This window comes from Grus americana, chromosome 2 (assembly GCF_028858705.1).
Source record: "Grus americana isolate bGruAme1 chromosome 2, bGruAme1.mat, whole genome shotgun sequence".
NCBI classification, from domain to species: Eukaryota; Metazoa; Chordata; class Aves; order Gruiformes; family Gruidae; genus Grus; species Grus americana.
Genome location: NC_072853.1, coordinates 151,236,682 through 151,297,629, shown reverse-complemented (window position 1 = coordinate 151,297,629; position 60,948 = coordinate 151,236,682). Strand labels below are relative to the sequence as shown.

The 60,948-nt window shown below is 44.7% G+C and overlaps 1 protein-coding gene across 1 annotated transcript; it reads left to right on the top strand.

Annotated features, from left to right (window-relative positions):
• Positions 1-3,034: 3,034 nt before the first annotated feature.
• Positions 3,035-51,552, top strand: MKX (mohawk homeobox). Its single transcript, XM_054816405.1, is given in 9 exon segments — positions 3,035-3,243; positions 3,245-3,360; positions 3,363-3,389; positions 3,909-4,155; positions 6,369-6,528; positions 13,287-13,440; positions 14,683-15,018; positions 48,774-48,807; positions 48,918-51,552. Coding segments are annotated over 9 exon segments (1,470 nt in total). The 3' UTR covers positions 49,105-51,552.
• The last annotated feature ends 9,396 nt before the right edge of the window (positions 51,553-60,948 follow it).

Here is a 60,948-nt window from a genome sequence, read left to right as displayed (position 1 = left end):
CTACCAAAATGGTTTTGGATTGCCGGGGAAGGGGGACTGGGCAGAGCAGCGCTCCAGCCTGCCTCTGTGGGGCGGCTGCCCACCACAGGCAGCCGGGCTGGGGCTGCAGCCCCTCCGCTGGCTGGAGTGGGGCTGGCACTGGGGAGCTCCATTGCTTGCAGCCTCGGGAGCAAATTCTCCTCTCAGCCTGACAGCACAGTTGATGTTTTCCTGGCTCCTCCAGTGAGACAGATTAGGCCCCAGAGCACCACTTTTAGGCTCTTTCTGCATGATATCCCTTGGAAAGGTGCCTCGCTGCCACTTTCTGGCATGCCAGCCTGGCCTGCCGGCTGTCTGAGGCTGGGCACATGGGATGGGCTGGGAGAGGGGTGTTGCAAGGACTGGCAAGGAGTTTCTTGCAGCTCCAGCCTGGCAGGTGCCCCAACTCCCCCTGCACCCCAGGCCCCTGCCCCGCTGCAGGATGCATACGAGCCCCAGTGCTCCCATCAGCCGGCGCTGCACCGTCCTCAGGGGAGCGGTTGCGGGCCGCGGTATGCGGCCAGCAGCTATTGACTTACTTTTCCGTGCATAGCCGGGTAAGTAACCTTAATTAAAAACATGAAGCCCACAGTTTGTATCACATTCGCGATGTTAAACAAGCTCTGGAAATAGAAACCCTGTTTTCATTTAAGCTTTTCAACTGTGATCTAAGTAATAAAATATGGAGGGGGCGGGCGTGTGTGAGATTTACATGTGATGATTTGGGAGATCTCGCTGCTTTAGAGGCTTGTAAGGCGCCGCGGTGCCAACTGCTCCTGCCGCTGCCTCACTGTGCTTGGCAGCGCCTGCCCCGCACAGACTTTTGGTTTTTTCCAGAGCCGCTTTCCAAATGCTGATTTCTGCCCTCAGTTCTTGTTGCTGTGATTTATTCTGGGTGCGGGTGTGGGATCTGCCAGGCCCTCAGCAACCTGCTGCCCTGGCTGCCCGTGCCCTGCCCAGCTCTGGGCAAGCAGGTAGGTGGGCAGTGCGCACCCCCACTGCCCCTGGGGACCATAGATGCGTCCTTGAGGACAGTCGTGTACCCTGCAAGTGCAAACAATGATCCCCTGAGCCCATGCTCAATTGGCACCATTATCAGAAGACACAGGGGAGGATTATCTTTGCCTTCCTGGTTCCTCCTGAGCCACCAAGCAGGGAATGAGCATCCATCCTACCATGGTGGGCAGGCAGGAGGGAAGGCTTTTCCAAGGCCACCTGCTCTGTACCCCGCCAGTGCATGGGCTGACCCTGCTCCAGAGGCTGCCTCAGCCTGCAGGGCTCACAGAAACCTGCTATGCTCCATTCGTGCTTCCCCTTGGGAGCTGGGGGACGGAACCTGCATCTTGCACCTGCCCTGCCAGAAGGGATCACCCCTGCTGTGCCAGAGGGGCTGGGAGGCAAATGGGAATACAATAGGGCAAATACTTGTATGAGGCTGCAAACAATTGAGATCACCTTCTTGTTTTGCTGGAGTGAGCAGGAGCCCTCAGGAACTTGGTTTTGATCAAGCCTGTAGCTTTCTCAGTCTCCTTTTGCTGTAATATAATTATAACAATACTTCCCAGGTCATAAACAGTTCAGCTGGGCATGGCAATAATTGGAGCTGCGTGTGTTGCAGCAAGCCCCTAATAAGCACGTTAGCACAGACTTATTAATCCCACGGTGTCCCCATATGCCCCCACTTCCCTTCCCCAGCTGTTTCTGAGTGCTCTGGCCAGGGCATGGACTGTGGGGGAGCCTCGAACAGGACTTTGCCCAAAGGCCTGCGGGAGCGCAGGGTGCATGGGCTGGCCAGAAGAGCTCCCGTGGTCATTTATGCCTCTTTCTATCCTTTATTTTCTAGGCTGGGGGCTAACAGCAAGTTGTTGTGGGTTTGTTTTCCCATCCTGGGGATAATGATTTTTCTCCCTGAATGATGGGGCATCTTCAGCGCATTGCCCTTCCCCAACCTCCCTCCTGGTTCCCTTCAGCAATCGGAGAAATTACAACAGGGTCCATGATCCTCGACACCAGGGTACCCCTCTTCCAGGGATCCCCTTGCCCAACGTGTGTGGCTGTGTGACGTCGCACAGAGCGGCGGTGACGTCACGCGCCCGTGACGGAGGGGTGCAGGGAGAGGGGGCTAGGTCGCAGAAAACTTCCCACGGCGGGGCAGAAACGGTGGGGCAGGGCCCGGGAGGGGGACGCCGCGGGCGGGCGGGGATGCCCGCGGGCAGGAGCCGCTACCGTGCCCCGCCACGGACGGAGCGGCCGCCCCCCGCAGCAGGTACCTGCCCCCGCCCAGGCTCCGGGGCCGGGAAGGCGGCGGCCCCCAGCCCGCCTGTCCCCGCCGCTCCAGCGCCGGAGGCTGCGGAGAAGCGCGCTGGCCTCGGCGGTGGCCTCTCCGGCCCGGAAGGACGGGATGGGACGAGTCCAGGGTGATGCAGAGGGGAAAGGGATAAAGCCGGTAGCGGCTGTGCAGACTCAGGTCTTTTGGGGTCACGCTTGCGGGGACAAGGACAGGGACAGAGAGTCCACGGGGAAGGAGGTGCCGTGGAGGCCGTGGGGGCGCGGGGGGGTGCGCGCATGGGGGTTTGCGCCGCGCACGTCCCGCCGGGCCCGCGGGCGCAGACGGCTGCTCCCCGTTCACCCGCGGCGGTCAAATAGCGTCTGAATTACATCCTTGTAAATATTGACTGTGGCCATCTTCTTCGTTTCTGCGCACAGTAACCGAAATGTTAAGCCCGGCGGAGTCGGGGCCGAGCTGGCTGCGCCGCAGGGCGCCGGGGGGTGCGGGGGAGCCGGGAGGAGGTAGGAGGGGGGCCGGGGCACATCCATGGGAGCGGGTCGGGGGCTCCCGCAGACCTCGCCGGCGGCTGAGCATCGGCTCTCCGCGGGAGCGCGGCGGCCGCGCCGAGGATGCCTTGAGGGAACGCGTTGTCTCCCGGCTTGGACTGCGGTCTAATTTATAAGCCTTGTTGGGGGGGGGACGACACGGACGGGACAAGAGGAGACGGGGAGCGGGGACGGGGGGACGATGTTTCCTGGTCCGGTTTCATTAAACGCCAGCGTTAATGAGCGGCGCAGGGCTGCGAGTGCCAGCACGGCGGCCGCCACGCCGGCTGTGCCCCGCGCCCCCGACGGGGGTCGCTCCCGCGGGCAGCGTGACCCCAGCCGCTGTCCTCAGCCGCCTTCCCCGGGGGACCCCCCCATGCACACCGGGGACTGCCCAGCCGTGCACTGCCGTCCCCTCGTCGGGCTCCTACCGCCCCTCCACGCACCGCCCCCCGACGCCGCACTACCCGGGCGGGGCCCGTGCCCGTGCTTGGGCTGCTGGGGTCCCCTCGCCGACGGTGCCCCCCCCGGGGATGGGGAGCGGCGGTCCCGACAGTGTGAGTGGCTGCGCGGCGGCTGTGCCTCCGGGCGCCGGCTCTGCGCATTTGGTGGTCGTTAAAAACAATTTGTTTCCCTCCCCGTTTGGGGAGGGGGAAGGGGAAAATCATTCCGGGGGAGGGGAAGGGAACGGGGGAAAAAAAAAAAGAGAGAGAGAGAGAGCAAGCGAGAGAGAAGCACCAAACCCAACAGAAATCCCGCGCTCCGAACTATTGCGACACGGAGCGAGGAGCGCGGCGGAGGCTGGCGGCGAGGTGCGAGTGGGAGCGGGCCGGGACGTGGGAGCGGGCCGGGTTTTAGGGGGCCGTGAGAGCGGGCCGGGCCGCGGGAGCGGACCGGGGTTGTGTTGGGGGGGCCGTGGGAGCGGGCTGGGCCGTGGGAGGGGCGGGCTGCCCCCACCCCCCCTTGGGTGGGCAGGCGGCGCCCGGTGCCTCCGCGCTGCCCCCCCCGCCGGTCGCGCCGGGCGGGTCTCGGCGGTTCGGCGCGGCTGCCCGGTGACCGCTGCCTCCTCCCTGCAGCGCAGAGCGAGCCCCCGCACCTCGGAGCCGGCGGCCAGCCCGACGGCGGCCCCCAGCCCCCCACCATGAACACCATCGTCTTCAGCAAGCTCAGCGGCCAGGTGCTTTTCGAGGAAGACGCCAAGGAGCGGGAGCGGAGCGGCCGGCCCTACGTGGGGGTGGTGGAGGGGCCGCACCACGCCGAGGTGCTGCTGCCCGACAGCCCGTCCATCAAGGAGAGCCTCAGCCTGCGCAACCGGCGGACGGGGTATGCCGTGCGCTCGTCTCCGCGCCGCGCACCGGCTCCGCGGGGCGGCCTTGCTTGCCGCTGCCGGCGCTCCCGGCCGCCGCGTAGCCGGTTTGGGGTTGCGAGATGGGTTTCTAGATGAGTCCTCCCCCACGTCCCCGGGTCCCATACTCTCTGGGACTCTCATTCCACAGCTACGGTGGGAAATTCCGGTAATAGGTGATGCAGAGGTGTCCGATTGGGCTGGAATGTCCCAGACAGAGCGCTCCTGTCCTGCGGTGTTTGACCTCCCCTTCTCTGCTTCCAAACAAAAACAAACGGGGGAAACCGGGGTTCGTCCGGTTGGGTCTGACGCTTCATGTAATTGAAGCCCCCAAAACAGAGGCGCAAGGCAGAACGCGTGAAACCTGCGGGACGGGGCGGCCGCGGGACCGACCGCCGCCGGCGGGGCCGGGGCAGCCGGTTCGCGGCCGGGGCTGAGGCGGGCGGGCACTGCGCAGCCCCTAGCACTTGTTCCGCCGTCCCGGCTGGTTTGCAGCAGGCTGAGCGAGCGGACGGGAAGGACCTGCGTTGTCGGTGCATTCCCTGGGATGGGATTTAAAACGAACTAGGTCGCTGCCAGTCAAGGGCTGGGCAGGGTGATGTTAGGAACGGTTTTGCTAAAAAGGCACTGAGACTGAGCTGTCTGCGGCTGATTTTTTTTGTGTGCTGGAACAGGTGAAATAGGAGGTGATGAGAGGACGTGTTAGCGCCGGCGGGTTGTCAGCCGTAGCTCGAAGGGTTGAACTGGCGAGCGCGGACCTGACATTTCGGGTCAGCTTTACAACCTATAGACTAAGGAGCACGGTCAGGAAGCACCGAGACCGAGAAATCCCGAGGAGCTGTTTTTACTGCCGAATTTCCACCTTAACGATTGCATCAGCTCGTACTTTTAACGGCGGTGCCGGTTGGTAGGACGCAGGTTATGTTTCACCGAAACGTTATTACCAGCCGATGGCGGCGGAGGTGGGTTGCCGGGCGAGCCCTGGACGAGGCGCGCCCGCGGCCACTCGGCACGGCTCGGCCCGGAAAGGCCCGACCCGGCTCAGCACGGCCCGGCCCGGCGCGGCACCGTGGCGCCCCCTGCCGCCGCCGCCCGGGACCGCCGCCGGCCAGAGCCTCCGCGCCGCCACGCGCAGCGCTGCCCGCCGGGCGCGCCGCCGGCCCCAGCCCGCCTCCGGATTTTCCTTCTGGTTCCCCGGGTTCGTTCACTCGCTTGTTATTCTTACAAACAAACACCTTTTCCTTTTTTTTTTTTTTTTTTTTTTTTACGGGAACTGAGTTTCATTCCCCCCGGCCTTTCCCCCCCCCGGCAGGCGCGGGGCTTCGGCGGGTGCTTCGCGTCGCTGCCGGCGGCGTTGGGGAGCGGCACGCCTGCTCCCCCGGGAGCGCTCCTCGCCGCCGGCTCCTCGCAGGGAAATGGCCCGGGAGGTGCTCGATGCCGCCAGTATCTCTGAATACAACTGGCAAATAAATTCGGGCGGAGGAGTCAGGCTCGGTTGGCCCCGGGGCGCAGCCCGCACCGCAGCCCTCTTCTCCCGGCTGCGCCGCGCTGGGGTGCACGGCCGGGTCCGTGCGAGGCGGGTCCTGGCCCCTCGGGAAAGCCCCTTTGTAAACAGACCGACCACACGCCTGGCAGATGCCGAGCACCGAAAGCATCGGGACACTCAAAGCCCGCACCGGCGGAGCCCTGACCCCGCTGAAATCCCCGCGGTGGAGCCGCCCGGGCCCGCAGCACCACCGCGGCCAGCGCCCGGGGTGGGCGAAGCTCGCCCCGAACCCTCCCCTCTCGGTCCGCTCCCCCAAACTCTCGACCGGGGAGTCTGGGGGAGCTGCAGGCATAGCCTTCTCCTGGGCAGCCGGCCTGGGGCGAGGGCTGCGGCCGTGGAAAGACCCCAGCACCCCGCGGGGACGGGGCTCGGCTCCCCCCGGGCAGGGCGCAAACCTCCGAGCAGGGACAGACCCGGGCAGGGTGGACCCCGGGGCTGGGGCAGCCCCCCCCCGAGCAGGCTGCCCCTTCGGGCAGGGCGTCCCGCGGGCGGGTGCGCATCCCTGCGCGCATCCCTGCGCGCCTTCCGCACCCGCAGCGGCGGCCGCGCAGGGAAGCTCGACACCGAGCCCGGGGCCGCGGGTGGGGAGGCGGGCAGGTGCCCGCTGCCCCGGCCGCGGCCCTCAGCGCCCCTTCTCCGCGGCAGGGCGCGGCAGAGCGGCGGGAAGGTGCGGCACAAGCGGCAGGCGCTCCAGGACATGGCGCGGCCGCTCAAGCAGTGGCTCTACAAGCACCGCGACAACCCCTACCCCACCAAGACCGAGAAGATCCTGCTGGCCCTCGGCTCCCAGATGACCTTGGTGCAGGTAAGGGAACCCCCTACCCCTACCTCTGGCGGCTGCGCGGGAGGGACGGGGACAGCCGAAGTCCCTCTGTGAACCGAGCAAGAGGCAGCACTGGGTATCAGGGGAAGGAGGCATCAGTGCAGCCAGCAAGGCCAGAGGTCCTGAGCTCGTCCTTCCCTCCGCACTCCCCAGGGCTCCCCCTCCAGCAGGACTGTATTCCCCCCCCCCCCCCCCAAACAGGATTTCCCACTGTCCCAGCCCGGGAAGTGCTAAAGGCAATCGACAGAAGGTGTGTGCTTTCCCTCGCAGGAAAAGATGCCCCCAGCCTTTAATCCTATTCATAAATACAGTGGAAATATTTTTGCTTTGTCTTTAAAAATCTTCAGGTAAAAAAAAAAAAAAATCAGTAATGGGCGATTTCAGCACAGAATAGGAATAATTGTTGAGGAAGTTGTAGGGAGCTACTCCTCCCTTTTGAAATGAGCTAGAATGGAAACAGTTATATTGTTCTGGTAATACTCATCACCTGTTGCACAGACATTAGTGTTACCGTACATACTGTGCGCAGTGGCTCAGCATGCACTGACTGTGCTTCACAGTCTTGCAGGAATTATCATTATAGTGTAATTAGGCCTGGGGAGCAATTGTTTTGCTCTCAGGTAAAACTCCTCTGAAATGACTGGCAGTTGTGTTGCTGTAAGAGGTATAAAGTTGGCTGCAAATGTTTATAAATCTTGCTTCTTTGTTCTCTCTGCCATCTGGCACACTATCGAAATCTGTGGTTAAATGCTGTCGGTTGCTGAGCGATGCTATCTCAGGTCTGGATGCTGCAGAGATTTATGCATTGTGAATAATGTAATTTCCTTACTGGGAGCTACTGCTAGGTGCATAAAATGAAACACATGTGTTTGCAGGATCGGGTCCTCAGCACTCTGCCTAACACATTATGTGTCACTTTGCAAAGGACATGAAGATATCAAAATAACATGAAGTATTAGAAAAAGAAGGTGGTAATTCAGCTTTATTATTTTGAGTACTCCTTCAAAGGAGCCAGTCCTGTGAACTTCAATCCTAGTAACAGCAAAATGGGAAAATTTTACACTTTAGTACCTCACTGTAAAACTATTGCACTAGAAAAAACACTATAGCTTTGACAAAAATAATATTAATGTCTCAGAAAATGCCAGTTATAGCTGGAAGATATAGTTAAAACAACTTCTTTTGCTTTTAAAAAATATACATGAAAGGTTTGCTCAGACTTTTAAAAATACGATTACATAAACACTATCCATTCAATGCCACAATTCAATAGGAGTAGTTTATTGGACTATGGCTTTTAGAATATTCCTGTATTTTTACATGAGATTTAAAACATACATCCAGAATACACGTTGGGAGACTTTCACATTAATGACCTCTGGAGGAGTTCTGTTCTTGTTCTTTTATAAATGCCACGGAATGAACAGACAAGGGAAAAAAATGATGGGTTTTTGTAGTATTTCTCTCGTGGCAGCTTTGATAAATCCTGATGAAGATATGCTGTGTTAGCCTCTGTAAAAGCGTCAACTGAGCCATGGCCACTACTCCACAGAGTTTTATTATCTACGTAAGGTGTAGAATAAAATTAAAAAGAGCCATGGACAGCTACATTTATCTCCGTGAGACCCCCATGACTCCAGTGGATTTACGCTGAAGCTGAATTTGACCCGTCTTATTTCTATGAACTGTAATATTTGAAAGAGCTCTGCAAACCAGCGCATCTATCTTCATTTACAGAAGCACACCATCAAAAAGAAGCCCCAGATGTTTCTTCCATCATTTGGGTGCAATGCTCTTTTAATCCAGGAATACGATAGCATCTGTATGCGAGGTAAATACGTAAGTCTGGCACCAGCAGTAATTCCTCAGCCTGGAAGAAAAAAACAACATACGCCCCACATCCACTTTTCAGATGCCCAGAAGAACAAGACTGTAATCCAGATCAAAATTCTTGTTCCCTGAGAGTGAGAGAGAAAGCGCCAGGCTGTGATCTCAGTCACACTGGGTACATCTGAAATAGCTTCCCCGAAGGCTGTGCTCTTTCAGCTGAGTGGTAACCAAGAGCAGGCTCGGGACTGGGCTTTGGTATCTGTTGGAAAGCTTTGCTTCTGTCCCAGGAGGGGCATTTTGCAGAAGCATCAGCCAGGGTCTCTTGTGATTTCTTTTCTAATCTAGTAACACGAGACATCGTTGGAGAGCCAGGAATCAGTGTCTGATGTGTTCTCAGGGTTACACGCCTTCACGTTCACCTGTGTCCTGTTTCCTACTCTTCTTCCACTTCTCAGTGCTGTTCTGTCGTGTTTGCCCTTGGGAATGTACACTTGCCCCCACAGCGTTCTGCTCCTGTGGAGGCTGTTGTCTGCTGACAGCTATTACTTCTTCCCAGCATCCCTCGTGTGCTGACGCCTTGTCGCTGGAAGCCACAGGGAAGACAAAAGATACTGTTGAAAACCCCTTTCAGTTTCCACCAAAATGCTGTTTAGGGAATGAATGGTTGGGGTTTTTTGTTTTTCACCTGACTGCTCACCTTGGAAAAGGTCTTCAGCAGCTGCCTGGAAGATGATGTTGGTCACAGTAATATTGATAATATAGCTGTAACTCTTCTCCACATGCTTTTCTTTCATCTAATCAACCTTATTCCAGTATGTACCATCTGTCCAAAGGAGCTTTTGCAGGACTATGGCTTATATAAAACTGATCCTTCTGTGAGACAAGGAGGTGAACATCCAGCCCTGTTTCCACTATTGTTATTAGGACAATATCTGCCTGTCAGATCTTCCACAATTTTATTTTAATTAGTTTTGCTATCACCCAGTTGGCTGATTGTAGATTAATTTATTCTACCTCACTATTACTTTGGCTTAAGCCCCTGTTCCTGGGTGCAGTGGGAGAGCAAGGGGGTTGTTCCAGCTGCGTGTCCGACAGTACTGCAGAAGAAAAGCCAAACTCTTTCAAGAAGGTAGGATTTTGCAGGAATCATAAATCATCTTGTTTCTTAATAAACAGTAGCAAAACCTGGGGCAAATTCTGGGCTGACTTATTCCTGAGCAGCCCAGCAAGGTTTCGGGAGTCCTCAAGGCAAATGTTATTGCAGCTTTCAGTCCAACAGTCCAAAGTTTTCTACTTCCCCAACTGCCAAAACAGAAAACCAAAAAAGCAATATAGTTTGAAAAGGCATTTTATGTTTTACTCCAATTAGATTCCAATTCAGAATCCAATAATTTGTCCTATTAATATGCTATTAATATGCTACATTTTCATTTGTATTATTACCACAGTGCTTGATTTATTTTATTTTAAATTTTGGTTTAGACATTCTTGTGAAATAAAAAAGAAAAATGACTGTATATTCCTTCCAGAAAGAAATATGAATGGTCGTATTGTTAAAGAGAGATTTTTTTGCAATACTAGGATTAATGGTATTGGTCATGTGCTGCTATGGATTTAGTAGTATTCAGATTCATAAAGGCATATCTGGATTACTGGAGGAGGAGAATCACTTGATTTTTGTTCCCTTCTTGAAACTTTGGCCACTCTTAAGCATTGAAGCAGAACAAATTACAATAAAATTGGAGAGTGTCTTCAGAAGCAAAGCCAGAGGGTCAATATTTCATGATGTCGATATAAGTACCTGATGCTCTTTGGGAATGACTGAGCTGCTGTAAAATATGATGAAAATCACATCTATTATCCTTCTCCTTGGATTTTGTCTTTTTACTTCTTGAAGAACTACATGATTGTTACTTTACAAGAATAGTGAGTTTCGTCATGCATTTTTTTTCAAGTTACTTCGTTCTTTGGGAGGTTTCTGAGATGAAGATTTTCCCACTGGCTTGTATGTAAATCATTGTTTTGAGATTTTTTTTGTTAGTTCTGGAGGTCACAGTAGTGTAATTTGGGGCCATCATAAAGGATTGCTGACTTTCGGCCGCTTAGGTTGTTTCTTTCTGTAATAGCTTAAGTAAGTGTGGTGCAACCAGGCACTTGTAGTGAGTGGGACCTACAGCAGTAGGCATGCAACTTTTTAAAGACCACATGGGTATACAAGGTAACTTTTGAGACTGGTTGAAATTAGGGACAAAACTGTCCTTGGCTTTAAAGGAGCTGTGAACAGGCTGTGATAACCCAGGGGGTGGCTGGAGTTCAGGGTGAGCGTGCTGTCTGGTACAGCCTGGGACCACGCAGCCTCTTCCAGTCCACACACCTGGAGGTTGTCCAAGACTAAAGAGTGGGAGAGACGTTGAATCTCTTGATGTCTCAGAGATCAGGATTTTCCAGCAACATACAGCAGTGCCCAAAAGCAGGAAAGCACCTGGAGATACCACACCATAGATCTAGCCTAAAAATCTCTTAAGTGGATTTGCCTAACTTTCCTTCAGCTTTAATGGGCCTTGTAATTGCATTTGGGATAAGAGTTTCTGGAGTGAGTTTGCTGCTTTGTGCTTTAGCAGAAAGCTTCTCTTGTAAATGCTGACTTCAGGTTCTTTCGTAATGATCAAATACTACTATTTCCTCCTCTCATAGCAGAAGTCTTAAAATATGACTCATCTTTTCATATTGATATGCAGAAAGCAAAGCGTTGGCATGGAAAGAATGAGCCCCAAATAAACCAAGAGTACCATGCAAAAATCACTCCTGCTAAATTTAATTGCTTTTATGTATGAGTCACACTAATACTACCCTATCTTTCTTTTCTGTGCATGGCACTTCACTGATGAAATATTTCAATATGTAATGAAATGGAGCATAATGAAATCTTTCTCGTGAGAGGTTGGAAAGCTGTCAGTTTTGTAAGGTGCTGCGGTAACTGCTGTAATAGTCGGTGGGACCCTGGATTGATCCATCTCCATCGTTACATACTTGTTTTCAGAGTTATACTCAATCATGCAGCAGCCAGGTGACTGCTGCTTCAGCTGAGCAGTCTGGAGTGAGTTTGTTAACGGCATTAGAAAGTGGATGGATTCCAGCCCACCCTTTCTGGTTTACTATAATGATTGCTGTGTCAATATGATGAATATAAACAAGTAGCCTTGGAAGAGAATGAAAATTACTTACTCTTCTTTGCCAGCTACAGTTTTGGTCTTCTAACCTGTCATAGTCAAGTACGTGGTTTGTAAAGTTATGTGTTTGGCATCATTTTCAGTGGAACCCTGTTTCATGTAAACGTGATTTTAAGTAAAATCAAAGTGACAGGCTTAAGGCCGCCACTGATAAGTTCTGGGTGGGACTCTGAACCGACGTTTTGTTTTTCCTTTAAGCAGATAGTGTTTACTTTTCTCATAATCACCCTAGAAGAGATTATCGGTCCAGAATAATTAGCCAAATACTTCTGTGTGATTTATACAACCTTAGCTACAATAGACAGATGACAAAACTAGGGCCAAAATCCAACAGTGGGGTCTACAGTTTGGCTCTCTAGTAGGTGGGGCAGCATGTATTGATAAAACATATGTTAACTTGCTTTGCAGGTTCACATAAATTAAATGGTATGATTGTTCCCAGGTCAGAATATGACTGCAGTAGTCTCCGGCTTCCTCTGTGTGCACTTTCACAACCCAAAGATGTGAGCGGGGCTATAGACTCCCGACATTCTTTACATTCTCCTTTGCAAGTAATGTTACTCTGCCTCCTTCTTGCAGAGGTCATGTCAAAATACACTTATTCCTGCAAGGAGTAAATAGCATTTTTAAGACCTGATTTATCATTAAACAAATATTGTTAAAGTGTAGGTAGCTTGCCTCTGCTCTTGCTTGTAGTAAGGTTATGGTAAGGTCACTCTGTCAGTATCAGTATTTCCTATTTTACGTGTACTAAAGTTACAGTAGAATCAAGGCCAGCATTTTCTTGGGTATGCTTTCATGCAAAGTCACTGCAAGTACACGCAACTCATTCGGTGGTTTGATTAGCACTGCTGGCACGGAAGACTATACCGTGTCCTTTTGCTCCTTTGGTGCCTACACCACTGTGAAATCCTTGTGTTTGAGCTTGACTTTGTAGTGACCCTGTATGCTAGGAGGATACTAAAGCGTATCCGTTTTGCAGTGTCAAACTTTAGAAAATGCTCTGCAGCTGAGAAGGAAGGCAAGCCAGTCTCTTGTTTAGTAGTCACCTTGTGAGAAATCTGCATCTTCACTGGTTTTTAGGGTTTCCACACCAGAAAGAGTTCATAAAAGCTGCAGCTCTGTAGAGCAAATGATTGATTTCTGCAGTGACTCAAAGCACGTTATATTCTGTGTAAGACTTTCCTGATACCCACTACCTGTCAGAGTACTGATAAAGCACGAGGAAGAATTTGGGCTTTTATACAACCAAATTCAGAATGTTTTTTTCTGTTCAACAGCCTTATTGTAGCCTACATAAATGTCAAAGGCAAATTACTGAGCATTAGCTATTAGTTGTAATTTAGGATGTTAGTAATATATTGAAGGTTCATTTTGAAAGTTCAGGGCATTATCTTTAAAAAAAAGAAAGATGATTATAAAATGAGTATTTGGGGACATCTTAATTAAAACCTTGTTAATAATGAGGGTTTGCTAACACTTGGGAAGGGTGGGAAGCCTGATCCTGCCTGCTTGTCTCGGGTTCCTGCTCTGCTCAGTGCCAGTTTCATGGACTCCTGTTCATGTTTCCCTTGTTTGCCATTTTCTTAGGGCATACATAAAACTCACAAAAACTCTATGGGTTAGATTTGTTTAGTTGCATCATTTTCAAGGGAAACTAATACATTCATTTGTGTGCAGGTATCAAACTGGTTTGCCAATGCAAGACGTCGCCTGAAGAATACTGTCAGGCAACCAGATCTTAGCTGGGCTTTACGAATAAAACTGTACAACAAATATGTTCAAGGAAATGCTGAACGACTCAGCGTGAGCAGCGATGACTCATGCTCTGAAGGTTTGTTGACGCTCTTTTTATCAATTGTAAACCAATTACAATATATTTAGGAAGTATCAGATACCCTCAGGTAGCTCTGATTTCTCACAAAACGCCCTCGGTGGATCCGCCTTTACTTTTTGAGAATTAGGTGCCATTTTTGGCTCCCGACTACTATGCAGCCTTGCAAAGTGGGATTGTGTAGGTTAATCGGGGTGACAGTCTGGTTGCATGTTATTTGCCTGTTTCGTGTAGCATTGTTACTAGAAAGGTGATTGTTAGTTCATTAGATTCTACAGGCCTGTTCCTTTAATCTGCATTAAAGGAAAAAATGGCTTACATCTGCTGGTTTAAGGAAGTGAGAAATCTCTTGACTGTTACTTTCCTCGATGGAGGGGCTATAGCAATATCACTTCGTTAACAAGAGAATCTGATTAACAAGAGAATCCGATGAACTTCAGGGGGGCTTATTATATGGTAAACTGAATATTAATGTTATCTATTTAATGTGTTTTACCAGCAAACATTTTCCTTAAAGAGTGCACTGAAATTCTCTTTCTTATCCAAATTAACAAATGTAGGAATTTTTTAAATAGCATCCTATATTTTTTTAATAGAACATTTGTATTAAATGGGTCTGTGGGTGCTTTTTTTAGTCAGTTGTGACATGGAGATACATTGACAGGAACAAATGCTACAGAACATTGTCAGAAATGAGTATGTGAATTTTTAGAAGAATATGTTTCAGTTTGTACTCAGTTTCAATTCTCTTTGTTCTGATTTCAGTTTGTACTCACTTTTCTTTGGTTTGCACTTCCCTTTAAAAGATTGCTTGCAGGACAATTGAAAGAGTACAGTTTAAGCAAATGCACTTCAATACGTCATAGTACTCAGGAGAAGCAAATTTTGAGTTATGATAGTAAGAATTCAGCTTCTTCACCCAGATTTTGAAATGTTTATCATTGATTTAGGGCACTTCTCAGGTTTTTTCCTACCTGTCTTGTGTTGCTCATGAATAAATTAGACACAGACACTGTTTTCTACAGTTAGTTAATTTGGAATAGCTGAAACATCTGAGAACCCTGGGAACTACTGTGAGCAATGTGTCAACAGAAGGAAATTAAAATCATTGTCTAATGCCAAAGTCTAAAAATATTTGTCTAGGTTTAGTTATATTTATAGCAATTTAGAACATGTAGAGAAAGCGTCTTGTTAAATATTGGGTATTTGATGCAATACTGTATCTTTCTTCCTTTGTTTCAGATGGAGAAAATCCTCCAAGAAACCATATGAATGAAGGGGGATATAACAAACCAGTTCATCACACTGTGATTAAAACTGAAAGTTCAGTAATAAAAACAGGAGTGAGACCAGAAACAAGTGCCAATGAGGATTATGTGTCACCCCCCAAATACAAAAGCAGCTTACTGAATCGTTACCTAAATGACTCATTGAGACATGTCATGGCTACTAATGCAGCTATGATGGAAAAAACAAGGCAAAGGAATCACTCTGGTTCATTTAGTTCCAATGAATTTGAGGAGGAATTGGTGTCTCCGTCATCGTCAGAGACAGAAGGCAATTTTGTCTACCGGACAGGTAAGGGATTCTTTCTGCATCATTTCTAATACAGCCAGCTCTTGGTGGATGGTGTCACCTGGAGTGAGCGTCACCTGATGGTGCCTTTTATGAGAGCAGATCACCCCTGTCCATCCTCTCATATGAGATTGGATAACTCCAGTCCACCCTTTCATTCGCTGGAGAAGGTCTGCCTGCAGTATTGAAGTTAAATGCTGTTATTGCTGCTAATGAAGCTGGTTTGCTTTTTGAATGGAGTTATGTGGCTTTTTTTTGAAATGACACTTACGGGCTGTTTTTGTCAGGACAAGGATAAGCCTAAAGAAGGAGAAAGCTCTTGAGCATTCTGTTACAATAGGGGAGGACTAGAGGAGGACTAAAGTACTCCATGGCCCCAGCTGGGAGGAAGAGGAGGGCTTTGAAATGTCAAGGTGGCTGTTTGTGGCACTTACATGAGCCATATGCCCCTCAATGGAGTGCACGTGAACACCTTCCCCTGTTGTACAGCATCTTCTGTGTCCTCAGAGCACCTTCTCCAGCGCGTGGCCCTTTGGTGCTCGTGCATCTCTTAGGAATACATCGGTTAGTTTAGACCAATTTCTGCGTCACTCTCCAGACACAGTGCACTGAACTAAGCCACCACAGACTTAGCCATTAAATATTTTGGCTTAATGTTTTTGAAGGGTTACACATAATTTATTATTTTAATCTTATCAATAAAAGCATCAAAGCGTGATTTATCTCATCCACTGTGTTACCGATCAGAGGAAGGCACGTGGGACTGCCTGGTTCATGCCAGTAAACTGCTATAAATCAGGGCGAGATCAGGTCCCTGTGGGGCAGGGAGTGCTGAAAGGCTCCTCTCGTGAAGATTATTTTGTATTTCTTTGGGGATGTAAGGCAAAGGCTGTCCCCTTACCTTTGAAAAAAATTAAGTTTTGCATCCCAAGCTCTGGAGGTCTCCACCAGCATCTCAGGGTTTCCACCCATCGCAGCAGCCCTCCACGTTGTCCTGGGGCCTTTCTCGGGGGTTATTCTGCCAGGGACCACCCCGTGGGCAGCGTCGCTTTGGGGATGGATGAATATTGATGAAAAGTATTGGAGGGCTTTGCACTGAAGTTAATATAGATTTAGATGTTCTACTTGGTTCCCCTTGGCTTCCCTGGCAGGCAGGTTCGGGTGCCCCTCGCCTTTGCAACCTTTCAAGTTTGCAGCCTTTGCTCTCTCTTTCCTGGCACTTTTCATGTGATTTTTTGTCCCTGTGGTGGGGCCAGAAGGATTGCAGGAGGCTGAATGCTCTGGGGGGGGGTAGGAGGACATTGGTACGTGCAGGTTGTCAGGGGGTGACCAAGAGGGAAGCAGGGGCCCCGTAGAGAAATGGGATCTCGTGGGGAGCAAGAATAGTGCATGCATGATGAGTAAGTTTCAAAATTAACTCTCTGTGTTCATTTAGCTTTTTTTTCTCAACATACCAAATGCATTTGGTCCGCATTATGGGCATATTGTCTGCCAAGTTTTATCTTTAAGTGAAAAGTTACTCAAGAACAGATGCAGCAGCTCAGATATGCAAACTTCTGTTTTTCTCTACTTTTATGCCATAACTTAAAAATGGACACAATGACTTTTTTAAAAATTGTAATAAATGTGCTACTGGATTAAGTTCTTCTTGCCAAGTTTCAAGCTGCACTGAAAAATAGGGTCTGTAATGAGAAGGCTGAGACAGGCACACTGTAACTGTGTGAGTTCACAAGCTGGGCTGGAATGACTAAAAACCGGTATATTTGTCCTTAAACTTCATAACTGACATTCTTGGAACTCTTCTTGAGATCATATTTAAGTCAGTTCTTAAATACATTTGTTAACGTTTTGAAGTGCTGTGGCTTTTGGTGAGAACACACCAGCAGCTCTCAGGATACAGTTTTATTCTTTTTATACTTCCAAAGCAGACAAGCAGTAGCCTGCTAATAGAAAGAAAAAGATCACTTGCACACACTATATTATTTGATATATCCTTCCTATATATGTGTGCACATGCAGGAAATAATAGGTACAAACAGGCTTTTTTCAGCTACAAGATTACAGTCCCACTAATGATTTTCTGATAATGTTATAACATGCAGGAATTGAGCCCTTTATGAAGAAAGCAGATATTTTCAAGTTATCATCCATTCATGAAATCTATTTACAAACAGATGAAATTATCCAAATGATTGTTATTTAGGAAGAGGTAAATAAGAATGTTTTAATTTTTTATGCCTTTTCTCTGTAATTTGAATACCTGGGATAGCAGTTCTCAGTGCATTTGTGTAGCAGTCCTGTACCTGTGTTCTCAAATATAGCTGCAATCCATTTTGGTGAAGCAAAATAACAGGGTTTGGCTGACTGTACCACTCATACCTTCCTGAAAGCAACAAGTGTATTTTTAAGTGAGATACCACCACTTATAAGGAGCTCCCCGCTGCAATTTTTAAAGTGCAACAGCTAATTTTTCACACAAAGGGGGCGAAGCAGAATTGTGAAGTCCCTACTAGATGTTTTAGTTTCTGAAGACATTTCGAGTAGTATTCCAAAAAGCACAGAGTGAAAACTGATTGACATTTTATTTTTGAGAAACGTTTGGCAAGGTTGCTGTGCTCCTAAGAGCAGGCAGTCATTGGTGGTGAAGCAAATTCTTCATTGCGCTTCCCTGGAAAAGCAACTTTTTGTAGCAGATCGCGAGTGGAAAGCTTACTCACGGTGTCTGGTTCATGTTACGGGCCGGACCCTGATTTCAGGTACATCAGTGTGTCCAGCGTGACTTCACTCGCCCTGTGCCCGGGGTCAGCGTGGCCATGTACGTCTGAACAACCCAATTAACTGGGTACCAGCACAGTGTCCAATGACAAAACCAAGAAATTGCAGTTTAAAGTTTATAAGGAAAACGGGTTGTACAGTTTCCCATTTCAGTCATTAACATGCTTATAAACACGGGACCATGTGGTGCTCTAGCTTCATGCAACTGGGAAATCCCGTGTAAAGATCAAGGACAGGCTGTATAACCGACCGTCAGGAGAGCGGCCTCGCTTTGTACCTCTGCGGAGTTATTGCGAGCTCCTGGGAAGCGGCTTTAGTGCTGGGGTGGGAGCAGCAAACCCCGAGCCGGGTCCCTCGCAGGTACGGTGCCCGCGCGGCTCTGTCCCGCTCCGGCTGTGCAGCTCGGGGAGCCGGGGAGCTGCCGTGGCAGGCGGTGCGGGCAGCCGGCGCGGGGAGGCAGCCAGGAAAAAGTGGAACCGCACTGGGATACGTCACATATGTAAGCGTTTCTGTTGTAAGCTGATATGCTTATGTATATAACACGACATACGCGAATGTGTATGTATTAAAGCAGAAAATTTCAGTTCGGATTAATCCTAGTGCAGGTATAATATATAAATATATATAATTGGTCAAATATGTGTCTTAAGCTGACCACTGAAAGGCTTGGTTCAGTGTTTTTGTTTAGTTAAAAACCCATGTTGGAGAACGAGTTTTCATTAACTCCTTGGCATGCTGTCATTCACAGCAGGTTCGCTGTGTGACAGGAATAACTCAAAGCAGACTTTGCCTATCTGTACTGGTTGTACAAACGCACGCAGAAACAAGAGTCCGACTCCAACAAGCGCTCAGAAATCTGTAAGGAAAAGATCTAATAATGTTTATAGTGAGGCTGGACGTAAATCTAAAGCGGCAATGTCAGTCTTTGCTTTACGGATTACCAAAATGCTGATTTCTTCTGTAATCACGCTGCACTGCTCTGTGAGTACCCTATTGCCAGTCACCTGCGGGAACAAAATGTTCTGCATCGTTAGAGCACAAGGAAATGAAAAATCCCGACTTTCTGGGATATCGCTGTCTGGTGAGCTGCGTTTGGTGAACGAAAGCAAAAATTAAAATGAGAGAAAGAGAGATGAAATGGCAGAACAGGGAGTTTTCTAACTTTTTTCTGCAGGCAGATTTTCATTGATTTCACTTTATATGTTACTTAGCACAGCAGAAAAGCCAGAACAAATAAAAATAGTCAGGAAACTAAAGACTTGCAGACCTGGAAAGGAGGGTGGCTTTTCAAAAAACTCATGAATGACTGGTTGATTTTTGGAGACGTTTGATCTCTATTTTTAGACATTTATACTCAGGAGTGTGTTCGGTTTCTGATGTTTTCATTACCTCTGCCTTTTTCTTTCCTCTCGCCTTCCTTTCTTTCTTTCATTTGAATGCTGCAAAGTTTGTGATTTATAAAGCATGATCCTGTGTTGTTTATTGCGGCACACCGAGCGCCTCTGGTGAGACCCTCAGCACGCTGCCGGATCAGGCCCACATTCATACAGAGCACTTAAGTGTAAGGGTATAGCCATGCACATAAGTGCTATAGAGAGACACATGCAAACTGCAGAACTGCGCTGTGATTTTGTGTGGTCCTTGCCAACTTTTCCTCGCAATTTAACATTTTAAGAAATTAACATGTAATTTAAAAATGAGCTATAAAATTTAAAAGCATAATATGAACACAATGGAACCTGTTTTCAGAAACAACTCGAGGGACCCGCAAAAAGCCGCTAGTACCGGTGACTTTTGCAAGTTTGATCTAAACGGTGCTGGAGACCTTGGGGATACTTTAAAATAAATGGTAACCTGGGAGAGCTGAAGGAGGTCCTTGTTGCAGATCCTAATGTCATCCAGAAGTGAAATGGAAAAGGGGAATGTCAAGTACAGTATTAAATGTACACAGCAGCATAACTGCAATTTGAAGGTTACACAGTTAAGATCATATTTCTGCAGGAATTTTATTATTACATGACCCGATTCATCAACACTGAAATAGCATGGAATTGAGAATCGAGGAGAGGATTGCGTTTAATTTGCTGTGCTGTTGTTTTTTCTAAAGAAAGATTAAAAGGAAACGGCTTTACTACAGGGACAGTGTCAGGTTTAATATACCAGATGTGATAGCCCAAACTTGAGAATTTTAAAGATCCTGCCTGCTCCCCGCTAGTTAAGTTGGCTGTTCACTTTTTGCATTTCTTTCAGTTTGAACAGGGAAAATCAAATAAGCTGTTTTTTCTTTCTAATTCCCTTTAGTTTCTCGGTTTCTCAGTATTTGAGTTGCAAGTGGAATGGGTCAGGATTATTTCCATATGACCCTGGAAAACGGCGCTTCATCAAAACTGAATCTTTTTTGTGGAAAGGTAGCAGTTTCAACCAGAAGGTCTCTCAGGTGTGGGGGGAAACGGGGAAAGAGAGCGCTGGGCGGGATGGGAGCCTCAATGGCGCTGGGGGCAGAGCACCCTCCCAAGAGCGCCCAGGGGCTTCCTGCAGGCAGGCGAGAGCTTCGCCTGGAGCCGGCCGTGCTGGGAGGGGAAGCGGCGCTCCCGGCAGTGTCCCCTTTTCTGAGCCGTTTCTCTCCACTCTCTGCTTTTAATGGTCAGTCTTGTGGGAAAAGAGAGTACTTGTTTTCTCACAGGTGCTGGGCGCAAGCACTGTGCATCCTCGTTTTATCTGTTTGTTTGCAAATGCAAATAGCTATGAATGTTTTGAGCTTTTTTTTGTTTGGTTTGGGTTTTGTTTAAACCCAAAATATTAAAGAATCTGGAGACTGAACTACGTGCGGGTCAGATGTGCTTCTAATAGCAGCATGTTCATGGATATAAGTCGGGTATAATTGCTGTGGAGACCCCACAGAGCAGAGGAGGTGCGTGTGCACCTCTGCTGGTTTTGCTTCTGTTGATGTCATGGCAAATTTTCCACGTACTTCAGTAAAAACTAGCTCGAGCCAGTTGTTTGGCCGCCGAGGATATTCTTCAAGTCAGCTTGCTTCAGGGCAGCACGTCTCACCACTCCTGACAGCTTTATCATCGCGGAGAATGAGATGTTCTTGCATGAATGATTTGAAATGGAAAAGATGACAACATCTGACCAAAAAATCAGAGAGATAAAAAAAAAAAAAAAAATCAGAGGACCAGCCATGTTTCCATGGCCACAGGTTGCTGCTGCCTGTGCTGGTATAGCAGCCGGTCTGTGTTTCTCTGAGACCATTAAAATTTCCCCAATGCAAATATTCACAGCAGCAGCCAAAAAAGCAGCAGACCCCTGCGCTTGCCCAAGACCTCTCTCAGACACAGCAGGAAAAATGTATGGTGCTGTCACCGATCACTAATAACTATATATTTTAATACTTCTCTTTAGAGTTAGCCAATGCTCCAGGCTCTAGCAAGGGCTGTTCCCTGGCAAGCCTCGGGCCTCATTCATTTAGCGAAGGTGTGTGTTCAAAGAGAAAGAAATATTTATCCCCATTTTCCCATTGTTCAAAATGTCTTCAGAATTATGCTTGGTCTTAAAACCTGGGGCCAGCCCAAATGTGAATGTTTCAGGAAATTATGAGCATGGAAAAGCACATGATCATAAATCAGACTGTTTTCCAGTTTTAGCTGTAGACTGCATGGCTAGTAATGAATATAATAGGGAAATTAGTAAGAAAATTAGCAGTTAATTTAAGGAGTATTTAAAGAGTGTGTGAAACTACAGCTTGGGAAAACTGATTTAGTGAAATGAATGCGATTCCTTCTTGCCTTCCGCTGCCTGAGCAGAATTTTCCCCAGTAGCCAAATTTCTGCGCAGATCTCTTACCCTGGAAATATCAGGCTTCCAGGCTGCCTTGCAGCACATCAGCTGGCATGGCTTTTGCACCGATTCAGGGGATCCTCAGCCTCGCAAATGCTGGCTGGCTGCAGCCACCGCCACTGCAAGTGGTTGCGTGCGTTGCATAAGGAAGCACTACGCAAATGAGGAGGGCAGAGGGGGGCTTGCGGCGGGAGATAACGAGACAAGATAATGGGAAAATGGGTGCTGCAGCTCTGGGGCAGCAGCTGGGGATGGAGTGGTGCGGTATCTGGCAGGAGAGTAGTTTTGCATCCGGTGGGTCGTCCCCATAGCCTGGCTGCCCCGCGCTGTGTTGACAGACCCTGCCATGGTGGCTTTCCCCCCAGTACACTTTTGGGGGCATGACGGAGCACGGGTCTGCTCTCTCCCCTACCTGGGAAACCCAGCAGCAAAATTGGATTATCAGCTGTTTGTGCCAAAGAGGGGATGTAGGCCAATGAACGTGAAAAATATGACACGATTTTAAACAAGAAAGAGAGAAAAAGGGGAACAAAACACAAGAGCGCTTGCAAAGACAGAAACACAGACATGTGTGCTGTTACCCCATTGGGACCAACTTTGAAATCACACCTAACTTTATATATGACTGATTGAAAAGTGCTTTTGGGTGCAAAGCCACGGCTGGAGGCAGATCCCCCTGGTGCTGGGTTGCGAGCAGGACTCGCACAGGCTCCGACACGGAACCGTGCCTGTTCTGCTCTTTGGGGCTCACCTGGGCCTCCAGCCGGCTCTGCCCCCTGCACCGAGACATCTGTCTGTGGCACCTGCGTGGAGAAGAAAGAGAAATTATAGGGGGAAAACCCTTCCTTTTTGCCCAGTGAGTTCCTTTTACATCTCCTTCACGAGTAACCGCTCTCTTCGGTGACACTTACTAACACAGTAATCCGTGTGCAGTGCAGCAAAGGGTGACCGGGAGAGGACGGGGGGTAGGACAGGGCGGTGGTGGGAGGGGGGACGAGGGCTGGACTTTTCACATTCTGGGGCAGTAAATTTAAAGGAATGGTGGAGCCTGTAAAAGTTTCAGTTCTTTCTGGAAAAACATCTGAATTGAAACTTCATACCTGGCATGGGGTTCCTGCGTGTCCCAGCCTCCTTCCACTGCTGGGGAGGAATAACGCGACTTTGGGTGACATCCTGGTAGATTCTGCTTGTAGCGCGGGCTGTCCCCCGTGCAGTGTTACAGTGCTGCTGTTCATGTTGCTGTAGTTAGGGCTGTATCTGTGTTTCCATTAGAACCCTTTTAATCCGCAAATTTATGACCCAGCTGTAAAAATTCAATCCAGACTGAAACTTGGCATGGGCAGTGTTCGTTCTCCCATCTGTGGAAGGGATTTAAGCAGGTACATCCCAGTAATAACCATCCGAGTTAGGCTTGTAAATTTGGAGCATGATGACTGCTGAATAAAACTGTGAGCTTCTCAGTAGTCCTGGAGTTTGAAATATTTTATGCCCGTGGTGAGACTAGTGGAAAGCAGCTTGTTTGTATTCAGTCATACAGCTGTAAATAAAGAAAATGTTTGGGGTTTTTCTGCGTTTGCTTACATGCACAAGCGTACGTGTTTTCCTTACCGTGGCAATATTTTGATGTGGGTGGCAAACACTTGAAACTCTCCAGGGTCTTGCTCCGAAGCAGGGTTTAACCACTCCCCGCAGGTAGCGTAAGAAATTGTATTCATGCTGGTGCGAACAGTGGAATTTATCTATTGATCCTAATAGCAAAAAATAGGGAAATAAAAAGACTAGATTGTTTTCTTTTGAGTGAGATTTTTGATTGAATTCTTCTTAAAATATCTTCAAAACGGATTCAATATTGAACTGCAAAATCAGTTTTATTAACCATCACTTCCTCCCATTTTAATTTTATTTTCTATAAAGCTACACACTGAATGTGCCTGACCAGATAGACTAGTAATCTTATCTGATCCAGCAAATCCTATTTCCCTTTGCAGGTTTGTGGTTTTTGAAAGTCATTCTGTAATTTAAAAAAACTCCTTTATGTGTTTAACTGAATTTTTTTAGGTCATTTGTCCATAATGTGAATACCAGAAACATAATGATGAAAGCAGTTTAGCGAGACCAGACTTCTGATCCTCCACGCGTATTCACAGAGAAGCTTTCGGGAGAGTTTCGGCACAATTTGAGAAGTGGATTGAAGGGACTAATGTTAGGCTGCGGATGAGTTTATACCCGGTATTCGGAAACTGTGGGGAACCTGTGGGTACTGTTTGTGTATGAGATTTTTGCCATCTCGATGGAGGAAGGACAGTGCTCATAAAAACACCTGTTCTGGAAAAACATCCCTCATCTTCATCTGTAAAGTTCAATTTCTAATTATCCAAACCCAGAAAAGCAGAGTTGGATTCAGTTTTATTTATTCCACTTCAGTCCAAACTTAAAAATTTGCTTATGAGATACAAGGGGCAGATGTGGAAATTACCATTAATTACTAATGACCATTTGAGGTCTTTTATGCTTTATTGCGTTAAATTGGCATCAGATACCTACTTTAGATCTGTTAAAGGAGAAATATGTCCTAACAGTCAAAGCATGCAGAAGGCTTGTATAGTGTGGGTTTTATGTGAGCTACAAAAAAAAAAAAAAAAAAAAAGAGCAGTAGTTTAAAGCAGGAAAGTAAGTTGGGGAAGTAAACGGCATTGTAGAAAATCTGGAAAAAGTAAAAACAATTCAAACAGAAAGAGATCAGATAAACAGCTAGAGCTGGAACAGCTGAAAAGAAACACACAAAAATAGGTAAAGCGAAATTCCAATGAGCCATGAAATGTGTTTTCCTTAATTTTTCACAGTGGCCTTGAAACCTGATGTTGGAGACTCTATCTCTGTTCTTTCACTGGTGGCCAGAAGTTGAGGTTATGATGACCAGATCATTTGGTATGGCACTGACATTTCAAGTTAAAACGCATTGCCAAGACTCTCAGTTATGACACTAAAATATACCGCTATTTCTAGGGCCAATTTTCAGTCCCTCCCTCATGCCTCCACATTGATTTAGGCAACAGATGCATGAAGAGCAAAGTAACATTCAAAATAATCCCTTAGCTGAAGTTGGGGTAAGGCTGGCTAGTGGGCTGTAGCCAAAATTCCTTAAATGTTACAATGTTTTACATTTCTAAATGTAAAAACTTTCTTTCCAACCTGAGGTACCAGCCAAATGTCTTAGTTACGGTATCTCAGAGTAAAAACTGGCATGTGGCCTTGTGGTCATTTGTGGGTATTGACAGATTTACATCGTCGAAGATCAAGTTAAATGTTGTCGGTTTCTCCATCTCCCCTTTACTTTGTCAGGCCTTTTTCTCTCAGTTACTATTTGTCAACTTAAATCCAGTTTGCTGGAAAAATGAAGGCTCTTCACAACCTGGCTCTTCAAGAGCGAATTGCCTCAAATTCTTTCTGCTAGCCAAGGTATTTTGTAATGCATTGCAAAACAGCGGCAGGATTGCTCTCCTCGCACTAGATGTGCTTTGTGGGCTAGACACTGTGGGCAGTTTTAAGGAGATCTTGGTGTGCTGGAGAATTTGTCTCGGCCGTTGACTTCAGGGAGACTTTCATCCCAGGTCCCTGCTCTTCTAATTGCCCTTCCCACCCCAAGGACCGGGGTCTGGCTTTGCCCTGGTGTGGGCCAAGCCGTGGGGAGCCCGGACTGGCGGCTACCTGGGGAGCAGGTCCTGGGGCTGGTGTGACAATTACACTGTTTGTCCCCAACTGTTTATGACAGTTTTGCACAGGAGGGGTGGTGGATTGCCCCTTACACAGACCCACTAAAATTCTTTGTCCTGCTTTTCTCCCTCTCGTGTTGTTTAGCTGGCGTAGCTGTCGGTTACTGCATCCCTAATTCATTTCCCCTGGGTCGTCTTCAAATAGGAGCTTCCTCCAGAAGGCAACAGACTTTTTTTTTTTTTTTTTCTTCTTTATCAGGCAAAGCTCTGGGTGGCTGTAGCACTGTTTGTGCCAGCAGCAAAAGCAGTAAGAGCCCAGTGCAGCCTGTGCGACTAATGTCGGCTGGGGGAGCATGGGTGCTGGCTGAAGCCTGGGGCTCTTCCCTGTCTGCAGTAGCAGACATGCAGTTGTTATGGGCTTCCTAGTTACTGAATCTCAGTACTACTGGATGTTTAGAGACACTTTTTGAAGTGGGGAGAACCCAAAAAAGCTGCCCTGCTCTGGCCAGCTCCAGAGACTGTAGTGGTGTTTGTAAACCGTACAATCTTTCATACATACATGCACACACACACACAGACACACACACACAAACCTTTCCTCAGTGCTCTGTTATGATGGTGGTATCTGTGGAATTCAATCCTGCTGCCTTGCCGTTCTGCTGTGCTTACTGCTTCAGCTCAGAGCTGTGCGGTGGTTCACCATGTCAGTGACCTTTGCAAAGACAGAGGAAGAAAGGCTCCCAACTGTATTGTCCACAAATGATGAGATACCTCCCTTTCGAATCCCGTACCTCACGGACGCGCTTACTCCAGCTTGCCCAGCAAAGCCCAAAATCCTCTTCATGGAGGTCAGCAGAGAAGACGAGGCTGACCTGCAGGTATTGATCCCAGTGATCCTTTGTTTTATGCAAAGGCCTTTTTTGCTGGCTAAAGCGAAGAAAGAAATGCTTGTTTAAACATTTTAAATGAATAAAAATGGCAGGCGTCTTTATAAGCCCATTTTCCTTTTAGTAGTGTCTCCTCGCATTTCTGCTGCTGTTTTCACTCCTCGTCTAATGAGGCTGTGAGCGATAATAATTTCTCCTGGCTACAAGTGCACATAACCATTAATTTGTGTTTGTTACATACCTCATTCAACTCACAGATTCACATCCCTGATTGTCTGCCCTCTTATTTCAAAAGGAACTAATAATTACATCTGATGTCCAACTCAAAGTAGCTTTAGCTCCACCTGATAATTGATGGACAGGCACTCAGATATGTTTTAAAACCAAACCTTTGGAAGTCCTTTATGTTGGACAAAGCAAAAATCCAGTGTGCCAAGATCTGGTCTGGTTTTTGAGTGTTTTGGCCCCAAAGCACGCTACATGGTTTGACACACAACGTTCATGTGTTTGCAAAGCTTTCCAAACTTCATTTGGTGAACTCCAGCTGCTTTCAGTGGGATCTTTGCTCACAGATCAAAGACTGTGACCCTTGGAGAATGTAAGTGCTCATATTTGGATACTGCTCTTCCTTCATTCCTTGCACAAAATAGGAAAAGTAAAGGCTGTATTCAGCGCTACGGTACTGCTGCACTTGCTGAGGTTTGAGGAGCTCTGACATCTCTCTGCAGGTGTCTTGGCTGCTCAGAAACACCCCTTCCCTGCCCAGAGCAGCAGCAAAACCTAGCCCAATGTGAGCCCACCAAAACCCTCTCCTGCCTCATGGCTGCGTCCTCTTTCCATCCTGTCCCAATAGCCTCCAGGCAGCAGCTCCACGCTTCCCCCAGGACCAAAAATCCTTTAATGGAGGGTGTGGAACATGGCTCTTCTGGGACAAACTTGGCATGAGCCACTGGCCCCTGCCCACCCTTGCCCGTGGAGAGCCTGCGTCACACCACGCAACACCTCCTGCATATGGAAAACCAGCCCATGGCCCTGGTGGAAACAGGAGGTCTTGGCAAAAGCTGGATCTGAGGAACATGGGCGAAGGGCAGCAGAGGAGGGTTGGAGCAAGGTGGGTGAAGGGGACAGGGGGAGAGGTGGGTTCGTGCTGCCCCTTGGGGTGGGAGGGATGTGCGTGCCGTGGGTTATCCGGTAACAGGGCTCACCTTCGTTCTTGGCGAGCTCTGCTCCATCCGAGGATTTTGCTCCCTTGGCCCCTGTGTATCTTTACAGCTGGATTATGGGTTTAGGAAAGTCAAATGCCCTGAGATCACAGATACAGGGTAACTGTTTATAGAGGAGAGGAGGAGGGAGAAAATCAACAAATTCCTGTGATATATTGCATGTCATCTGTACGTGACACTCTGAAACCTTCAAATGCTTAAACTAAAGACCTAAATATAATTTAGTTAGTAAAAATATACCTTAGTTATAATAAAATGATAATAGTGGAACTTGGCAACAGAGCAGCTAATAAATACTACACTTTTGAAATGTGCCTGGGATCCAAGTACATACTCTTTTACTGTGCAGTTAAAGCATGTGGCAGGACATGCTAGACCAAGATTTTCTTTTTGTCTTTCCAGTGGAAAACTAAAGTTCTTTGTTTAAGTGAAGCCCGTTGGGAATTTTTCTTAAGTAAAACAAGGAGCTAAAGAATTCCATTCCCTTTTGCCAACTTTTTTCCTTGTTCAAGCCAAATTATCGATTAATGGGGCATTAAATATTAAATACTGCCTAGTTATATTCATACCCTTTTTTATTTAGGCTCCTTCAATACTTTCTTGTTGATGCTTCAAACACAGCTGAATTAAAAGATGAGATGCTTTATCGGGAAAAGAATACCCCTTCTAAACCTTTTTGGCCTTATAAAAATAAAGGTCAGTAATGTGAAAGTCATTAAATTTGCACACTTAACCCTATTTGTGTTTTTTTTTTAAAGAAGAAAATATCTGTACTCCTTTAAGATCTTCTTCTTCCTGAGCTTCATTCTTTGCCTTCTTCATTAGCTGTCTCCATTTCGGTACCCTATAGTTTTGCCAGCAGAGCAGCCAAGTGAATGCTTGACCATATTTTTGTCTGGCTCTAGCAAAACCGTGATCTGACAATAGAATACTTTTCTCTGGGTTTTCCTTCTTCCCCCGGGGAACCATACTTCAAGGGCAACCTGCTTGTCCAGCATATGAACATGTGGAAAATCCACTGCTATGCACTAATGATTTTCAGATGGGCAATTGTTGCTGAAAATGATCCCAAGAGCAGCAGCTTCTCTATTGTAGCACCTAACCACTTTGGGATCGCATTGCTCATAGCTGATCTGGAATAAACCCTTTGCATTTATGTATAAGGTGGTGACATGTGCTACATCACACGCGTAGTAACAAAATTTAGGGGAAAAGGAGGTAGAAGTTGCAATTGTGGTTCTTTTTTGGCCATTGCAACACGCATCAAAATCTGACACTTATTTTAGCTTGAAAACATAAATGTAGGAAAAAGTTGAGCTGTGCCAAAGATCCACGACAGCAAGGCAGAAGCACCCTAAATATTGTCTACACATTAATCGCTTTCAAACTTTTGCTTTAAATATTTATAAGGAGATTTGTCACATGCTGGGAGAGAGAAGAACGAGTTCTAAATTTTAAATAATTTCTATTACTGTTCTTCTCAGAACTGCATTCTTTTTAAACAACTTTCACTTTTAATCTGTAATTAAAGCCAAAGTTTTCTTTTAATTTTAAAAGCTTGTCCTTGGACTAAAATAACATGGAACATTTTTAAACATTGATCCAAGCTGCTGTAGATACATTTTATTTAAACCACAGAGCCTGCAGTTGGATTCCTCGCTTTGCCAGATCGGCTACGTACTGTGAGTGTGGCAGTAATGACTGTGGAGTCCTGGATGCTGCACTACCAGCGAGGAGGGTTGTTTTTCTGGAGTTGTTCCTCCCTTTGGGCCCTATTCATGAATGACTTAATCTCTGCATATGATCAAATGTCGTGCAAGTTACTGTGCACAGAAAAATCAAGGAATGCTTCTCTTCCCTGCGTTCCTTACATGGAATTGCTGTGCCTGCCCGGCAGGCGGTTGGAGAGCGGTAAGGGTGGGAAGCGAGCAGCAGCAAAAATACACACAAAAAACCAGCAGAAGCAATATAAAAAGAGTGAGACAGGGAAAACAGATAAAACTTTGAAAGACTGGGTGTGCAAGTTGGATTGGGCTGTGCATAGACAGCTCTAGCTTGCCCAGACAGCACCAGCTGGAGGGTGAGCCGGGCTTTCGTCTGGGGGGTGTTACGGGGGCGATACATCCACCATGAAAAACAAAAGTGTTCCCCAGTATTTTCTCTGGAGTGTTGGCCATAAAGATGATTTCCAGTGCATGTTTCTATTAGCTTGTTTTGTCTTGGAAAGCAAACATTTACTGTTTTGATGGGCAGATCTCAAGAAGTTCAGGGAATCAATGCTTCTTAGTCTTTTTATCCTCTTGACCTAATTGCTTGTGTGGTGTAATTCTGTCCTTTCACAGGATGTTAAACCACTTCACTTGAAGCCAAGACAGAGATTTTCATTAGTTGGGATATTAATTATATGATGCGGGCCATACAAGGAACTTTTCTTGTCATGTCTTGGTAGTTTCTTAGCGACCCAGCAGAATACAGGGGGTGAAGCAGTGCATAACTGTCTCCGCATTTATACAGACCTCTTCCTTAGGCTTTTAAGTTATGTTAGGTGCCGTTCTCAGTTAAGACTGAAGAAAGGACTTATATTATCCGAGTTGTTTTTCTCATCACCAACACCCTGCAGCCACTGCACGAACTTCTGTCTGTCTGTCTGTGCCCTGGTGTGGGGACAGATTGCTCTAGCAGGACTCCCATGCCAAACAGCAACTGGTGGCAAATGGGGAATAACTTGACTCAGGCGCTGAACTCCTCCAGCTGTCAATGGGAGCTACACTTGTTTGTCTGGGGCAGTGACTGGAATAGCCATTTAGCTCTTTTTGAGACACTTTCCATCCCTTTAGTACTGACAATGGACTTTAAAGATGTACCTCGCTTTTCAGGTAGGTAATGGCTGGAGTATCATTTTAGCTCTAGGATGCAAAAGATAGAAGAAAGGATGGGGAGCGAAGGGAAGAAGGAGAACTCACAGCCAGGAAATTAATAGAGGTGGGAAAATAAAGAACAGAAACTTTTGGAAGATTGTAAGGAGAGGAGAGTGCTGGGAGAGGATGAGGAAGGGGGAACACAGAGTTGAGGACAAGAACGAAAAGGAAGAGGAAAGGGGAGAGCGATGGAGGGGAACGAAGAGGAAAGAGAAGAGATCAAAGGGATGAAGGTAAGAAGAGAAAATACTGGGGAAGCAGATATGATAGAAATACTGGTAGGAACCTGGAGCGTAACAGGCAAGGGCTCTAGAATAAATGAGAGAAGCATAGGAGATACTAGTATTTTTCACAGTCCAAAATAAGAAGTTTGACATTTTCTTTTTCAAAGTATTTGAGAGACAAGGGTAGATAAGCATTCAAGATACTGCCACTCTTCTTGGAAGGCACCTTTGAATCTTGGCATTTTTTCCATGTTACACAGGCTAAGAGCAAATATGCTTCCAGAAAAGGGTATGACCTTGCTTAGAATACAAAGCAAATTAATCCAAACTGTTGATCACAATGCAGGGAAAAAAACAGAACTTAGTCTGGGACTGGGAAATACTCTAGTTCTGGTGGCAGTGGTGGTAGTGGCAAGGGTGTCTGTTTGTGTGGGGTGTGTGGTTCTTCATTTTCCAGTTTCTTGGTGCATCCACAATCCCTGACTAAAATGGACACAAAAGCATAGAAGACTTTTCATACTTTGGCTTAATCATACCCAACCCAGACTTTGGCGAATCCCACCAAGACCTCTTTTGAAAACTGTAAATAGTTTTCAGGCTACTGTAAGACAGTTTGGCCAAGTGTGGAGGCTTCTCTGACCCAGCATTCCTGAAAGTTTGAATTTGTCCCAGATCTACTCCTTTCTGTAAATTTTTCAGATCAGATATTCTGTTTGAAAATTTTTCAAGTCATCATCTGTAAGTTGCAGGCAGAAAATCTTCTTAACCTTTTGCATAGTTGGCTGAGGGCAATGTCTTTGTGCTTCTCTGAGATGAGCATTGGTCAGTAGCGTAGAAAGGACATCACCCAGGATGGACCAATAGTTTGATCCTGCATGGCAGATCATACATTCCTATATAGTTCATGATATATATGAACCTAAAATATGTCTTGCCAGATCAGATTATACATATAATTTTCAAGTTCAACAAAAGGTTTTGTTTCTTTTTCCCCCATCATTTTTTAAAGAAACAGAATTTATCTGAATTAAAAACATGATTGGTGATGACGAGTGGGTGGTTCTGTTTACCCTGCCACATTATATAGTACCACTTTTACTCCTTGTTTGGATAGCAGTCACAAGACCCAGATATCAAGCTGTGAAAGTATTTTTCTTGCAGCAGCCTTTCTGTTTTTGGCAGGCAGTGGCTTTGGAGATGCCTCGCGTTTTGTCATGTGATTGGACTGCTGATGAGGTTTCTGTGCTGCCTCATTTTCCTGGATTCCATCTAAATTAACTCTTCTTTGGGTCGCAATCGTTAGCACACTTCTGAATGAGTGGGGCTTTGCATCATAGTGTAATGAGCTCCTAATACTTAGTCTCGGTAAGGAAACAGCCTGTAAAGAAGGAATTTGCTGCATTTGTTCCACGTGACAGAAATCTGTTTTCTGTACCTCCAGCTGTCCACATCGAAAACACATTCCTTCTTCACAGTAATATTCCTTCCTGAAACAAGGGAAAACGAGGGGAAATGACTAGTATATAATCGTTCCATCTAAAAACATTCAGCTTAGTCTTGTAAACACGTAAACTAGTTCTTTGTAAACAAGTGTCTTAATTTTCTTTAAACTGAGTATTTAGATGTCAAAGATAGAGAAGCTGGATATGTCAAACACATATGGCTCCTATTGCATCAGAGGCTTTCTTAATTTTGGTATTCTAATTGAAAAGACATTTTTGAAAGCATGCTAACTTTACGGAAACTAATCTATCTGATTCTCTGTCAGGTCTAGGTTTTATTCTTCCATCTATCACCACACTGTGGAAACATTTTCCACTTTAAACGTACAGCAGTAACAATATCCCTCATGGGCTTGGAATTGCCCTCAATACTACCAGTGCTTGACGTGGCAGCGCGGTTTGGGGTAGTAGATGTTGGGGAACTGACAGAGGCCCAAAGGGGAGAGAATTAGGAAGAGGCATCAGGGAAGGAATGGGAGTAGGGACTATAATTTATGCAGAAGTTTTTGCCTTATTCCTGGATAATTTGTAACACAAAATGCCCTAGGCTAAGTAATATCTGTAACTGGACAAAATTTCTATCCACATCAGGGAAATACTGTAGGTCTGCTTTAAAATACAGGCTCTTTTATAAATGACATGAAACAAGTACCTGCCTTGGGTAAAGCAAAATTTCAGTTTGGCATCCCATATGTATTCATTTTTCCTCCTACAAATAATAGGCAGAAAACGATTAAGTTTACATCTGAAATAGGTACATTTGAAATAGAAAACACATTTGTATCTCAGGCACTGCCGTTAGGTTTTCTGCTAGTGTGGGCTTTAACTGCAGGTGCACGCTCTGCGGAGCGCTGAGCGGCATACGTGTGCTTGCAAGGTTGCGATGGGGTGGGATGTCTTGCGGAGCTGAGCCGGAACCCCCTCTCGGGCAGCACCCTGCGCCCTTTGCAGAGCAGGTGCTGGGCTCTGACCTGCTGCAGTGAGTGCACCAGATGTGCCACTGGCTTTGGTCTGAATTCTGTATAAATCCACCTTTCCCAAGCATACAGAATATTTAACAATAAATTGCCTTTTTTTAAAGCCACTAACGTGTACAATATAAAGTCCATAAAGGTCATAGAGGTCAATTTATTTATTAAATGGAAATACTTGGGTCCAAAAAACATTATGAATCATTTTGGTGTTTTAAGTTCAGGATGCAGAGTAAATTATTCCAAAAATGATAGTAGCCAAATGTCATTCCCTCCAAACGTTTGTGTAATATCTATTTATCTGTGGGCAGATGACTGCTATGTATAATCAGAGGCAGACTTTTGTCAAATTGAGACTAAGTAAACACAGCTGAACACAAGCAAGTTGGACTACAACTTTTTTGAGTTTTACCAGCACTGTTATGACCTTGAAAATGAGCATTTCTTCAGAGCAATCTGCTTTCAATACAGGAGAATTTTTAGTGTTTCAAATTAACAAGTGTTGATTGGAAATTTGTTCTGTTGCATTTTAAATTTTTTTTTTTGTCCAAATAAATGAAAAGTGTGTATTTGCCCATTGGAGGGCATCCTTTGTGCTGCTTAGAAATATTTTGTAGAGGAATGTGTCTTGCACATATCTGTGAGAAGAAGAACAACAGTTAGAGAACGAGCTATAAACTCATTTGAAGCTTCATTATGTAATCAGAGAAAATTTTCTACTGTTTCCTTGACATTTAAATGCTTTTTTTTTTTTTAAATGTTCTCTGCAGGTAAACATAGCACTTAGACAGTAGATTTTATACCACTACATACCTAGATACTGTTTTCATCATCCTTGAAAAAGTAGTACTTCCATTTATAAATTTTGCCCATTTTTCTAAAATTTAGTGACCTGCTAAACATTTTCTGTGGATCCTGGTTTTCTCTTGAGACACAAAAAGACATGAGTCTGATTTTATTGACAAACAGGACTACAATTTAAACCTTAGTTTTATTATGCAAATTTTCTGCTTTTACATTACCAGTCATTTGAACAGAAAATAGTTTGCTCTCTTGGTTTTAAAGGTCACAGCATTTGGAGTCTCAAGGAGGCTTTGGACAGAAGTCAAGTAGGAGTCTTGCTCAAAAATTTGTCTTTCAGTAATTACAGCAAGTGAGTCTCATCCATTGCCAATATCTCTGTTTCAAGGCACTTATTTCAAAGGGATTTTTTTTTATTTTGAGTGCTGTATACAAACCGCCTTACTTGCCAAATTCAGGAATAGGACATATGTGCACAATGTTGTTGGCCAGGGGAAGATTTCCCAAAGTCCTTGTGCCCCGTATCCACAAGTCATACTTCCCAATCTGCCTTTTTCTTTTTGGCAGCAATTACCATTTTCAAATTTCCAACAAATTCTTACAGCAACAACAGTTTAATGCCAGCAGCCAAGCATACACAGCACCTTGTACTTGATGGGTTGCTACAGCATGGCTTTGACTTTGCAAGCCAAGTACCATCCCAGCAAGTAGTCTTGGATGTTTTCTGAAAGAACTGCAGCAGAAGTCTCTTCTTGCTTCAGTTTTCTCTTCCCCTATCATTGCAGCAAAAAATAAAATGAGGATGCAGTTGGAAATGGGGAGGAGATGGAAGACGAAGGAGATGATAGAAAAGAGGATGACATGACTGCAAAACTATTTTAATTGAGAATGGCAAACAGTGCATATACCTATACATCCCTGTATGTTCCTATACTTTGTTCTCTGTACTGAAACGCAGATTTCAGAAACAAAGCAGGAGACAGTGCTCCCATGCCTGGCGAGCAATGCTGCTGCTTAACATTAACTAAAATCATCTGGAAAAGGCCTTGATGCCAGGGGTTTTAGGCGCTTTTTGTTTCCTCTGGGCATCCTTGGGGACAAAGCCTACAGACACTCACAGGATCAGGGTCCTAGATCGTATTCAGGGATTTCTGCTTCACCACAAAGGCTAATGAGGCTTGTAAAAATAAAAATAAAACCAGAACGTGCCATGTGTCATCTAAGCCCATGGAGCAGGCCTCTGGGAGTTCAGAGGCTGCAAGGCAGGTCCTAAGGCAAACCTTAGGACCATCAGGCAGGACTTGCCTTGAGTTACAATAGCGTGCGGCAGCCGGCTGTGTTTGAGGTCCAAGAGGAGAGCCTCGCTGCGGACTTGGAGCTCTGGGTGGTCAAGAGACTTCATTGGCAGTGAGCAGCTCTCAAGATGCTTCTACCTGAGATGGTAGTTGCCTAGGAAGTGCTATCAGGAGAGTATTTTTAAAAGATATGCTTAACCTTGAGCTGCGGTTGAGGTTGGTGGTGTATGTCAGTGCTAGCCAAGTCCTGCCTGTGGGCTGGGTGAGCCAGTCTCTCAGTGATGCTCTGAGGGGCTGGTTTTGGCAACACCTTGCTAGTTTGTTCATCTGAAGTAAAATGGTTGGTGGCAGACAACTAGGTAGGTTGTGTTGCTGCTTTGCATGCCCTGATGAATCTGTACCCTCAAGTAGAACATTTGCTGGTGGTGCGCAGCCTGTTTGCCCACTGTTGCAGAAGGAGGGCGGGGAGGAAAGCAGGCGTTGTCTGCTCGCGGGATTTGCTGCATCTGCTTTGCAGATCCTTTGCAGGTCTCCATAAACTTCACAAACCGTGATGTATAGGCTATCGCTCTACGGGAAAGCTTTGGCTCACAGGCAAAAGTAAAAAGTAAAAACTCTTGCAAAATGAAAGAAAAAGGTTTTATTGTTTTAAAAGTGGAAACAGAAGTACTACTAATAATAGCAGTGAGTTAATTAGAGAACATGCAACATTTCAAATCACAGAGCTTAAAGCCTTTGTGTCGTAGCTGCCTGGCTTGCGTATCTGCTCAGAGTCGTCCTCTCATCCGCCATCCAAAGGCTCAAAGCCTTTGGACACAGTTGGACTGTGTTGGAGGGACAAAGGATCTCAGGTTTTTTCGCCATAGTTATTCTCAAAAAAATATGAATGTTATTTATGTCTGGAACCACGGCTTTGTGTCTCGTTGCTTTTCTCTACGGAAGTGGAAATTCAGGATCTTAATTCTTAAAAGGAATATGGGCATGCAAGCCTTCCTATACAAATACATGATTGTTACAGATGCTGCCTACCCTTAGGAAAGCATCTAAGCAGGTCAGGGAAGACAAAAGAGCAAATTACAGAAGTGTGAGTTACTCCAAGATAAAATTAATTTGGTTGCTCCTTGAACAAAAAGTCCACAGTGATTTCCAGCTGCATCCATGTGAGGAATTCCACTCTATGAATGCAGATATTTTCCATATTTTTATGCATATGTATGCATTTCAGTTGATTTAACCATAAATACCGTATAGTTTTACCATAAATACATATGTGTGTTATAAGACTAATGTAGCAAACTGTTGCAGGAGAGAATTCCCTAACAGAAATCTCCTGACTTCCAGGAAAACATGTATGAGCTGATGTAAACCAAATATGTAGTAAATATGACATTATTGCCCTCTGCACCTGTCTTACATATTTTTGAAGCACCCTACCTCTGCAACAACCTGACATTTTTAAACAGCAATATTCACTCTGTTTGAGGGAAAAATGTTATGAGGGGCTACTTTAGATAACACTGTCTTTGATTTTGGAGGCTGATAGCCAGCAATTCAATGAGATTTTAGAGGAGGCTGTTGGCTTTAACTGCTCTTAGGTCATGTCCTCTGTTGTGATTTGGGCTATGCTGGTCAAGGTAATCAGTGCCTTTTTGGGAGAAGTATGTTTGGAGAAGTAGTTCTGGATAATACATTTTTCCCCTGTGCTTCAATAATTTGTCATTTTGTTAGTACAAAGGCATGTATCATTTTCAACATTCGTTACTTAAAAGATATGTGTCATTACTGTCACAATTATTATTGCTACTATTTTGGTGTAGTTGCTATTTAGGTGTAGTTTCCAGTGGCCAGTGTAGCTTTTTCAGGTGAGAGCTGTTTGCAATGATCTCAGAGAATCGGCATCTTCACTCAGAGAAACAGCCTGGGCATGTTGCCCATGGTTTGGATACTCTCTATTTGAAAGCAAATCTGTTTGGCTTGAGATATTGCGGCTTAGGGTTCTCTACAGCTCAGCAATTACGTCTTTGCAAACTGCTCTTCCTGGGATGAATGGCAGAGGGTTTGAATACACCTCGTTGTTATGCAGTGTGTCCTACGGTTAGAGGAGCCGAACGGAACAGTAATAATCTCTGCAGCGTCATGGAGTGAGTTTTACAGAGGCCCCAAAATTCATGCAATTGTGCTATATGAAGAACTGCAAGCAGTATATCAAGGTCAGGATGAGCTAGTAAGCCCTGTCTCTCCGCAGTGATCTCTTTACTATGATATAGGTTCGTTAATGTGGCACAGCATTGCTGTCACGGCTCAGGCAGTGTGCTCTGCCACGTGGATACACGATGCCCTGCTATGTGGTGCACATTTACTCAAGCATGCCTCATGTCTGAGGCCCCGAGTGCTGAGAAGTCTGAATTCAGTCCCGTGTTGTTATCAGTTGACGATGCTTCCCTGCTGGTTTCTTGAAAATCACTGTCTCCAAAAGCAGCAGTGTGTGTTGAATAACAAACCCCTTCACATTCAGACTCTTCAGGTTTGGGAACAGAGCCAACATTCTTGAAGAATGATTTAGTGGCCAATAAACATCTGCAAAGTCTGTAAGACTGTCAGAAGCAGTAACATTGAAAGTAAAGATCGTATCAGTAGCAATTCCCCTGTCCTGACAAGGCATTCAGTGCAAATATTTGTTCAGTCATCCTTGCTCTCATTCCCGTTATCACAGACAGTTTCACATGTTTTGCCAAAAGAGCAATTCCATCTTCTTCCACGAAGCTGTTCACATCCAAGGCCTTTGCAATGTTAAATACTGGCCTACTACTGTTTCAGGACCTCCCACACATGCTCCTTTGGAGTGCAGGAGCCTCATCGGTCTTACGCAAAGACTTCGCTCTTACAACTTTCAATTAGTGAGCATCTGCAGTGTTGAGGTTGTGCTGCTCCGTGAAGATTCAAGCTCAGTCTGGCTGATTTATTACACTGCACCAGTCTCCATGATAGTCAGGATAGTCTTTGAGCTCTTCTAGATTCTCTTGCAGAGTCATTGAAATTGCACTGCGCTAGGACTCAGACCGTTTGTAAATACAGGATGATGTGTGGAGAAGAAGGAGGTGTCTCTGCCTCTTCTTCTTGGCAAATGGGTGTATCTTCCTGAATAATTCTGGGTAGGCAATATTTCTGCTCCAAGAGCCTTCCCCCTTTTGACGGGTTTGCTGCACTATGTCTCACTTGCTCGGTGAATAGGAAAACTGAAAACACAGCCCTTCTTGAGATACCTCCCAGTTTACTAAAATCTCTGAGGGCCTGTTCGGAAGGTGTCTGGGAATATTTAGGTTTGGGAAGAAATCCTGTCATGGAAATAATTACAGTGAAAGTTGTGGTGAGCAGGAGCATGCAGACTGCAATAGCTTCACAAGGGAAAGCAAAGGGAACAGAACTAAAAACTTGACTCAAAAATAATGCAATCAAATACTAAAATAATTTTTGTGCAATTGGCGGTGAGAATAATCCACAGGCCATTCCTCCTGCGGCTCACTCAGCAGTGTTTCTTTCTGCTGGTTTTTCTGCATGGGGTCAGGGAGGTGTGTGACTACAGCTTTCTGTGTAGGTTCCTGTAATCCCTCAGGATGCTGAATAAAGGGGTTCCCATCCCATTTCTAGCTAGCTGAGGAAAGAGTTACTTTCCTGATGTATGTCAGCTGCCCCAGTTTGAAAGAAGCCTCAAAACCCAGCTCACATCCTCACTATGTGCTCCTTGCTGCTTCTCTACCGGCAAAGCACTAACGTGAACACAGCTGAGCATCTCCAAGGACGGGATGATTAATTTTGTGATGTGCTGTTCAGTGCCATTTGATACATTCCATCTGGTCCTTTGCAAACTTAAATAAAGTTGTTTTCATATGACATCTGTAGGATTGCACAAATGGGGAACTGAGGCACCAAACAATTACAATTTGAAGTTATTTTAGATACCTAAGTCCTTGTGGATGCTCATGATTTCATGGCTCTTTATACATTCAAAGCACAGCTCTTGTTGACCTCATTTGCACCTGCAAGTGCTCAGCACTGCTGAAGATGAGAGCCCGGGCTCTCGAGTTGGAGTCCGGAGGCTGGGGAATGTACCGTGGCATCTGTGAAAAGGTTGGTTAGAACAGCTTATCCAGCCCCACACAAACCTCTAGCACAAGCGGAGACTCTCAATCACTAACATAATGCACTTGGCGTTGTTAAATCCACCTGACTATCTTTTATCTTCTTGCATTCCCCTCCTGTAACAGTCTTGGAACTGCTATGCCGTGATGCTGAGGATGCACGGGGAAAGGTCTCACCTACTGCTCTGGGTTCGGCCCTGGAGCAGGTCCATCCTGCGCCTTCGGGCAGGCGGACCACAGAAAATACCACGTGTGATTGTACTGCTGTATCTCACAGTACGCTTAGTGGGAAGGCAGACTGCTTAGGCATTCCCGGCAGATACAGGTATATACATATGAATATAGCTCTATCTCCTTATAAATATTTTTTAAAATTTCACATACGGTCCCTCGATTTGTAGCATCTGTTGTGCAACAGTTGTCTGGGGTTACCGTCAGGCTCTTTTGCAACCTACAGCCATTTTTACGGCTGTTTGACTGTTGGAGCCCTGTATGTACTTACGCACTTCCTTACAAGCTGCTTGAATTTTTATGCCTGTGATCGCACAGAGAGCAGTAAGTTCGGAACATAACTTAGGTACCTGAGGTTTAGTATTTGGACATAAGTATTATGCACATCCCAGTATCCCATGCAGTGGATGGAAGTAGCTATGTTTAAAAAGATCATACTTGTCAGTCTTCATCTTACAGGCGAGTGGAAGAAACAGTGAATTTCCTCTCTCTGACAGACTTATCCATTCTTTACTCCATGCTGCTGGCTAAACACACCCTGAAAATCAGTTCTGGCATTCACTTAGAAGCTCCTCCACTTGCCTGAAAATACAGCACCTTGTAATTTCAATTGCGTTTGCGCAGCATATGCCATGTCTGAGCCCGCTTGGCTCCCAGGGACAGGAGAGGAGCTGGCTCCTGCAAGTAGGGCCGCGGGAACGAGGGGCACGTTTCTCTGAATTCTGCAGGAGGCGTCTGAAAATATCCTGTGTGCACGCATTCATATCATAACGTTACACTGCATATGTAGGGTCTGCTCCCAAACCCACAGCCAACTAGCATAACAAAATCAGATTTTACTGCTGTAGTGTCAGCCTAGAGTTGAAATACAGCTTTGAAACCCTCCCTTTCACCCCACTTTTTTAATGAAAAACAATCGTGCTGGAGTGTAATAGTGCTTACCCTGGCTGCATTTGACTTTAGCTTTTTACTTTTAAAGCCTTATTTTAGGCTTTAAGAGCTCCCAATTAAACTTTTTAGATCCAGAGTGAAAGCCTGAAACGTGTCTGCCTGCACAACAGCGAGATTCCTGGGTGGGAAAAGGATATTTTTATATTGAAAATAAAGCAAATTAATGCAGTGGTATGTTTTCTCCTTCATATTCCTTACTGTTCTTTTTCCTAATGAATCTTCATTTGCCATTTTCTCATTTCCTTTTTTTTTTACATCTCCTGTGCCCTTTCCTTTATTTCTTTTTTTCTTCCTCTTCTCCTTTCGCATCTTTTCTTTATTTCACCGTCCTCCTTGCCTGCTGCCTAACTTGGTTTTCACTGTTAACCCGTAACGGTTTGCAATAGGATTGTTAACTATTTATCCTTTCAGTCAGCACAGCACGTGCTGTAAATCCTTTCTAAATAACACTAAAAAAATGAAGCCTAGGTCAGATATTTGTTTATCCATTATGAAATGCATGTGGGAGACTATCACCAAGGAATCTGACAACATTACACTATTAATTACATGCCAGCTCAATGAGGAAAGATTTGATTTCAGTCAGCTTTGCAGCAAACTTGAAAAGAAAATAATACCATATAACCGTCAGTTCATTAACAGTTCGCCTCCAGCACTACACAGCCCCGACTCCTATTATGAGCTCTACCAAAGTCTGGCTAAGAAAACAAATCTCACACAGTGCCCTGCATCTCACCAAAGAGAACACACTGTCACTGGTCCTGGGAAATTTAGAGCCAGCCGTGACAGCCTGAACAATGAAGTGATTTACACCAGGTTTGTATCTAGTTTGCTAACTCATAAATTCTTACATGCAGGTGCATAGCCCAAGACTGTAAGGCCGTTTGCACCATGCCTACTATTATGCGGGGCTTTCAGTGCACTTATTAATGCAAATGTTAATATAGACCTGCAAACTCAATTCTTTTTTATGGTTTATAAAATACACCTATCCCAGTCTCTGTGGGCATGTACATTCATTTTATAAAAATCACAAGTATTAAAATGTAACTAGATGCCTACTCCCACTTCAGCAGGCTCCAGGCTGCACAGGGAAAAACATCTTCAAGTTCCCAGATACTCAGGAAAAATACTTGAGTGGTACCAGTCCCTCACAATTAAATCTTTTATCTGATGTTTTTTTGCAAGAAGTAAAATTCAGAGAAAGATTTCCCTGAAAAGGCTTGGTCTGAAGCATGATGGCAAAGAGATATTTCCAACATCGGCAAGACCCAACCTATGGGTCTTAATAGAAGAGGTCAGACCAGGGCTAAAGCTGTTCCTGGGAAAAAAACACTGGGAGAACAGGGAAAAATATTCACTGTAGCTGTCACTGTGAACATAAATTGTCATGGTGCAGTTTGTTCATCTGAAAGGACATAACCGCTGATGACAGGTCAGTCATTATACTTGGTGTCACTGTGAAGCCAAAGGAGTGAAGTAATGGGGTCATGGGGGTGGCTTCATTACAAGCTGCTCCATAACCTCCTCCTGGAAGAAAGAGAGAGCAGTGGTAAATTAAAGCTTTGCTGAAAGGGGGTTTTCTCCAGAGCCTGGGCCCAAAGCTCATTTCTGCAAATTTCTGACAGCTCTCCTCCTCCCACCCAACAAAAGGACATGGTAATAAATCTTTGTCAGTAGAAATCCGGTACCCCTCTGAGATCCGACCAGCTGCAGTTGGTATCACACACACTCGCAGGTCACGCTGCCTCACTGTGTCTGCAGCCGCAGGTCGTCTGAAACTCAAATGGGGACTTCCGTCCCTCCACTGAAAAGCTCTGCTGCAAAGCACTGCCAGCCCCAAACAGGCAGTTTCACGTGGACCTGCCCAGTCCCGGACCTGCTCCGGGCAGGAGTGGCTTCACGAGGGACAGCGCTGAGTGGATCCCATGTGGCGGTGGCCCAGGGTCTGCAGGAGGTCAGCCATCAGGGCTTCTGTAGGAAACTCAGCAGTTTGGAGTCTCTTCCAGCATGAGCTTTCCTGTCTGTGCTTCTCCATAATTCATCCTTCATAGGTCGGATGTCCCTGTGGAAACCTGGGAGGATGGTGCAAAAGGAAAAGGGTTTTAAGAGTTGTTGTGCTGGATCGGATGAGTCCCGTCTATGTCTAGAAAGCCTTTGGTAGTGTGGGTCTCTGTCTGAGTGGTATCCATGCTCAGAAACTCATTTGTCTGTTCACATCAGGCTCAAAATGGGAGCACTGCAAGTGTAAGCATGGGAAGGCCAACTCCTGCTTCCTCCAATTCAAGCTAGAGGAGCTGAGGTTTGCTGTGCTTGGATTTTTCAAAAGGTGCTACAATCTTTGCACCAAGATTAAATGACATTTCTTGTAAGAGGAAAGGGCCTGGCCTGGTGCTCTGGGCTACAATTTCCCCTCCCTTGCACTGCGGAGCAGCCTGGGCTAAGCCACCTTCCCTCCCCAGATGTGGGTGAACGTTAGTGATGTTGAGTGATTCGTGGTTTAGTTTGGGATCCTTTGGGAGGAAAGGAGCTGTGTCAATGCAGAAGAGTACAGGAATATTAACTGCAGTTAACCCAATTTTGTTCTTGGAGAACCAGAGATCTGAAAGTTGTATGTGCCTTGAAATTGCGGTTTGGAAAATATTAGAGTCAAGGGGTGTGGGGGTGTGTGTGACCTACAGAAATACCTCATCTCACCACTAATTTACTCACACATGTAAACTTCATTTTTCATTCAGCTGCCCCAATTTATTTCCTGTTCCTCCCTCTTTTTCCTCCTCTTGCTTGTTTTTAAAATGCTGGTCAACACATGTTAAGTCAGAGTCTCCAAAACCAACAAAGGAAAGTTCAGGAGAGGCAGAGAGAGAAACAGCTGAATAACACTGCCAATTTTAAAATGAAGATAAGTTATACGGGACCTTTTACTGAACCAACAAATATTTTATAGTATTCACCATTTGAGGCCAGCAGTTCCTTTTTCCCCCTCCGTTTTGAGCTAGAATAGAAGGTGTGTAATTCGTCAGGAATCTCTACATGTTTAAGTAGCTTCAAGAAATGTGATGGTCATGTGGGACTTACCTACTGTGTCTTGACTTCCACGTCCATTTTTTTCCCACTACATAATGGTTCTGTACCCTTTCCTCTCTGTCTCATTCCCTCATTCACACGTTCTTTCCTCTGTTGGTTCCAAGCCATCTTTGCTTTGTCAGTGTTACCTGATAACACAAAGCAGGGGTTTAAGCCAGTTCTTGCGGTTCAGCTTGAGCTCTATATATCACCGAGTGGGGGTGCAACGTGGATGCTTCTTGGTCCTACGTAAGTGGTCGGTCTTTCTTCGCTGTTCCCGGCAGGGCCTTTAGGAGAAGTCAGTTCATCACCACACACGTGTGATATTCTTAGGTCAGAATTCTTAGATCCAAAGAATAAAATGTAACTGTAATTAACATTACTTAGCACACCCCTGAAGTCATCCAAGTGTATGAAAGTTATGAGTCTGGACTCGTTGAATGGTAAGGGTCTGAATTGTTCTGAAATACTTGAAAGTGCCGCGAGCGCTGCGTAGCCAGAGAGCCTTTGTATGTTGTAAATTAGAGTAGACGTATGTGCTATGGCATTTACACTCTGGCTTTCTTCTCTAATACTGGATGCAGTGTGTAAAAGGGGACTGTGTATGTACTTAGATGTATATCTTCTTGTGAATTATTTGTATATTATTTTGACAACAGTCAGGTGTAATGACAATGTACTGGAGGTAAGCGATTCTATTATCCAGTTTGATTGTTTGCCTGCAAGAACCCTGGGGTTTATTTTCTTTGGGTGGGCCTTTCTGATAGCAGAAGAACAAAAGAAAACATTTTAAATATAGGAGAAATCCTGGAAAATTCTGCTCTTAAATGCTTTTGAAATGGTCAAAGTATTGCCTAGGCATGTTGTCTTTGGACTTCTGAGACTCATTTCCATCTCTTCTGAAACGGGACTGCAGGCTACCTTGCAAGAGAGCTGTCAGGATCAGCCAGTGAATATTTATGAAGAAATTTTGTGGTGAAAAAAAAAAAAAAGGCTACATATATTATTAATAATTATGTGAGTCCTGAAAAATACCATACTGTATCACAAAGCTGGTATTGTCCAGTGACTACACTCTTGGCACTGCGTGCTACAGTAAACTGTATACTGAAAACTCATACTAATGGAAAGGGATACAGGATCCCATTGGTAAGTGATTTATAGTGACTTCCTATTGTAAACAAGAGGGAACAAATATCCCGCCTTGCTGGTTTCTTTGGGTGGATGGTGAGAGCAGAATGAGACATTCCTGGCCAGGCAAAAGCTGATTCTCTGGATGCTTGCAACTGGGAGCAGAATGAAGCACCAGAAGGTGAGGTATAAATGACAATCCATAATTATAAATGACTGAGTTTCCATTTTCATAGTTCTTAAAATTTTCCAGTTGTAGAGCTAACGACCACTTTTTTAAGTGATTTCCAAACTTGTAACAAAAAGACATTTCTGATGTTTAATATTAAATAGACATACTGTAGGATCTCAGTATATGCTGGAAGCCTACTGACATCCTTTCACAAGAAGCACCTTGCTTTCTGAGACAGAACAAACCACCTTCAGCAGCAGCTTCTTTTTGGATTTCAGTTAACAAATACACCATTGAGCACAACTGTAGTTTTAGGAAAGTTATTTGTACTGGCCAGTGGTATGTTGTTGATAAACTTCAGTGTACGCTGTATTAAATAAGTCTTGGGAACAGTGTGGACTATAATAATGCATCAGCACTGGCTTTCTCTGGCATCACTCGACACATTGATCTAAGCTTGACAAGTCTGTAGGGGTTGAAATTTGTGTCACAGCCTGCCTCGATCCAGCTAGTGAGAGCACCACACTTTTCAGAAGAGACCAGAGGTGGCTGCCGCCGCCTAAGGAGTGTTAGATTAAAGTTAACCACAGCCCTTGGAGAGGGCAGCTATGGTGCATCCTTGGTACCTTCTATAGAGTGCTGCCTCTCATGTAGTGAGAGAGGGCTCATGAGTGAAGTGCGAGGTCTGCCCATCAGCACTTGCTCTGGGGTGAGTCCTTAGCTGAGGCTGCTCGGTGGGATTCAGTATGCTGCATCTGTTTTCCATTCCTTCCGTCACCATTTCCAGAGTTGTTACCCAGTCCCAATGCCATTTCCTCATTGCCTTAGAGAAGAATCTAGGAACATGTTGTACGGTGGTCAAGACACTGAACACTTTCATATTGAGAATGCTGTTCTTTGGTTATATTCATGAAGCAGTCTCACCAAAACGTTGCTTTTACAGTTGAAGTATACTTTGCAATTGTTGTGCGGATATGTCAAATATGAAAAGCTTTTATTATTAAAAGTTTTAATTAATAGTTGAGGGTAGAGCAGGTAGATTGCAAAAGATGAAGAAAAAGCAAAATGTTGGGCAAGATTCATCTTTTTAAAAAAAAAAAACTTGATAAAATTTTGTCGTCTACATTCCCTCTCGTGTCAGCGAAGAGCCAGACGTGGCCAGACTGCAATTCTTCCAGGCTGAGCTAAGCAGTTAAGGCTATAGTTACACCACCAGCTTAATCACCAAAGGAGAGATATGGTCCTTCCCTCATCCAGCTCATAGCATATCCACATGGATGATAATGTTGCCCAAAGGGAAACAGTGGGAGGACATGGCCATGGAAGTGGGCTATGTGGTCTGGTTTTGCAGCAACAGTCAGGGATGTTGGACTGTGGTGTTAGACAGGTGGGCTGAAAGCATTTCATGGAGGACATATCTGTTGCTTGTGAACGGAGTCTGGACAACTAGCCTGGATAAAGATACATGACTTAGATGGCAGGTTCATGGCAAGTGAGGTGAACACTGCTCTTCCTTTTGAGTTGGATCAAGTTGGTTTGACCAGCAAGATGTCAAGGAGAGCATGAAAAATGGTCTTTGTCTCTCTTGATGTGGTTATCCCCATCGAAAAAATGGTAGTATACTTATTTCCTTCACTAAGGGCTGTTCAGACAGATGTGAGCTGCTTGGATGCTGTGCTAGTGCAAACTGAGATATGCTGTCAGAGGTTTGGTATAGCAGCAAAGGATTTTTGGCAAGAAAAAGGGGGCCTGTGCTTTGAAATGATGGATTTTCAGACTTCATTGTACTAACATGCTTTTACAGCAGTTATTAGCAAGAGCTTTGCAAATTATCAATGATGGTTTTATTGTAACTCAGTTTCAAGTTTCTTTGACATAAATTATTTGTTTGAAAAAACAAAATCTGAATGGAATAAAAAAAGACTTTTAGTTCAGGAAAAACCTTCTGCAAAATTGAAGAATGGGTAGCTTTTTGCTCCTGGATTGTATTTTTTAGCTGTGCTACTGCTTTTATATACCATGGGCAAGCCACTTTCTTTTAGAGCTGGCTAAACACCAGTAAAAAATATTTGCAAATACTCCTTCAAATAAACGCTGGAATTGGAATGTGTGTCACCATTCACACCTACTTTCCTCAGAAGTTTGTACAAGCAATTTTTTTGTTCATAGGAAATATTTTCCAACAGCAAAAGAAACTGACAGATGCTTGAGAGAGGTGTATTTATATCCAGGTTTGCTCTGGCAACGATGTTCTCTATTACTTGCCATTTCCATTTCTATACCTACTGACCTATTCAGTCCTAAACCTCCTCTTTAAAATTGTCTGTATTTAAAAAAAAAATGAAGTAGGGCTGAAAAATTATTTGTGGCCAAGTACAGCATGGAGAAGGAGACTTTTGATGTCTCTCGAGATCAAATGTTTCTTTTTTCCTTGGTTCCCTCTCCTCTGCATAAGGTTGAACTTCCCCCCTCTTGAATCTCATTCAGGCATTGATCTAGGACAGCTTAAGAGATAACTGATTTAATATCTGCTCTTTTGCAACAAAATGTAAACCTGAGGACTCGGTCACTTGTGGACACTTATTTATGAAGCTGTTTTGCAAAAGGATGGAGGCCTTGGCAAACATCTGACCTCTGAAATTACTGCTGGTCTCCTGCATTTCTTCTGGTGAGACTGTGGTCTTCAGTGGTCTCCTCTGAGTTCTGGGGAGTTTGGCTGGCTGGAGTTGTTCAGCACGAGTTGGCTGTATGAGAAAACGAGCTGCTGGTCAGTGGTGGGCAAAGTCGCTTGTAAATGGAGAGCTACCAAGGGTGCAATGTGCTTTGGGACCTATTCCACTGGAAGCTCAGTTTAAAGAAAAGATCAACTTTTAATTAATAATCTGATGGAAATCTAGCATTAAGGTTGATTTTTAGTTGGGAATCCAGCCTCATAACAAGTGCATTGCTTTATGAGATTTATGCTGTGTTTAGGGGCTTTTTTGAGTGTTGTAGCCATTAATGCTCAAGCTGTTGCTGTTTCTTTTGTTTGAGTGGTTCTCCATAGGTCCTGCAGTAGGGCATCAGCTTCTCACTCCTCTATAATGCGTTTCTGTGTCAGGATAGCAAGCCCACTGAATAAAGCTTATACATTTCTGCCTGGTAAATATTTCTGGCTTTTCTGCGACGTTAGGACTTAATGAATGAACAAATGTGACTCTTGATGGGAAAGCGTAGCTTATGCCTGTGATGCAATTTCATCTTTGAAGGCTGTTAACCAGGTGTGCTTGTTTCTTGTACCCTTCTCAGCCGGCCTCTGTGACTGAGTCGCAGCCTGGGCAAAGGGCGCATTAAAAACCACACACATCATGTGCGCATGGGTGAAAGTCCTATTTTTAGTGCATACAAGAAGGCATTCACTGAAGGGCAATGAAGCTGATTTTTATTTTTAGGTTTCGTAATTCCTTATGTCCTTGGGATTTATGTATTGAAAAACGGCCTCCATCACCCTGTAAAATGTCGGTGAACCTCCAAGACCAGCTTTATTCTCACTACTGCCAAGATAACCTTTTCCCAGACATGAGCTGGTGTGGGATGCACTGGGCAGGGTTCAGCACCGGTTCTGCCAGTGCGGTTCTGGTGAGACTCAGTGAGGTCCTGCCTCACCGAAGCCTATTTCTGTAAGCTCATGTCTCAGGAACCTTCCCACAGCATTTTTTTTTTTTTTTGACACTTGTCCTGCTCCAAGCTCAGTGTAGATTTCTCCAGGCAGGCACTTGTGTGAAGCAGACCCTTTAGATGTGTCCAAACAAAGATTTTATTTGGAAATCTGGTATCAATTTTGGGATTAATCTTGGGGGTTCTTTTTCCATGTGCCTATTCCGTGAACTTGCTTGTTTTAAAAACTATTAATAGACATCTTTTTTTTTTCTGTTTGCAGAAACCCTGGAGAATGGACCAAATAAGTGTGAAAGGTGAGTAAGGGACTTCACAGTCCCCCTAAAATTATTATTATTATGGTTTTCCTGGCATCACATAGCTATGTAAGCTGTATGTATAAATATTTCTTATTGCTTGAATCTAGCGCAGCTAACAGAAAAGGAACCAGCAAAGATGAAACATACTGGAAGGAGATCAACGCGGCTATGGCCCTAACGAACCTTGCCCAAGGGAAGGATAAACTGCAGGGAACTACCAGCTGCATCATTCAGAAATCATCACATATATCAGAAGTAAAGACTGTTAAAGTGCCATTAGTTCAGCAGTTTTAAGAGATGGGTCCTTTTTCTTTTTCCTGTCAAACAGACATTTTCCTCACAGGATTGGTTTTCAGCAAAATCAGATTCACAGATATGAGGCAAATGTGGAAAATAGGCCCCTTTTTACAGTATGGTCAGTTTAAAAAAATCACGTTCCTCCTGACTCAGACATTTTCATTGTATTAAATGAAATGTTCGATTGCTTCTATAAAAGGCATGTAAATTATAAAAAACCCGTTTTTATCAAAACATTAACTTATTTTATGTTAATCAAAGTGCGCATAAGATGTTTGCATTGCTATTACAGTAAGTGCCTTGCTTTCAAAAAATAAGCTATAACGTGGGCATAGTACAGCAGTATTATGCCTCAAAATGACAATGCCATAATGCTTACACTTTGTATATTATTCCAAGTGGGCTTAAGCAGCCTAGGGCTAAACACATTACTGCTGGAGGCCCTGGAGAGTTATGCTTATTTGACTTGTACAAATTGACGAGTCTTAATGAAATTGTTACATCATTTTCTCTCTCTTTTTTTAATCAACAGTGTTATAAAAATTGTACAGTATGTTTTGTCAAAGTGACAATGAGGTTGTTATGCATGTTTCTTACCTGTATAAGCAGTATATTAAAATACCAAAATCATTCCTTTGAAAAGTGCAATACTCTAGAACACACAAATTTAGGAAATAAGTTAATTGTTCAGATTGTTTTGAACTTATACATATGCTCCCAGCTGTGTTGCTCATTAAAGATTTCTAGTTGAGAAGGTTCTAGCCAGACGAGCTGTAAATTCAAGTTGAATTTCTATAATTTTAAAGCTTTGCTGAAGTTCTGGTAGAAATAAACAAAACTGATTTCTTCTTGTACAAAACTAAATCTATAGTGCCATTTATTATTTGCAGTGGAGCTCAAAAAAGTTTCTGTGGTGGAAGTTGTTACTTTAATGTGGTTCAAACATTTTTATTTTGTAGATACTGCATAAATGAGGACAGTTGATTGACAGTTCACATTTCAGTGAGAAAAACCTCTAGTAGAAACTCTCGAAGCCCAAACTAGAAACATAAATGGGAAATGAAACATTGAAAAATCTCAGCGTTTGAAGTGGGAGGGTTTTAAGTAGATACTAAACTTGTAGTTTAGACTTGTGTCATGTCTCTAAACTTGACTGCTATTGAGCATAATAACTAGCATAAAACCAGGTTTATTTTTAAGTTTTATTGGGAGGTGTACAAGTTATTCTTAAGTCATACAACAATAGTCTAATGAGGTTTACAGTGCTTGAATAAACAGTGGCAAAGCCAAAAATGATTTATACTGAATCAGTTACAGAAAACTGGAAAAGAGCTGTTTGTTGCTAGGATTTGGATTTTTTCCTGTGGGTATCCTGTCAGGTTTTTTCCTACTTACCCCTTTCCTCGTTTCTCTTTTTGGTGAGCCATCAATGAACAAGACAAGACTTTAGGCCTGCTCCCGCTGAGTTGAATGGCAGCACTCCCACTTCAGTGGAAGCAGGACCGTGCTAATGATGAAACTAACTTGCAAGTAGAGGCTGTTCCAGTTGCACTAAAATAGTCAAGATACATTGCAAATATCAGCCTTGGTGTGACTTCTTAGGAAACTTCTTGATGTAACATAACATGTTGGGTTTATTTAGTGTACAATGAAAATGATTTGATATGAAAATATTTTGTACATATATATTTTTACTTTGTTTTCTAAATTGCTGATTTGCATTGACTTAAAGTGCCAAGCAAGAAATGTATGTCATGACTGTATGAACAGTTGAAGTTTAAGTTTTACTGACTTGCATTATTATGTGTCTAAGATTCCATGACATTAATTTTTGATACTTTACTGGATTTTGACATAATAATGTGAGTTTATAAGTAATAGCAGAGAGTTAATACTTCACTTTTGTTCATACTATTATAAGTTATTCTGGTATTAAATATTTTGTGACAATAAATTGATGGTTTTGACAAACTTTTCTGTTAGAAATATTCACAGTGTTTTTGTCTGTATAAACAACAACAAAATTTGTCATGTAGAAAAGGTACTTTTGGGGACTTCTCTGGAGTAAAACTGGAGAAGACAAGCCATTGTATAAACAACTTGTTCATGGGGTGGGTTTTTTTAAATGATCAAAGCACAAAGAACAATCTGTAAAACACATCAAGTGGGTTTTAAATTTAAGAAATACTTGGCATAATTTCTTGTTACCATTTCCTTTAATTTATTTTTTTTCTACTGCTGCTTTAGAGTTTTCTGAAAACACGAATTCTAATGAATTATGTGTGTGTCTTTTTTTAAATAACAAAAATCATGGTCAGTGCTGAGCCAACAGCTAATGAAGACTCAATAATTATTTATGATATTGGAAAAACAAACATTATTACTATTGCTCTTCTTTGTTTCAACATATGTAACCATTTTAGTAAAATAAATAACTGCAAACAACGTCTTGCTGGTTTGAATTAAATATTCATTTATCTGTCCTTAGTCATTTGCATTTCTGGTTTCCTGTTATAGTCAGGGTTTCTCTATACTGGGACACAAGCATGTGATAGGCAAAGACAAAACAGGAATGTTAGTCTTTTGACTAATAGACCTTATGGTGCACGGTTATGTGAAGTCGTTTAGCACATCCCTGATGAATATGATTGTTCAGCAAGCTTAGGCTAATAACTGCTAATGACAGTGTGGCATGATGCTTATAAATCCTCCACACTGGAGGAGTGCAGAGGGCAGCCATAGCTAATCACTGTCCTGAGTCACTGGAGAAGGTCCATGAGCTGGGAAAGACTTTGGTCATTTAGGGATTTTTATGAGTACAGGCTGCATTTGTTTACAGTACCAGGTGTGGGTACACTCTGGCTGTGGAGCCTTGGTGGAGAAGGAGACGCAATCAGCCCATCCAGAAGCTCCGTGCTCATGGTAATGAAAGCCCAGTGCAACTGGTCTCCTAACGTTCGTGCGCCTCAGCAAAGTTCCTCCACTTGCATGAGAGGAGTATCTAAGGTTTTGGTTGACAATTGGCACTTTCAGGTTTTAAGTCCTGCTTATCTGTAATATATGTGTACTGCTGTAAGATATGTGGCCATCCAGCATGCTACTGGAGATTTGGATATTCAGTTGATATGCAAGTTGCTGAGGGAGAGTGTACAGCCTGACTTTTGCTGTCGGGAGTGTGTAGGAACACCCACATCCTAATGATGCTGAGCTTCTTGGCATCTACTTTGTACCTGAGTCTGACATGCAGAAACCAAATCATTCTGCTCCCACCTACTGTCACATCATTTGCAAGAGCTGAGCACTCACAACCTCTTACAAACCATTGAGAGTGAGGGGACCTCCAATTTTGCCAGGTTGCTCAGTACTTAGAATACACACTGGAATCAGGACTACAGTCGCCTCTTCCAGGATCATACAACAGCTACAACCACTGAGCTATAGTTGTCACTTTGTGGCCTCAAGTTCTCGGTGGCCCAGTGACTAAATATGTACGCCAGGTGAAGCAGTTCCACCAGGGAGACTGAGAGTAAGTCCCAGGACAACATCTAGGCCTTTTGGGGGACATTTGATAACTCAGTAGCTGAAGTTTTAACTTGGAGTTTGGCAAAGGATGGCAGCTAGACTTGGATGCCCACATGCGAGTGCATGAAGTAACCACTGCACTGTGGGTTAGGAGAAGATAGGGAAGGGAGGTTGATGCACCTCTGTACTCTGCAAGGAAGAATGGAATTAACTTAGGCTAGGGGAAAGGCTATGTGAACTTAAACCTTATTTCTTCATTATCACTTTACTCAGCTAGTTTTTCATTATGTGCCCTGGCTTTGATGAATGATGTTTTTATCCACCTAAACTATTCATCAGTGGAGATCCACAACACCAAATGTGAGATGCTATTACAGGAAGCATTCTTGATTATAAAAATAAGTGGGATCTCTGATAATCGTGAGCTTCTGGAATTCACTGTACTCTTAATGCCCAGAAAGTCATTCTTTGTACTCCCTGTGACATCCCCAGCAGTGGGAGAGAGCGTGGGAATTGTTGTGCATCAGTCAAAAGGGAACCTGCCCTGGGGATGTTCTGGAGTACCAGGGAAATGCCTTCTCTCCCTACTTCGCCACAGTGAGTGGATACTGGCGTGAGGAATCACTCAGGGCCAGTCAGGGCTATCAGGTAGCATGCCCATGGGGCACACCACACCCTGCCTACCTGTGCTTCACTGCCAAGCAGGAGAACTGCAGCCACCAAGCTCAGACTCTCCTTTGGGAATCCTTCCAGAGGTTTTCAGGCCCAATGATGCCTCTATTTCTTTTAGTTTTGAGGAAGCCCTGGGCCATATTCCCCTGCACCGCTTCCAAGGACTGGAGGAGATGGGTGTATCTGCCAGTAAGTCCCCTGAGTGGGGTGGAAGATGAGAGTAAGTCTGACTAGTCATCCCACCTCCCAAAGCTGCAACAAAGCTCCAAGAAGTTGAGTGCCACCAGTGCTATACAAGTCTTATTCCTAATTTCTGCAGTCAAAAGAGCACTGAGGACCTCAGAGCAGCCCTGGCAGAGCTGGGATCCTGGTACTGCCAGGAGAGAAAAGCAGTTACAAGAGCAAAGCTCCTTGGGCTGGGTACTGCCTCAGAAGCCCACTTGCTATGTGGCAAAGGGATGGGTGCAGCTGTCTTCTATCATGGCTGATTTTCTCACACATACCAACATTTTTTGCTGTGAAATCTCACATTCTGCTATGAAGCCTTCAACTCAAGTTGTACTTCCACTCAGTCCTTAGTGTGACTACACTTTGATAAACCCCAGCCTGTTCTTGCAGAAAAATGGATCCCAGACTTGGCACAGACTGAGGACACCAGACCCTCCAGTACTCCACAAGCAGCTCTAAAGTCCAATCAGCACAATTCAGTGATCACAGTGACAGTTTCAAGCGTGACAGACCCCTGGTTTATTCCTATGTTACTATGGATAATCTGTGAGACTCTTGGAGAATCAGTAAGAACCTCAAAGGGATCCAGGCTCCTAACCTAACAAATCCAAGAATTTCTGAAGGTCAGAGGACCAAGGTATGTTTCCATGGCCAAGTGCAGACAGTGGCACGCCTGCTCTGAGCCAGCTGGACAGAAACGTGGTCTAGTTCAGAAACTGGGTAACCAAGTTTGGCATCAAGCCTGAGCTGCTGCAGCAAGGTGCCCAGCAGAGCATGGACTGGACTCAGCACAGTGCAAATATCTCTGTGCAGCTTTTGGACCATTGCTTGTTCTATGCCTTCACTTGTCCACAGCCAATGTCCTCAAATTTCTCTGTGCTTCAGTGAGGCATTTTGAAGAGGACAATAATACTGCTTTGCGTGGCTGAGCTGTTGTGTGTAGAAGGATGCTGATAGTTGGGAGCTGTTCTGGTGCAATACCTACCTACCCTAGTTAGCCAGGGCAGGAATGTGAGATGAAGCATGACGCGAAGGGCTGAATTGCCCAAGAGCACTGTTTTGACGTAGTATTGCAAGGGAGGCAACAGGAATCCAGCCTGGATGTGAGTTCATGTTGTACGAGCCGGTTTACCGGCATCTAGGTGTGCTTGATCCCCATTAGCAGCAGAATTAAGACCCAGACCCACAGCTTTCACAGTGCTGGGTTACTGAGCCAGTGTTTAGGTTTGGGCCCCATCTTGAAACTCCTCTTGTTTAACAAGAAGGGAGGAGGTTGGCTAAAATACAAGTACCTTGTGAAAAAAAAGAAGAAGAAAAAAAAAAGAAGTGGAAAAGAGACATGAATGCCTAATGCAACAGAAAAAAAAATCCCAAACCTCCTTAATGTTGCTGTTATGTCAGCTTGGGTTATTGGCAGTGGAAGTGGTTATTGGCAGCGGAAGTTAGACCTGGCTTGAGGCTAATATAACTCACGCACCTGACTTTTTAAAAAGAGCTGAGATCTGGTTTCTTTATGGATGGGCTTTTTTTCATTTGTGGTGTTGGTCCCTTCTTCAGATTTCCTTAACTTTCCTTTCAGCCAGTTTTGGACTTGATTCTCCTCCTATCTTTCTTCCTGCCTGAACAGTCTCCTGTTACACACCGACAGCAATGGGATCCTTCATGCCAAACCTCATTCTTCTGGCTTTGCAGTTTCTAAGGCCATATAGGTGAAGGATGTATGATTCAACAAGCTGGTGTTCACTGACAAAGTCTGGTATCTCCCTTCTCCCAGCCCAGGGCCAGTGAATATATGCAGGAGTGTGCAATAGAGGCTCTTCAACCAACAAGCTCCACCATCTATCACTTCACTCCTAACTACTACTGCTTTTGGCTATCTTAACTCCCAAAAGGACTGTCAATTTAACCATAACTACCTAAGAACTGCCAAGTCTCATTTTATGAGCTGCTGTTGAGAGTTTAGCTATTTAAGGCTGATTTTAAACAATTTTTATTGGTACTTCGTGGCATGTGCCTGATTTACAGTGCTGTAAATAACCACAAATTAGGGACATTTCTTTCTTTACGGTAAAGGCATATTATCTTGAGCATAAGAAAGATAGTTTGTTGGTGAAGAATCGCAGTGCAGGATCTTTTCTGCAACAGGCTTCCTACATGAGCCTGGGCAAGCCTCATCCAGGGTTTGGTCAATGCAGAGGGGCTGGCTCTCTCTCCTGGGGAATGCTCTAAGAACCAGGGAATGTGCAATGAGGATCATGTCTACAAGATGTCCCTCACTGCTCACCCTGCTGCTATGAGGCTTTGAAGGTAGGGAGGAGCAGTGCTGTTTTCTAAGTGGCACGCTCAGTTTGACGCACTTAAGGAACTGTAGGTATCTGTTGTTAACCATAACTGAAAATCACATCTTGAGCACATGTCCCAGAGCAGGCATGACCTTCTGCAGCATTTCCATCTCTTCATTGACTGCAGCAGTAGAATAAGCTACTAACTGAGACCAGATGCCCAAACCTGACACAGCTAAAGTCAGGGAAGGCAAACCACACTCTCAGGAAATAAACCATTAGGTTCCACACCATGAAGGGACCTGGTGGGCTCGGGCTACCACTACCTACCTTCCTCTGCAACATCAACTGAGGAGCACACTGAAGCACCTGAAAAACCTCATCACAGGAAGGGGGAAATGTCTCTTTCCAGCTTAAAAAAAAGACCTCTTGTGATCCAGGAATTTGAATGTAGAAGTTCAGGTGTAAGATAAAATGTTTCACTTGGGACCATCCCTGTGACTTGGGGATGTTCAGCAAAGCTGTCTAATCTTCCTCATATTAACTGGTGTGAGGATAACAATCTTCACTCTAAGAGGTTTTGTGCTCCTTTTTCACATTCTTTTAAGAAATTGTCAGCCAGACCTGAAAACCATGGACTGTGCTCATCACATTCAGAAGAAATCCAGGAGTCATGCAGCAAAAGACATCCCATTTCCATTCACGTTTTCTGTCTTCACATACAGAGAAAAAAGAAGCTAGCCTTCTATTCCAGGGAGGAGTAAGGGTGTATAACTGAAATCCATGGCTAAATGCTTTGGACAGCACTTAAAATGTAAATCTAACTTTGGGGATCTTGTGAAATGGCCACAAAATATGTGGTCGGATTGTAAAACATTCCAAGTACTCAACGGGAGCCAGTGTAGTCGTGGAAAGTGGTCAGCAGCATTTCAGCTAGATCTTTGCAAACTAAATGCCAGGTCAGCAAAATGGAAACATTTTGTTTAACAGGACAACTGTGTTTAATTTCTCTGGGTTTCTTTTAAGAAAGCTTGGAGATGATCAAGCCCCCAAATGTTGGTTGTTTTTTTTTTAAATGAAAAAGTCTAGTTTTCCAGGTTAATATTTTGTCTTGAAATGTAAGATAATTATAGTAAAAAAGGTTGAAATCAAATCCAAAATAGAAATCACTGAAACTTATCAAAATATTGAGGTTACCAAATATGTTTACTGAGTTCTTAAAAATGTTCTTTTGGCTATTCATATTCATTTGTTTATACATTTACACTTTCCAACCCAGTTTAAAACAAGAAAGTTTTAACCTCTCAAAAATTTCCACAGGATGCAAAAATATACCCCCCAGAATTGTATGGAAGAATTTTTAATGCTCAGAGTTTTGAAAATGAGAGAACTTTTGCATGGTGATCTGTGGATATAAAAGTCTATATCTTGGTACTTAATTTTGAAAGTACTAGCTTTTGTGCTGAATTGTTTCAGCAAGCACAATGCTGCTTTTGCTGCAGGTCACCTTTGTATCAGTGTCCTGTTGCCTTCAAAAAATTAAGGTTTAAGGTCAACTGCAAGAATTTTGCTGCTGTCTGGGATGATGAAAAGAATTTGCATTCAGCCAGAAAATGAAGACAGCAAGTATAGCATTTGCTAGTACTCCTCATCCTTGGAGAGCAGACACCTGCTGTGGTAATGGAAGAACCTATGTGATGTTAGTTCCTGCCTGTTGATTACAAATAATAGAGACAGCTAGAGAAAGCAGGGGTGTCAGACAGAAGATGCATCCCCATCACTTACAAAGAGACTGCAACAGCAATAATAAATGCATTTCTCAGTGAGCAGTATAATGGCAACCAGAAAACTCAAAGTGGTCCAAGATTTGCTGTAAAACTTCACTGACAGTGAAACCACATGCAAAAAACTGCAACCAAAAAACCAGCTAACAGTGTCTCTCCATGCTTCAAGATGTAGAGCAAAGAAAATCTTAGTAATTCCTGGTCCTTTAAACCCCTGACTACACTCCTGAAGCTGACATCTGCTGAGAAGGGTGCCTGTAGGTGGGCAGCAGAAAGGTCTTCTTGAGAGCAGCCTGCCCAGGCTGGTGCAACCCCATCAGGCCGTGCCCAGGGCCAAATTGGAGGGGACTCTGGGTGGGAAGTCTGGTGCTTTTGTCACTTTGAAGTGTGTAAAGTGTTATACAGTTACATTTACCCACCCTCTCTCACCTTTTAAGTAAAAGCTTTCCTTTATGGTTTTGGTTCCTAGAAAACCACATTTCTGTTACTGGTATCTCAAACAAGGCTACTTGTAATAAAAGTGTTTACCATGAAAACAACTATATATGCATCTCTATATAATGTAGTCAATATCAAACATCTTCTAAGAAGCATCATTCAGATTCCCTTTCAGGAATAGAAATACAAGAAGGTTGCAATCTTTTTGCAATTTCCTAATGGGCAGCTGAGGTGGGAACTGTATACCCAATTTACAACATGACATATTCCCTGTATCTGTTTCACAAGGACATGTACCAGCATGAGAGTGGCATTTGGTGGAACCTGGATTTACAACTGGAAATGAAATACAGCCATGTGGAAACATTATTATGTAAACTAATCCTTAGCTACTTCTTGCTGCATTCCCTCAATAGCAACAAAATGGTAGGATGAAAACCAAATGCCAAGTGTATTTTTTTTAAACCTGTTCTATGAGAATGAAAAGAAAAACAGTCCCATGTAGAACTGTGAGGACTCGTTACTTTTTCATCTGTGAAGTCTTAAATGTCACAGCCCCTGGGCTGAATTCTCCTTTCATCAAAACCAATGGAGCTTTGATGTTGGTTTCCACCTGAGCATGAAAGATCCCAGAGACTCTGGTTTTCACCTCTTACTGAGAATCCTGGCAACATACTTCAATGTCTTGCTTTCAGTAGTTTTGGTGGCTCTCATTGCTCAGCTAGGAAGCACACTTTGGAGAAGCTATAGCTCAGAGCCTCACTGAGCAGTGAGCCCTCGTGTGCTGGTGATTCAGCATTGCTCTAGCTTGAGGCACTGCTGCACCAATCCAGACAAGAGGGCAGATCACAGGCAAAGGGCTCTAAGATGTGGCCAAGTCCCCTTCATCTATGTGTCACCTACCTTTCCAGTCCCTGCAGATCAACCAGGAAACCACCAGAACAAATGCTCGATGCTCACCTGCACCCAGATCCTGCCCACACCTTCTTTGCAATGCATGTAGCGAGGCAGTGAGAGACATAGCTGCTCTTGATCCAGTAGGGCAGGATAAGTAGCCCCATATCTGGCTGTTTGCACTGTACAAGGATGTCCACTGCTTCTTCAAAACATGTGCCACTCATCCACTTAAGGGACACACTGGGGAAGTCCGGACGGTTGGCTGACGTCTCAAGGAACTGCAGGAACAGCTAGACAAGCTATGCGTAAGCACCCAGAGGACAGCAAGAGGCTAGAAGTAACAGTCAGCATGGGCTTCTCATAGAGAAATCACATAAAGCCAATTTGATTTTCTCCTGCAAACTGTGTGGATGGAAGATTTGCAGTAGATCAGACAGCTGCTGGGACTCTGGTTAGACTTTTGGCAATGTCTTACATATTCTCAGAACTAAGCAGAGGAAATATCATGGAGCTGAAATTACCATCAAGAGTGTATAAAACAAGTTGAAAACTCATACTCAGAGAAGTTATCAGGGACTCATTGTCAAAATGGAAGTATGCATCAAGGAGTATGCAGAGGTTTGTCCCTGGCTGTTTCTGTTCAGTATTTTCATCAATAGCTTGGCTAAAGGAATAAAGCAGAGGTTCCCCAGCTGGGGGATATGTGCTATTAGTTTTATACAACCAGTTCCTAGGAGCCTAGAAAAGGCCTCTGGCTGCTGCTGCCATGGCATGCTCCCTCTGCCTCTGCTGTTCTTCATGGTGGTCTTGAGCAGAAAAAAAATGGAGCTGTTGCAATTTAGAATCTTGTTACATTTTTATTGTCAACTTGGTGCTTCTTGCAAGTACATCAGAGGCTGGCATTAGAATTCAAAATTACCTTGATACATTGGAAAAATGGCCCAAAAAATAACAGAATTAATCAACTGTATTGCAAGGACCTGTGGACAAAAGTGCTGAACTGCACAAAGCACAGGGAGGTAGCTACGAGTTCTGCAGGAGAAGATGAGAGCTGATCACAGGGTGAAGATGATCCAAAACCATCCTGCTATTATGAAAAAAGAAATGATGCACTAGGTTATATATTTAGGTGTTGGACAATATGAAGTGTAAATGAATGTTTTCTGCTCTGCTGAGCTCTGTTGAGGCTGCACTTAAAGGAGATAGGAACAAACATGATCTGGAAGGAAAGACTGATTGATCTAGGGTTATTAAGCATAGAGAAGATAAAAGTCTTCAAGTATATGTGGCCATCAGAGAGACAAAGGAAATAATCTGTTCTTTGTACCATAGTACAATGAAGTAATAATGGGGCTTAATTGCAGCAAAGGAGATGGTGGGTGAGTTACTGGGTAGAACATGCCAACAGAAGAAGGGGGATCAGCCGGCAAAGCACTGGAGAGTACGTTGCCTGTGTGGGTGGTAGACTTCCCGTCACTGAAGATTTTTTAAGAACAAGTTAGAGACATATTAATCAGGAATTAAATAGGTGTAATTTATCCTAATTTGGGGCAGGATGGCCTCTCGAGGTCACCTCCCCACCCTTATTTTCCATTTCAGCAGTCTGCCTTATAAACATGGCATGGAGGTCTGTTGCTCAATAGATGGTTAAAAGAGTGAATAGCAGCTGGTTTATTCCTCTGTTTTTGGGAGGTGTGTTTACATTCCAGGCATAAGAGTGGAGGGGAAGGACAGCAAGTTCTGATCCCACCAGCCAGCCAGTGGAGGAGACCGGGCAGCCATCCATCAGAGGCTGTTTAACTTTCCCAGCCTTTCAGAGCCCAGCATAAAGGACAAAGGTGGCTCCCAGATGGAAGACAACAGACTTGAAAAACATGGAAGCTGACAGAGAGGGATGTACATTTAACATGAAAGTTAAAATTGCCAGAAGAAGAAAGCAAAGAAATTTCCAGTTAAGTGCAATGGAACTACTCCTGAAGGAGCTCTGCACTCTGTAAGTGCTTTTGGCCTCCATAGAA